The 68,694-nt window shown below is 51.6% G+C and overlaps 1 protein-coding gene across 1 annotated transcript; it reads right to left on the reverse strand.

Moving 5' to 3' along the window:
• Positions 1-15,069: 15,069 nt before the first annotated feature.
• ANGPT4 (angiopoietin 4) lies at positions 15,070-46,550 on the reverse strand. Its single transcript, XM_080684197.1, has 9 exons — positions 46,133-46,550; positions 31,769-31,924; positions 30,252-30,373; positions 27,476-27,717; positions 25,157-25,263; positions 23,093-23,194; positions 21,228-21,394; positions 17,830-17,960; positions 15,070-17,117 (listed from the first exon to the last, which is right to left on the reverse strand). The coding sequence occupies exons 1-9, from the start codon at positions 46,427-46,429 to the stop codon at positions 16,957-16,959; spliced, it is 1,485 nt and encodes a 494-aa protein (XP_080540323.1). The 5' UTR covers positions 46,430-46,550; the 3' UTR covers positions 15,070-16,956.
• Positions 46,551-68,694: the final 22,144 nt, after the last annotated feature.

The following is a 68,694-nucleotide window of genomic DNA, read 5'->3' on the forward strand; positions in this document are numbered from 1 at the left end:
CACCCCACACCCCCTGGTTGATATGATGATTGGGAGGACACAGCATTGCTGGGGGTTGAGGGCAGTCTGTGGGATGGAGCAGTGACCCCTCTGGTCTGTGTAGATAACTGTGGGGTGCTTCTGTGCAGAAAGAGCATTGGACTCGGATCTGGTTCTCTATGACCTGTCGGCTGTGTGACCTTGAGCAAGTTCCTGAGCCTCTCTGTGTGATCTAATTGGATGGAACCAGGGGCTCCTCAATGAGCATATGGGGAAACTGAGGACCAGAGAGGAGGGGCTTTACTTAAAGCCACACAGCAGGTTTAAGGCAGACTCTGGAGAGCTCCAGGTCCTCCAAATCCCAGCCCCGAGGGGGCAGTTCTTGGAGCAGGAAGCTCATCTCTAATTAGTAGCAGGTCCTGTTTCCTCAGATGAAGCCCAGGCCCCCAAGTACTTCATGGACCACAAATTCCTTTCCCAACCAATTGTGGCCTTTGGCCCAGTAATAACATCAAAGTCACTTTTGGGGGCTGAGCAAACTGAGCCCAGAGAGGGCAGGGACTTGTCCAAGGTCACACTACAATGTCATGGCAGAACTGGATTCTGAGCCAGATCTGAAAAGCCTGTGCTTTTTGCTCTAAGTCAGGGCTTCTTTTTTTTTTTCTTTTTTTTAAAAAAAAATATATTTTATTGATTTTTTTACAGAGAGGAAGGGAGAGGGATAGAGTTAGAAACATCGATGAGAGAGAAACATCAATCAGCTGCCTCCTGCACACCTCCCACTGGGGATGTGCCCGCAACCAAGGTACATGCCCTTGACTGGAATCAAACCTGGGACCTTTCAGTCCGCAGGCCAATGCTCTATCCACTGAGCCAAACCGGTTAGGGCTAAGTCAGGGCTTCTTAAGCCTGTATCTGAGGATGAATCAGGGATGGTGGCCCATGAATTTTGCATAAGAATTTTAAAATTGTTTGCTTTCATTTTGATGATACCACAAAAAAAGGAACTCAAACATATCATGAATCATCTGCATGACCCAAGGTGAATCTTACCTGAGCTTGTATTTGAACTTGGGATCACACTGGCACCAAAGAATAACATTTATGAGAACTAACTATGGGCCAGGCACTGTGCTTTGCTCTTTTTGTGTGTTATTCATTAACCCTCACAACAATGCTATAAGGAGATAGGAGGTGCTATTATCCTCCCATTTCACAGATCAAGAAGTTGAGGCACGGAGAGATTGAGTAACTTGCAACAACCCCTGCAGAGAGTAAGGGGTGTAGCCAGAATTTGAACCCAGGCTGATTCCAGACTGATGCGATCTTCCAGACTCCTTGCGGTTGGAGCCCCATCAGCTATCTTGGAACTAGAAGTGACCTTGACGATGAAGCCAGGTAGGAAGATGAAGCAACATGAAACTAGAGGGAACCTTGACATTGATCACTATGCTTTATCACTGTAACATCTCCGGGTGGTGAGAAAAGGGCAGAGGTGGCTGATGTGTATAAAGATAAATTCCTGCTAAGTAAAGTCCAATCAATGCAGAAGTAGAGGGTGGGAAGCAACGTTCACTGTGGGTGAAACAGAGCCAAATGGCGGGAGGAAAAGTCATCAGAACACAGCGACACAGAGTTGGGAGGGAGTGTGACAAACCCAGAAGGAATGGCAGCACAGCTGCATGTCCCATATTCACACTGCTAGTGACTCTTCAGGTTCAGCACAGCCACACCGTGTTTATCACTAAATTAAAGTTGTTACATTGATGCTATGGCACCATGCTGTGGTAGTGAGGGCCATGGGCTTAAGAGTCATGATTTCCGAGTTCAAATTCATCTTCCTTCTTGCCTAGTCCTCAGACTATGGGTAAGTCACCCAATCTCTCTTAGCCTCCATTTTTCTCAACTCTCAAATGGAATTAGAACAGCACCTGAAAGACTGCTAGTTGCCTTTGCAATTTCCTTCTCTCCTTTCACTTTTTTGGAGCGAATCCTCATTTTATTCCTGGGTGATGATGGACCCAGGCAAACAACAAACACTCTCAGCCTCCCTTGTAGCTGCTGGTGGCCAGGGAGTGGGAGGGGTTAGGTGAGATCTCTGGGAAATATCCTTGGAAGATGCTGATGCAGCTGGGAGGAAAGCCAATGTGCCTGTCTTTCTTTTTTTAAAATATTTTTATTGATTTCAGAGAGGAAGGAAGAGGGAAAGAGAGCTAGAACCATCAATGATGAGATCAGCTGCTTCCTGCGCGCTCCACACGAGGGATCGAGCCTGCAACTCAGGCACATGCCCTGACCGGAGATTGAACTGTGACCTCCTGGTACATAGGTGGACGCTCAACCACTGAGCCACGCTGGCCGGGCTATTTTTCTTCCTACATGGGACCCACTCCTTGCGGTTGGAGCCCCATCAGCTATCTTGGAACTAGAAGTGACCTTGACAATGAAGCCAGGTAGGAAGATGAAGCAACATGAAGCTTAGGAACCTTGACATTGATGACCCCATGGAGATCGCATCAGCCCTGGCCTGGACTGATCTTCTCAGAATTATAAAGCCCCCACAAAACTTTTAATCTTAGAACAGTTTTAGATGTACAGAATTATTGCCAAGATAGTACAGATAGTTCCTATATGCCCCAAACCCAGTTTCTCATATTATTAAATCTTAGGTTAGTATGGTACATTTATCACAATTAATGAACCAATATTGTCATGCTGTTATTAACGAGGAAGTCCGTACTTCATTCAGATTTCCTGTTTCCTGTGACTGTCCCTTTTCTGTTCTGGAATTCCATCCAGGACACCACGTTACACTTATCTCCTTGGGCTCCTCTCGGCTGTGACAGTCTCAGACGTTTCTGGCTTTGGATGACCTTGGTAAGTATTTGTAAAATGTCCTTCCGTTGGGCTTTGTCTGGCGATTTTCTTATGATCCTACCAGGACACTGTGCTTTGGGGAGACGACTACACAGGAAAGTGGCATTCTTCTCCCATTCCACAAAGGGCAGATGCTATCAGCACGACTTATCAGGATGGATGTAAACTTCCATCACTGTCAGTTTCTCCACCATAAAGTCCTCTCCCCCACCCATCCGCTTTCCATGCTGTGTCTTGGGAATAAGGCTATTGTGCACAGTCCACACTGAAGGACTGGGAGTTTTGTTCCCTTCTTAACGGTGGAGTATCTACATAAATTATTTGGAATTCTTCTGCACGGGAGATCAATCTTTTCTCTTTATCTTATCTCATTTATTTACTATTATCAGTGTGAACACATGGATATTTATCTTATTCTTTGGGTTGTAATCCAGTACAACTTAATCCTCACCCCCCCCCCCCCCACACACACACCTCCTCAAATTGTTCCATCTTTGGTCATTGGGAGCTCTTTCCAGTTGGCTCCCCAGATTTCTTAACACAAAAGAAAAACCGATGTAGTTATTTTGCAACTAAGGTCTTAAATTCCTCCCATTCCAATGTGAGACATGACTTTGCAGCTTCTCTCATTAGACCTAAATCTCTTTCTCCATCCCTGGAATGTGGGCTGGGCCATTTGACTCGCTTTGGCCAGAAGACCAAAGCTTGAAAAGGCTGGTGTGTGGGGCTTGCTGCACGTAGGACCCTGAAACCACGATGTGAGCCAGCGCAGGTCTGCCTGCCAGAGGATGCCACGTGTGGCCCAGTTACCTCAACTACCACTGCCTAAAACCAGACCACAGCCTTGTGCGTAAGGTTCTGACTGTAACTGATTGCAGATGGATGATGGGCCCAGAGACAAGCCCTCCCCACTAAGCCCAGTCCAACTTCTCACCCACAGAGTCCTGAGCAAATCAATGGGTAGTTTAAGCCACTAAGTTGTGAGGTAGTTTGTTATGTAGCAAAAACTACCTGCTGCCCAAACCACTACTTCCTTTTTGCAAGTCTGTGATCTGAGTTTTCTGTTACATGAAGTCTAACCTCATCCTAAATGGAAAAAAATTAGTAATTTTGTTTCAGATTTTAATTGTTTGGGAAATATAGGCTTAAGGACCTGAGACCTCATTTTATGAGTGTCTACAAATCAGTAATAGTTTCTGTCCCTACCTTCTGGCCTGCGACCACCAGGAACACACCTGTAGCTAAACAGGCTGGATCCATTGCTCACTGCAGGGATGGACTGATACCTTAGGAAACCCTGGGGTCTCAGTAAGAGGGCATTAGAAAGGGCTTTCTATGGGATTTGGGCTTGTGTTAGGTGGCTCTGAGTTCACAGAAGTGGGGTTTTCCTCTAGATTGGATGCTGTGAGGCAGTGGGAGTAAGTATATGGTTGGGGTCTTGATAAGCCTTTTCTATGGAGAAGGCAGAGTCAGGCTAAGCTGTTAGGTGGTGAAGCAGCAGCAGTCACTGTATGAGCCAGTATGGGGGGTGGGGGGAGGCCTTTGGTTATTTTTAAAAATTCTTTATTGTTTAGATTATTACATGAGTCTTCTTTTCCCCCATTGACCTCTCCCCAGCCGCTCCCACCTCCCAGCACATGCCCTCACCCCCCTACTGTCTGGGTCCATTGGTTATGCTCATATGCATGCATACAAGTCCTTTGGTTGATCTCTTACCTCCCCCCCTCCCCCCCCCCCTCCCCTGCCTTCCCTCTGAGGTTGGACCGTCTGTCCGATGCTTTCATGACTTTGCCTCTATTTTGTTCATCAGTTTGGTTATTTTTGTGGCTTGGAAACATTCACGGTTTATGTTCAGACATCCTTACAGAGTGATCTTGTTTTTGTCTTGATTCATGAGTCACAGAGTGCCTTGTTTGATGTGGGTGATCTGTAAAATGTTCATGCTCACAGGACATCAGCTGTTACCTGTGCCGGGCAACTCCTAGCAACACCCAGGCCTGGCTGGCCACTGTGCAGGCCAGCTCCTGAGTGGCAGCGCTGCTTTCCTTTCTCAGTTGAGGTCTCGTTGCAGAAGGAGACATGAGGCACAGAGAGGGTGTGGAGCAAGCTTCAGGTCACACAGCTATTGAGTGGCTGTGCATCATAAACCCTGTCAGCTGGCTTTACAGCCTGTGGGCTGCTGTGGGCTCGTTCTTGGTATTGTGTACGTGCACGTGAATTTCCTGAGGCAGGTGTCAGGCACGTGGATGTGTTGACCTGTTTCTGGGGTGGGGTGTGTAGTGCATACTGTAAAAAAGGGAACCCAAAACCCTTGTTCTCTCTGGGCCTCAGCCTCACTTCTGGGGTCACACGGGCTCTGTCCTTAAAGGGCTGGGCCTGGGGAGGCCCGAGGGGCCAGGCAGCCTCTATGTCCAGTCGATGCTATGTCTGAGGAAATTTGGGCATGAAGAGAAAATAGTGACTTGTATCTTGTCCAACGTCTAATGTAGTAACTTTTAAAACACACACAGCTCCACTGAAGTAAAATTGACACACAATAGATGGCACATGTTTAAGGGGAACCATTTGGTGAGATTTAACATGTATATAGCTCTGAAACCCTCACCTCAGTCAAGGTAATGAACATGGTCATCACCCAGGAATGTGCCGCTGTGTAATTCAGGGAAGGCGCTGTCTCAGAACTGGGTTCTGGGAGCTTTTGTCTGTCTGTGATTTTCAGAAAAGACGAGGCTCGTTGTCCAGTACATGTCACCACATCACGGCTCAGTGGCCAAGCCCAAGAAAGACCGCAGCAGACACCTGTGCATCCCCTGCTGACGTCTGAAACCCCCACAGCCACACCCGTGTGCCACTCAGGCTTCTTTAGGCTGCAGGCGACAGAATCCCAACTCAAAGTTGCTTGAGCAAAACGGAAATGTTATTGGCTCAGGAGCTGAAAAGTCCTCTGTGAACCAGGTCAAGTGCAGCTTGACTCCGGACCGCTTTTCTCTTTGTCCTCGTCCACGGGCAGGCTCTCCTCCGGGAAACAGGATGGCAACGGCATGTGTGGGAGGCTGGGCAGGCAGGGAGGGGGCAGGCCCCCAGGCATCACTCTTTACTCTGGGGTCAGTGTCAGGGGCAGCCTCGGGAGGAACTGTGAGCATGAGAATAGCTTGATTAGATCTGGGTTCTGAGATGGTCATGCCAGCCATGGTGCAGAGCCAGAGAGATAATTTAAAAAAAAAAAAAATCTTGCTTGAAAAAATCATTTCTTTTAAAAAACTATCCCAACAGAGTTAGCACGAGGCAGCATTCTGGGTTCCTTTTTAAGGATCTCATGTCTTCCCACAAGTCCCTGAGAAAAATGCGTATCGGTTAAGATTTTAATTCCCAAACAGCAGTGGCTTAAATTAGAGAAACGTTTGCTTCTCTTTTGTGAAAGGTGGTCGAGGGCTGGGGAGCAGCTAAGCGATGGAAAGCAATATGAGCTCCTTCTATTGTCCTGCCGCACCTGCCCAGTCCTCAAGCTCACCTATGGTCCAGGCTGCTGGTGCTCCAACCATCACGCCTGCATCCCAGATACAGGAAAGGGGGAAGAAAGGGGCCCACCTCCTGGTCTGGTCAGCTTTCCCATTTTCCTGACATGACATTTCTTCTTGCAGATCATTGCCCAGAACCTGGTCACATGCCATACCTTAATATCAAGGGAGTCTGGGAAATATGATCTTTATATGGCCACATTGCCACCCAAAATGGTGTATGTGCGTGTGTGTGTATGTGTGTGTGTGTGTGTGTGTGTGTGTGTGTTCAAAAGAGGCTGTACATTCTTTGATACTCTTTCCATCCAGAGGTGGGGTCTATGACCACAAACCCCCTGAATCTGGCTGGGGCTCTGTGATTGCTTTGACCATACAATAAGGTGGAAGTGTTGCTTCTACACTGATTTTCCAGGCCAGGTCATAGCAGGCCATGCAGCTTCTGCCTGTTTGGCGTGGAGCCAGGACCAGCTTCTTGGGTGTGTGACCTATTTAGTTGCACATGGTCTGTGCCAAAAGGGTTATTTACTTGTTTTAATGCTCTGGTATGGTCTTGACATTTTTAATGATTTTATCTTTGAACTTGTGTTTTGTAAGAGAATTTGATGGGACCGTGGAGATGTTCCTCTGTGGAGGGATGTGTGCACTAGTTTCCTGCCACCCTATTAGCATCTGCACTTTCCATACTGGCTTTCATCACCACTTACCTTACACGGAGGGCCCCATGCTCAGAAGGGCTCCTGACTTGTCTGCCTGCTGTCACCATCTTGAAATTCTTAATTTTATCCTTGAACTCGTGTATTGGAAGTGAAGTGCAATGGGGCAAGGGCTCATGCATATGGGCAAAAGAGATACACACGGGATGGATGTCCACCGTTCACATATGGTGTTCACAATGCCCCATGAGCATAGGCTCTTGGTGAACCCACAGTGCCTGGACATTCAGAGAGACTCAACGCGAGTACAAGGGAAGCCTGTGATGGCTACGATTAAGTTGGGGCACAGCCCAAAGAGGCTATGCTTTTTGTTCGAACTAGCAGTTCCTTTGGCCAGAGAAAAAAGGCAGTGGGATTCTAAGAAACACAGACAACCACGGAAACTTACCATATCCTTTCTTATTCATGTGACTTTCCTGTGTTCGCCAACCACTTACACTAAAAACGATGACACAGAAAGGGAAGCATAGGGCATCCCATTGTTCCCTTTCCTTTCAGTCTTCCTTACTCACCAGTAGGTAGGAAGTAGAGAGTGTTGATAGAATGTGTGCATATCCGGAAGTGAAATAAAAGCAATTCAATTAGTTTGGTGCAGCATTTCCATGTTCTGGTGAGAATGAAATAGACACACACATGCATGAGTTATGAAATGCCACTGGTGTCATTTCAGTGATTCTACATATGAGTTCAATGCTCTTACATTTGCAATTAACACCATCATTGCACTATATAAAGATGAATGGTAAAACCCATGCACATAATTTGCATGAAAAGTTTTTCTTTACTTAGAACAACATTTAGCAGTAAATAAAACAACACCATGACTGGTTGAGAGAGGGAGACTAGAAGAAGGGGAAAAACTTTATATTTCAGTACCACCACTGGCACTTTCTTCCTACTTTTTGAACAAAGGGCCCCACATTTTCAACTTGCTCTGGGAACTGAAAATTATGTTGCTGGCCCTGTTGGGAATGCTTGCAGGCAGGAGGCATCCTTTCAGAACCCAGTCGTCAGGTTGTGAGGAAGCCCAAGCCCTATGGAGAGGGCATGTGTAGGTGCTCCAGGCAACAGTCTACCCCAGCCCAGCCTGTGAGTCAGCCCAGCCCAGGCACAGGAATAACGCCTCCAGAGGATTCCTTCCCACCGGCCGCAGCTTCCCAACACCTCCCTCCATCAGGTCCTCCAGCTGAGCCCAGCCCTCACGGAGTAGAGACAAGCCATCCCCTCAGTGCCGTGCCTGAGTTCCTAACCTACAGAATCCATGAGCAAAATAAAATACGTTGTTGTTTTTCGCTACAGGGTTAACCCTACCCCTAAGATGGGGTAGTTTGATATGCAGAAATACATGTACCATAGTTTATTCATTTGGGTTGATCCTCATCTTCTGTTAATACAAATGAAGTTGCAATAAATAACTTTGTGCAGGTATTATATATATTCAAGGCAGATTCCTAGAAATGAGGATTACTGTGTGAAAGGGTAAATTCATATGCCAAATTTCTCTGTAAACTTTATTTTTCTTCAGATAGCTTTCTTTGTGTTTACTGTATATTTATATTTGTACTAGTGGCCCAGTACACAAAATTCATGCACATTAAAAGGGAATTAATTGCAGGAAATATTTTAATATTGCTATTTGCCCTTTCTCTATAATAGAAGTGTCAGAGATGAAAGAAAATTAGTAAAATGTATATGAAAATAATATATAAACTTATTAATAAATAAGCAATCACAACATGATATAACAACAAAGACATGATATAAAAACAACAAAACATGATGTAAAAACAACACTGATACAAATAATGACTGATAAATTGATTAAACTTATTCTAATATCTCCCTGTACACCACATTAAGAGTGAAAAAACTTTCAGAGTGCTTAACTAATTTCCCTTGTGATGAAGTATTTACAACCTTGACCGTCACACGCTCTTCAAACTCGAGAGAAAGCAACATACAACTAACCATGTGCAAAAACAGGTTCAGGGAGGAATATTCCTACTCTGTCTAGAGTTGTCCTTGTGATTTATTAATAGTCATCACACATGCTGGCATCACGGGAAACTATCTTCAAATTAATTTAAATGGGAGGCCAGTGTCAGATGGGGACAAATCAATTCTTGGAATCAGAACAACCTCTCTTCTGTAGAGCCTGTTAATACTTCAGTTTCAATCATGTTAATTAGCTTCATTAATACTTCAGCTCTGGAGGGAGCTCTGAGTCCCAGCTGGGAGCGGCAGTGACAGGGAGCTCTGGGCCCCGGGTTTGAAGGCTGGCCACGCCCCCGATCACAGGAGACTCAGAGTTCAGTCGTCCCCTGGCTGGAGCCCAGGGCCCAGTTGTTTGGTCATCCTTCACTGCCCCCCCTGCTGGCCTGGTTGCCCCACGCAGCCTCCTGTTCGTTCGTTTATTTGGTCATTTAGGTCGTGATGGCCCCTGGCTTTTTATATATTAGGTTAATTCTTGCTGCCCACACACAGAGAAACATACATAGAGAAAAGTGCACAAATAAATGCACAACTTGCTGAATTCTTGCAAACCGAACTTGTGTGTGTAACCCTCATGTGTGTCAAGAAAGAAACACTCCTGGCACCTCACGGGCTGTCCTAATCCCCATTCCCAGGGAACACTCACTTCCATGGTGTGAATGAATCATTGTTTATCCATTTTCCTCTTGATGTTTCCAATTAGGGGCTAATGTGTGCTATAGTCCTTGGCTGCTGTATAGTCCGCAGGACCCGTTGCACAGATATCAGGCTTGGAGCATCCTCCTTTACCTTTCTGTGGGTTATGGTTCTCAAACTAGGTTCCTGTGGAACCCTGGAGTCCTTTTCCAAACAACAGGAAATGAATAAATGCATGGCTTGGCTTCTCTCCATTTAAAAATTTCCCTAAAATTTTTGGGGTCCATTCCCAGTTGTCTGCTACCAAGATTTAGCAATGACAAATGTTCAGGAAACAGGAAATAATGGAAAAACCCGGAAATGCCACAGGCTGTATTGAAAATAGCAGTGGTCATCATTTTTGGAGAGGTCCTCCATGTTGGAATAGGTCTTTCATGATGGTGGATAGATTTTCTCTAAAGCCTTGCCAAAATAGGTATTGAGATTCCTGTTTCATTGGCACTGAAAACCCAGGTTCTGAAAGGGGAAATAACTTACGCAAGTTTACACACTCTTATTGGAGGAAGAGAAAGCCTGTGGGTTCTGAGCGACTCCCGGGCACTGGATTCTTGCTGTTAAGGCTGCATCTTCTTGTGTCCTCTTCTCAGCCTGGCACCCAAGGCCCTGCCCACCCAGCCCCTACCAAAGCTGTGGCTGCTTCTGCCCCCATGCTCTGACGCTTTCCCCTGGGCCAGTGCCTGGACCTTTGCATGTGCTATTCCCTCTGCTTGGAACCCTCTTTTTCCTGTTCACCCAGTTCTTTCCATCTTGCAATTCTTCTCACTTTTCCCACTAAGTTGACACCCTTGCTCCAATGGCACAGTATATTTCCCCTAGCACTGTCATTGTACACTTTGTTCTTTGGTTACTTTTTTAAAAAAGTATTTATTGATTTTAGAGAGAGAGGAGGGAGAGGGAGAAAGAGACATCGATGAGAGAGAGAAACATCTATCAACTGCCTCCTGCACTCCTCTTACTGGGGTTCAAGCCTGCAACCCAAGCATGTGCCCCAGCTGGGAATTGAACTGGTGACCTCTCAGTGTATGGACTGAGTGTCAACCAACTGAGCCACACCAACCAGGGCTATTGTTTGGTTACTTTCTATTGAATTTCTCTTTGCTCCCACCCACTCCTGGCCACATCTCCAGTGCCTAGCACAGTGGCTGCCACATGGTAGGTACCCTATAAATATTTGCTGAGGAGAGGGACCATCATACTAGTATTTGAATCTCATGGCAACCCTGAGGAAGCAAGCAGGGTTGGGATGCTCACTCCCGTTTTATGGAGGAGAAGAGTGAGGCCCAGAGAGGGAAGGGGCCGGTCCAGTCTTCTGATTTGTGGACATAGTCAGACCTGGTGATGATGGTCATGACACTTCTCCCAGACACCAAGGGACAGGCGAAGGCTGAGGGACGGAGCCTTGCCAGCTAGGGGGCTTCCAGCCTCCCCAGATTAGAATCAATAAGCATGGCCTGTCCCTGTCCCTCCCTTGCCCAGGGCACAGGGGAAGGCCAAGGAGGTTGGCAAGGGAGAAGACTAAGTCCTGCTCAGAAGAGGATTGGGGGTGGTGGGCCTGTGGCCATGTGTTGGAGAGCCAGAGGTCAGAGCAGGAAGGGAGGTGCTGTCCCTGTCCAGGAAGGTCCAGTGGGGACAGTGGGCCTCTATCTTCCTGTGTGAGTTTCAAGCATTGGCTGGCCAGCTTGAACTCAGCCATTGCTCATGTATTTATTATTCCTTTAACCTCGGTCACGAGGAACATATGATCAAGGTGAAGCATGCTCTGGAGGAGGTGACGTGGGACCAAAACCACCTCTACAACCTCTCCTTTTTGTGATTTTGGACAAGTGACTCCACTTCTCCGGGCCTTAGTTTCTCCATCTATAAAAGGAGGGAGGATAATAGCCCCTATCCCACCGGGTTGTTATGGGGCGTCTGTGGATATTCGGAGGGAAGTTCTTCCTGAGGTGCCTGGCATAGAGAAATAGGCGAAGATAACATCACAGAGAGCTTGCTCTGTACAGGCCCTCACTCGGGTCCCCTTACCATTTACTAAGCCCGCCTGGGGATTTTGGAGGCTCTGGTGTTAATCTTGTGAGGGGCACATGTGGGACCTGGACCCAGATTTCTGCAATAAATGTTACTTACAGAGAACAGCCACTGCAGGCTGGACCCTGCATCCCGTGCCTTAAAGGTCAAGTGGAAATGGACAGATCTTCTAGGACAACTGATGGCCATTTGGGACTTTTTCTTCAGAAGGAATGCCTCAAGCCCGAAGCCTCTGAAGCCCAGTTTAAGAAGTTACATGGAAGAGAAATAGTTAACTCACTGTGTTTTGAGGTCTTTTAGCTACAGCAGCTTAGCCTGTATCCTAAGTCACTGTGTGACCTTAGGCAAGGCACTTGACTTCTTTGAGCTTCCGTTTCCACATCTGTAAAATGGGGTAATGATAGAACCTACTACAATACAGGGATGGTGACTGTAGAACTAGCTTGGAGAAGGCATACAGTCAATGCCCAGTGTCTCTACCCAGTTCCTCTGGCTGACCCCGTGTAGGAGACACGCTGACCTGCCCATTCTCTTCTGATTCCCTCAGTGGCACTTGGCTCGGGGCAGTGGACCCAGATTTATACAATAACAGGATGTGGATGACTTTGCGACGTCCCTCGCCGACATTTCACAGATTGGAAAACTGAGGTCTCGAGAGGGGCAGGAGTTTGCTCCCGCTCCACAGCGACTCAGGCAGAGTGGTGGCTGCATCCAGGCCTTGGCAGGTATGGGGGTGGGGAGGCGATCTCTGATGTAGGTGCTCGGAGGGCACATTCTCCCCTCACTTTGCCCCCGGCTCCCTCTGCTGCAGCCACGCTGGCCTCCCTGTAGTTCCTCATGACCACCTCAGGGCCTTTGCACTTGCTCTTCCTCTATCACTAGCGTCTAGTGGGCCTGTTCTTCCCACAGCTCTTCCCCTGGCTGCCTCTTCCTCACCTCATCAGTCCTCAATTTAAGTGTCGTCTCTTCAGAGGGGCTTTCCCTGATCACCCGAGGTGGGCCCTCTGTAATCTTTCACCTCTAACTCCTGTTTATTTTCTTCATTTGCAATATAGTAATTTGTTAATTTAGTTTTTAAATTAAAAATAGTTGGTTTTGGCGTCGGTCCCTCGAGCCTGTTAAGCTCTGTGAGTATAGAACTGTGGATGTGTATCTTGTTTGCTGCTCCATCCCCATCGCCTATCCAGGCCTTGACCCAGGTGGATGCTCAATACGTTGCTGCTATGTGAATAAATGAATGTGTGCATCAATGGATGTACATTGAACTTGCCTGACTTCCCTGTGAACTAGATCCCAGTCTCCTGATTGTGCAAACACATACGAGAGACTCAGAGCATTCTCACCAGGGGGCAGGAATGTGTTAGAAACTAAAGGCCTTTGGACTTCCCTACCCTCAGGCCACAAGAGAACATCAGCTGTGTATTCCCACATTAGTCGAACACAAGAAAGTAAGATATTTAAGCTGGACATGGCTTGGATCAGATTCTGTTCTCTGAAGGGCTGCTCCATCAAACTATGCTGTCGCCAGTGTCACCAAGGTAACACTGATAGTTTTCTGAAACATTTTTAAATAGGAGAGGTAAAGGCTCACACAGACATCGAGGGCTGGGCAATCTGGAAAAAGGGGTCAAATCCCCCAAGCGACAATCTATCCTTATGCTGGCTGCTCCCATCCTCCCTGCAAAGGGCCACCTTCTACCTCGTCCATGGCTGTCATCTCTGGGGTGTACACAGTGAACTCTCCCCAAGCCTTGGCTGGGAACATGCAGAGATCTCAGGAACATTGTGCTCTGTCTGGCTCCAGCAGGACTTACCAGGTGCCAGTGGGAAGGACAGATAGGTCTTGGAGAGCTTTCCAGAAAGTTCCTTTAGCCCTTGATATCAGTGAAGGGGTCACCACTCTAGCATTTTTATGTTCAGTGCCAAGATGCCTCTAGAGAGCTCTGGACGAGGGAGGCAGCTTGTGGATGCCTGTGCACCATAGGTGGTGATTGGCTGTGCTGCCTTAGATGAAATCCTTTCCCTCTCTGAGCTCTAATTTCTTCATCACGAAAATGAGAACACTGGTCTGATGTAGGGAGAGGTGACAAGGATTCTTCATAGGAGCCTGCAGGTATCCCAGAAGCCAGTTCCTATGAGCAGTGGCTCCTGGAGACCCGGCCAGGGCCAAGGCCACACCAGCCTTGCCCACCACAGGCTTTGTGCTGCCCAGAGTCCTTCAGCTGGTCTTGTGTGCAGTCATCATGAGCATCATTGTCAGAAGGCTCTTAGAGGTCTGCAGGTGTTCCATCCTTACTGCACAGATGGAAATGGAGGCTCAGAGAGGGCCAGGGTCTGACATTGCCTGAGCAGGACACAGCTGTGTCCTTGATAATCTGGGGCAACCTGGGATGAGCTGGAGCCTGGGGCCAGGCCTTGGAGTCAGGGAGAATGGGAGGGAAGGCAGAGATGGAGAGATAAGAGATGGGCATCAGAGACAGATGGAGAAAAAGTGATCACTGGTCTTTCCTTCCCAGCATTGCTGCTTCCTGAAACAATGTCTGTTTCCCCACTGCTGGTCCACATGCCATGTGACTTAGGTGGGACAGACCCTACCCACTGGTTCCAGGCAAGATCATGTGACCCAGGTCTGGTCAGTTAGAATCACAGTGGTAAGTGCAGGAATGGGGCACAGAACCAGTCCTGGCTGGAGAGAATCATGCCCTTGCTGGGACAGGGGAGCTCTCTGTCTCAGAGATGCTGAGCTGGGAGGACGTGAGCCCAGCTGGTGGGGCCCTCTTGTCAGGACTGAACATGACTGGGAATGAAGTCAACATGGCAGATGGCAGAGCCGGGAGATGAAGAGGAACATCATTTGAGCGCCTGGATCTAACCACACCTGAATCCACTTCTAGGCTTGTTATGTGAGCCAATCCAATTCTTGGGATAAGGCTTCTATGCCTTGCACTGGAGAGTCCTGGCTTGGAGGAGGAAGGAAGGTGAGAGGGAAGGGTGAATATTTAAAAACAAGTGTCTGGCTCTCGCCGGTCTGGCTCAATGGATAGAGTGTCAGCCTGCAGACTGAAGGGTCCCAGGTTTGATTGCGGTCAAGGGCACATGCCTGGGTTGTGTGCTTGTTTCCCAGTGGGGGGCATGCAGGAGGCAGAAGATCAATGAATTATTCTCTCTCATCATTGATGTTTCTATCTCTCTCTCCCTCTCCTTTCCTCTCTAGAATCAATAAAAATATATTTAAAAAACAAAACAACAAACAAACAAAAAACAAGTGTCTGAGGGTAACCAAACCAGCTTTTTGACCTTTTAGAGAACAGGGGTGCAGACAGGAATTTGGGCTTCATCCCACACAGAGGAGTCTGTCCCTGAGGTCCCAGCTCCCCCCTCCACCCCTCTCCAGCACAGAGCAGTATAACAATAAGTGCTGTGGATACAGCAATACATGCTCACCTGATCTGGGTCCAGCAGAAGGGATGACACACACTAGGGGCAATTTCTCACCCAATGCACCTCTTTGGGAACTAATATTTATTTGGCACCTGCTTCATACCAGGCTCTGTTCAGAAGTTGACATGCATGGTCTCATCTCCTCCTTGCCCCAGCCCAGAGAGGAGTGAGTGTCATCACCTCCATTTCATAGACAAGATAACTGAGGCCACGAGAGGCTGAGCCACAGGCCTCAAATCCAAAGAACTGGAGCAGGTCTGTCTGACTCTAAGCCCTGCCCACGGCACCACACTGCACACAGTGGGCCTCATTGGGACTGAAGAGGGTGACACAGTGATGGGGAGTGGTAGAGTGGCTGTGGCTCCTTTCTGACCTTGTCCTCTGAAAGAAGCTCATGAGGAGTCCCTGGTCTCCCAGACCCCCAGCTGTAACATCATGTTGGATGGGGCAGGAGGAGAGGGCTAGGGGTTCCGGCTTAGACCTAGGAGGATCTGGACCTGCAGATTGGTGTCCTGCCCAAGGCAGTGTGGACAGTCCCTGGTAGTGCCTGTACTTGAGCCAGGGTGAGCTGGGCTTACAGGGAGTGCTGAGGGCAGCCCTAGGCAGAGAGCTGGCTTCCTGGGGCCAGAAGGAGCCTTGGAGATCACTGGCCCATAGCAGACAGGAAACTCCGGGATGGTGTATGTCTGTTTTAATCCAACATTTCTTTCCAGTTGTTTTAGAGACTATTTGAGACCTTCCCTGTGGCTTTTGCAGCCAGAAAGGATGAGTCGCTGGGGTGGGAGAGGGCGCTCTGGGGCTCCTCCTCATGACACTTGAGGACTAGCTTTTTCCAGAGGCATCCGCCGCACCGAGAGATGCTCTGGGAGAAATAGAGCCCATTTTCAAATAAGCAAACTTGGAGAAAGCTGCCCACTCCAGCCCCTTCACGGGTGGTCACAAAGTACAGGACCACATTAAAGGCTCTGACACATCCTGCAGCTAAGAATGCCTGTTGACATTGATTTAACCTACGCTTTCCTCTCTCACTTGACCATAGGTAAGTTGAGAGGGAAGTCTGCGTTATTCTCTGTGGAACATATTCTGGAACCTGCTGGGAGTAAAGGAATCTCTGTTAGATCTCCTGGAGCCCTTGAGAGACCAGGGTTGAGTTCCAGATGTTGGGGCCCAGGAGCGGTGGACAGTGTGGGGTGGAAATAATGATTCCTGTTATGGGGTAGATTCAGGCCTTTCAGCCTTGGACCGTTCAAGGACATTTCAAGGCTGAGAAGGCTTGGAACAGGCGATGGCACGTGATAAATGCTCACCAACCCTGGGGATAGAATCTGGGTCTCCATCTGAGCAGTTTCCTGCCTGCAGACACCTCCCCACCTGCTTGAAATTTCATCACCATCCAGGTAGTCCTTTGAGGAGCCAAGTTGTCTGTTCTCAGCTCATTCAGGGTATTGTGACCCTCAAGTTGGCAGGGGCCCCTGCAGAAGACTGGAGAAAAGAGGGGTCCTGCAGAGACAGGAACCCCCAAATGCCCCCCATGTCACAGCTTGAGGACGACAGGGAGGCAAGGCGGCTGACTCTTGGGGACTCGGGCCAGGAGAGCTGGCTCAGGAGATCCAGGTGTCCAGGCCCTGGCACCGTGTCCTGTGTTTGGGTCCAGCTTGCCCAGGGCATAGTAAGTCCTGTCTCCTCCTGTGGCCCAGCCTTTGGCGAGGCTGCTGTTAGGTGCTGATGGGACGCACCATCATGCGAGTGGCATGCAGCGAGTAGCTGGGGCCCTGGAAGTAGTGCCAGCGGATGCCGTTGAGCTTGCGCAGGTGGCGGCCAGCTGGGTAGTAGATGCCGTTCAGGTTTGAGAGGCCACAGGCGTCAAACCACCACCCTGCGGGGGGGGCGGGGGGAGAAAAGGAGGAGGCTTTGGGAGCTGGGAGCCCACCAGTGGGGTGAGGGCAGCCCCCTACCTCAAAGACTAAGCAGGCCTTTGCCTCCTCCAGGAAGTCAGCTCCTGGGAGATAGGGCTGGTGGAAGTGGCCATGGGGGTGGGAGAGGGACTCCCAGACCCTCTGCCCAGCCTGGGGCCCCTGGAGGGTGACATTGGGCTCCAGTTGCCCCTCTCAGCCCCTTCATCCCTTCACCTTGTCCCTAATCCCTCTGTGTCCCTGTCTCCCTCCCTCGCCTCCTTTCTCACCCACGCACAAGCCCCATCTCCCTCTCTGTGGGGTTCAATGCTCTCTGTCACCTGAGTCTCTAACACCCTCGGGTTGTCTCTTTCTCTCTCTGATGGTCTCTGTGCTTGTCTGTCACTCTGTGGGTCTCTCTCAAACCAGGCTCCTCTTTCTGATGGTCACTGTCTCTGCCTTTCTGGGTCTGTCTGTCTCTCACACACCGTGTTCCTTTCTCTTGACCTGATCTGCATTTCTCTCTCCATCTCTCCTTTGTACTTCTGCCCCCGTGTAGCTCTCTGTCTCCACCACTCTGTCTCTATGCCGGTTCCGGAGTTTCTCTCGGTCTCCACCTGTCCCTGGCTCTGTGTCTCAGGAGGTCTCCCATCTCCCACCTGTGGGTGGATGGGCGTCACTGAACCCCGCACCCACCTCCGGACAGCATCTGGGCGCACTTGCAGAGGCAGTTGTCGTTGTCTGCGTCTCGGGTGCTGAAGTTGGTGCCCTCCAGGGCCAGGCTGCTCTGGGGTCCCGCCGAGCCACTGTACCCGCTCAGAGAAAGCCTGGAAGCCACCCGGAGGTGGTGGGGGGAGAAGGGCGCTGAGTCAGGTTGGGGCTGGTTGAGGAAGGGGCTCTGATCTGGTTGTTCTGGGGGTGGGGAGCCCCAGCCTGGAGTGCTTGGGCCACCTCCCTCCTGGATTGCACTCCCTGCCTGCTGCCTCTCAGGGACCGAGCACCCACCATGTGCCAGGCCTCCCTCATCTCGATGAACCCGAGTCTTACACAGGAGTAGCATGATCATGACAATAATAATAGTGAGGGCAATGGCTAATGTTGTAAAAAAAAAACATCTGCCATGTGCCAGGCATTGTTCAAAACACTTTACATGGTTTAACTCATCTCGTTTAATTCTCACAACACTCAAGTATTTCCATTTTACAGACGAGAAAACCAAGATCCCAAGAACCAAAGGAGCCGGCCTAAGGTTTCAGAATGAATGAGGGTGGGAGCCAGACCCCAGCCCAGCGGGGCCTGGCCTGGAGCTATGTGCATTTTCCTCCCCGCTGACCATGTGCAACCCCACCCGTCATACCTCCTCACATCCACCCACCTCCTCCAGGAGGCTGTCCCTGACCACACCAGCCCACCTGGACCTGTGCCCCGTGAACCCCTATCCCTATGACTTCCACCTCCGCAGCCAGCTGGGGAGGGTTCCTATTTCTCTGCCAGGCTGTGAGCCTCAGCTCTGCCGCTTGCCAGTTGCATGACCTTGGGCAGACAGCTTCGCCTCTCAGCTTCAGTTTCCTCATCTGTTCAGGTGGTAATGATAGTGTGTTAACAGTACTGACCTTGGTCAGCTATTGTGATTCGATGACTTCAGGGTGTGATGGGCGCTGAGCGGCGCTGGCACGTGATAAATGCTCAGCAAGGTAATGCTGCTTGCTATTTGTCCCTGTGCTCCTGGCCCTTGGCACAGCGCTGGCACAGGCTCCTGGCCTGGTTGGAGTGTTGGCTTCTTGTAGCAGGGAAGGGGCTGCCCTGGCCACTGAGATGAGGATCCGTTTGGGAGCAATAAAGAAGGCCCTCCCGGTGACGGCAAGGGGACACCAGGTGTGGCTAGGGCAGCTCAGGGACTCTGGCTCTTCAGGGCAGAGCCTGGAGCTTTCCCAGTGGGGCCCAGAAGGAATGTGGGGCCAGAGCATATGGCCTGGCTAAGTCCCTGCACCTCCCACCCATGGACTTTGTCTCTGGCAAGGCAGGCACATGGCCCTCGGGGTCCAGATCACTGTGGCCAGCCATGAGGCTCTGTGCCCTTAAACATGCCACCTGGGGCTCAGTCAACTGGTATTGCAAACTGGCCCTGGCAAGAGGCCTGGCTGACCAGGGGCTCCCAGGCTGGGGACAAGCAGGCTGATCCACCTGCTAATATGGTCCTGGCGTTTCCCTGTGGCCACTGAGGGCTCCTCTTGAGGGCTCGGTGATGTCAGCTCAAAGCCAGGCTCTGGGTACAGGCTACCATTTGGGGTCCTACTCAGTCTGGGGCTGTGTGGAATCAGCACTGGACTGGCCTCTCTCCTGTCCCCAAGTCCTCAGCTCAGCTCTGCCTCGCTTCCTCTCCCCTTTGGGAGCCAGCCTAGGGATCTGTAATCTTGGGGGGACCCCCAGTCATGAACCAGGAAACCCCACTTGACCCGCTGTTCAGATGCACTTTGAATATGTTCATAGCTCAGTCCTGGGGAACCCAAACAAACATATGAGTCTCTGGGGATCCCAAGTTAGAAACATCAGGTGTATCTTCCATGTGTCTGTGGATCTGCATACCAGTCTATGTGTCTGTAGTGTTATACCGTCTTCCAGTTTAGTGTGTGTGTGTGTGTGTGTGTGTGTGTGTGTGTCTGTGTTGAGTGTGTGCTAGAATATCTATTGTGTGTCCAGGGTGTGCTTGGGAATCCCTTTGTGCCTGGGGTTGTGCATGTTTGCCTGTGAGGGCTTCTGTGAGGGACATTCGCACGCGTGTCTGGGTATGTCTGTGCCTGTTTGTGTAGCTATGCACTTGTGTGATATTGTGCTCTGCATGTACCCCAAGGGTGTGGCAAGCCCCTGCATGTGTGAATGCCTGTCTGTCTTGTAATCAGGCCTGGGTGGGCGAGTGCCTCTGGGAGGCATGTGCCCAGTGTCTGTGTGTGTGTGCCTGGTGTCTTGTCTGTGTCTCCCCGCTGCCCTCCTCATGAGCCACTTTCTCTTTAGGGTTCTGCATGTGCCCCAGCTGGACTCCAGAAGCCCCCATTATTGTGACGGACAAATAAGGTTTCCCCTCCTGCCCCGGATGCCCATGCCCCAGCTGCTGACTGCCAACACATTGCTGCCTCTGGGCTTTCCTATGGGCATCCTCCCAACCTTACCAGCTGGCTGACCTAGTCTGGTGGTGGCACAGGGACCAGCGCCTGCTTTGTCACTTTCCTCCTGGCCCTCCTTTGGCAGTTTCGGGCCCCACGGTGCTTTCCAGGCTCCCCACCCCAGTCTCCTAAGTGTTTCCTGAATGAGTGGGGACTCTCCCTGGTCATCTCAGCAGCCTTTGAAAGAGCCTTGCTCAGGCTTCAGGTGTTTGTGGCCAACTGAATGTCAACTCTCTTTGTCTTTTTCAGAACATTCCCACTGCCTGGGATGTCCTTCCTCTTCTCTCTTGAGAATGCCCACCCTTTACAGGAATCACCTCAGTGCCTCAGTTTCCACATCACTAAAAGAGGTACAGCAATGCTTACCTCAGAGTGTTGTGGGAGGTTAGAGTAACGTGCCTGGAACATGGTAAGTGCTCAATAAATGCTCATTCCTTTTCCTAAACAGAGCCAAGAACCAGGCTGAAGGAGGGAGGCCTCGGTGATTTTATGATATGCTTGTATTCAAGCCCATCCTGTTGTTAAAAGGCAGAGGTGCAGAGAAGCCAGAACCTTGACTCATCCAAGTTCTCAAAGTGAGCTGGAGCAGAGGCAGAATGAGCCCAGGTCCCTGATCCCCAGCCCAGGGACCTCTCCATCTCATCCCGTAGCACAGGACATGCTGGGAAGTCTGAGCCTCTGTAAAGTGACTGCCTTAGGATGATTGACCTTGGAAGGCCCTTCCTGCTCAGCATCAGCAACATTGTCTCCACCCCACCCAGTGGCTGGGATGTGCTGAGTGCTAACCAGCCGCCTCCAGATCCCGTGATGTACGCCCAAATGGGGGACATATGGTAGGAACAGGAAACGCCCAGGGACTGACCCTTGGTGCAGACTCTGTAGCCACTAGTCCAGCATCCTCAGTCCACCCACAAGCCTGGGCCCTGAGCCCACCTGTACAGCTGCCCCTCGCTGCCAAGCTGGAAACGCTCATATTGGGCATAGGCCTCGTTGCCTTCCCAGTCTTGCAGCTCCACACGCAGAGAGTAGGCTGCCCTGCTGGTGAGATGGTGCACCAACTCGTTGCCCAGCCAGTGCTCCCCAGCTGGATCACCAAAGCCCTAGGAAGAGAGGAAGGTCAGGGTGGGCTGTATGCCAAGGAGGGAGGCTATGCCTCAGGCTGAGGGGCTGGGCTGGGCCAGGGTCTGGGGTCACTTATCCAAAACCACTTGGCCTAATGATCAAGTTCATAAAGTACAGTGTGGGCAGAACTGGGGAGAGGGGAGCTCCCCAACTTCTAGAGCAAAAAAACTAAAACTTTTGCAACTATAAAAGTCTGTTAAAACAATTGAATCACGTTCTATTAAGTTTAAGAACAGGCCAAACTAATCTGTGTTAACAGAAGTCAGAATAACAACTTCCTTTGGGGGAGTACTGATTGGGGGGAGCCCACGGAGGGCTTCTGGGGTGCTGGAAATGTCCTATATCTGTATCTGAATGGTGGTCACATGAACGAGCACCTACGTAAAAATGCTCTGACTTTTACACTTAAGGTTTGTGCACTTAGTGCATCTCTGTTAAATCTCAATTTAAAAATTAAAGATTTTAATCAACTGCAAAAATGATAGAGCAAACTTTGTTCAGTGACATGGAAGCAACTACAAAATTCCAGCAACATAGACATGTAAAGAAAAGGGGGTCACAGGTGTTCTAGGGCAGTGGTCGGCAAACTCATTAGTCAACAGAGCCAAATATCAACAGTACAACGATTGAAATTTCTTTTGCGAGCCAAATTTTTTAAACTTAAACTTCTTCTAACGCCACTTCTTCAAAATAGACTCGCCCAGGCTGTGGTATTTTGTGGAAGAGCCACACTCAAGGGGACAAAGAGCCGCATGTGGCTCGTGAGCCGCAGTTTGCCGACCACGGTTCTAAGGTGACAAGAAATCAAAGTTCTCGGCCAGAACAATAATTCAGCACCAAGGACAGAGCGCACCTAAGCCCCACTCCCCACTTTAGCCTTGCTGTGCTGCTGATTCGTATAATGGTTAATATGCACTCTTTTCCATATTTCTGGATCTGAGCACCCTATATATCTTTGCTATTTTAATGACTTTGATTTTTCAAATCAAAAAGACTCAAGAACACTCATAGCTCACTTTGGTATTTAAGTATTTATCAAATGGTCAGCAAGCAGGCACAAAAAAATAATATTGTTGTATTTCCTTGTGGGTATCTTTGTCCATTTCTTTTGCTTTTGAAAACTATAAGAGCTTTTCAGCCAGCTTGCCAGAAATCCTTTATTCATAATTTAATTAAAAAAATTGGAAGACAATTGATCTCTACTTCTTATCTTGTAAAATGCACATGGTTTTTGAGCCAGCAATTCCACATTACAGATTCTTTCCTGCAGATGTGGTCGCCTATGCGTACAAAGACAAGGAAATTCACTTAAGCAGTGCAGCCAGGAGTGGGAGAGAGAGATTACTGTTTTTATGTTCCCTTTCTTTGTAGTCTTACTTTTTTTTTTAAGCACTGTATATATGTCAGCTTTTCTAAAATTTAAAACAAAAAGACGTTAAAGTTTCATTATTTGATATATGTCAGAACTTGCTAAAAGAAGGTCTAAATTTAGAGCATAGAGTCCCTGAAAGTGAATGTGCACCGGGAAAGTTTGTTTGAAGGTGGTTGGTTTTGAGTGGGCTGATTTTTTTGTTTTTTTTAGGAAGGGTTAAGGACAAATCACCTCCCTGTCCACAACCCACCCCCCACCCCAGGTTTCAGGGCTGAAAAGCCCCTCCTCAGGGCGGCAATGTTACCTGTTTATAATCGTTCCAGTTCCGCTGAAAATTCACGCTGCCATTCGCACGGCGCTGAATGAGAGTCCACCCACCTCCATTGGCTTCCATGTCACAGAAAACCTGAGGGAATTGGTGGGGAGAGGGGGTTGGGAGTCCGTGGAGGCAGCCAGAAGCCAGGTGTGTGGGCCAGCTCAGGCCTGATCTGGCCAACAGAAACTCACATAACAACAGATGAGCCTGGTGGTCAAGGGCCTCAGAATGACCCAGGTTCAAATTCCCCACCCATTGTCATTATTTTTCTAGAGGGCAAGTGATGCCCTCTCAGGGCCTTTTTTCCCCTCATTTGTAAAATGGGGTATTAATTCCTTAACCTCCTGGCATCTGTTTCTCATCTGAAAACTGGGGTTGTTGTGAGAATTAAATGAGATGAATCATCTAAAGAACAGAGCCTAGCATGCACTAGGCACTAAATCAATACAGGCTTTTCACTCACTATTATTGCTGGTTTGCTGTAAGGATGAAATGTGATAAGTGTAAAGTGCTTGGCATACAGAATAGACTCAAGAAATGCTATTCCATGCAGTGGACAAATGTTTTCTGAACACTTCCTATGGGCCGGACTCCATTCAAAGCACTGGATGCCAATATGGGTAAGAAAAAAAGAGTTCTTTCTCTCAGAATGCTTACCATCTATGACAATCACATCTTTCAGTCTAACCTTTGTTCACATGTTATTTTTTCCAGTTCATTACATGTTCATTGTTCAGTGAAGATAAACTTGGTGCCTGGCCCTGGGTCAGAAAAGTCAGAGACAGATCAGATGTACATTGACCCTGTTTGTCAACTGACTTGGTTTGGAGGAGGCTAGGATAGTGCAGGCGGACTATTGATGACAAACACTTGGGCAGCTACAAGGAGAGCCCTCAAAAAGGAGTCACTGGGAAACCCTGGAAGGCTTCCCAGAGGAGGTGGCATTGGAACAGGGCCTTGGTTGATAATGTGCGAGTCTGGCATTTTCCGTGGAAGGAGCAGCAGGAGTAGAGGCTCTGAGATAGTAAAGGCCTGCTCAGTGAGAGAAGACAGGGGCATCGTTGTGAGGATAACAGAGGGTGCAGGAAGGAAAACTGAGGCCCAGAGAGGGGAAGGGATTTGCTCAAAGCAAGTGAGTCTAAGGTAAAGCTGAGGTTTGAGCACAGATCTCTTGCCTCCCAGACCAGCTCTTCCCTCTTCCCAAATTTCAGCCATTCACACCTTCCCAAATTCTACCAAAGCTCAGTTTATTTAATTTCATATAGAATGTTTACTTTAAAAGGACTTCTTATCAGTACCATAAGTGGAAAACTAATAACACTTGCCTTTGTTCAGATTTGTTTAAAATAAATATAATGAAAAAAAATTGTGTTATGAAATTCTAGCTAGAAACGGAGAGCCTGATCTCTCTTTGTTAAAAGGGACTCTGGCAGGTGTGTTAAATAAAGACAATCTGGAAACAAACTGAGCCATTCTCCTTGAGATATTCAGAAGGGCTGAAAGGAAATGGAAAAGGGAAGTATGAAGTGTGAAGACTGGCAAATTGTTCCTCATACCCTTCCACTACTGGGCCTGGCCCCAAACCCTCCCTCCTGACCTCCATACTTTCCCTTGACCCCCCGTCCCATCTGATAACTGGACCTCAAAGCTCAGGGCAACCTTGTTAGCCACTCATTGAAGACAGTCCCTAACTTCCCAGTGGAGCAGAGAGCCCCCACTCCTGCCTTCACCTGACTATATGCCAACTAGAAATAAACTTTGTGCTAAGATCCTAGAATTTCAGGGGTTGTTTGTTACTTCAGCTAGCATTACCTTAACCAACACAGAACTATTTCCTGTGATTCCGACTTAAAAGCACCTCTGGGGAAGATGCAGGAGAAGGGTGCACTTCCAACTTTGGGAACTTCTGTGGAAGTTCCAAGGAAGTCCACCCCACCTTCCTTGGAATCTAAGATGTTGGACAGGCCTGAAGTTGATGAGGGAGGAGGATTTGTCTGCGAAGCCCTTGGCTCAGTACCTCTGATAGCCTCAGCCCCCAGGGAGCCCCCTAACCTTTCTGGGCTCTGTCATATTGGCCACATGGATGGTGTAGACGCCACTGGTATTGGCCCCGAAGCTCTGGATCTCTGCACAGTCCTGGAACACCTGCTCAGCTGCAACTGGACGAAGCAAAAACAACTGCAGGTGAGCTTAGAAGAGAGAGAAGAGGCCAGGTGGGCACTCCTGCCTGCTCGGTGCCAGGTTCCTGGTTGGAAGGTGCTGGGGACAGGGAGATGAATCAGACCTGGGAAGGCTTCCTAGAGGAAGTGACAGTGAGCTGGGACCTGGGTAAGGAGCAGGCGTTGCCCAAGTGGCACAGGAGAGGGTGTTCCGGGCAAAGGGAACGGTATATGCCAAGGCTCCAAGGTGGGAACAGTCCTGGTGTGTGCAGGGAACAGGGCGCAGTGAGGGGAATTGAGTGAGGCCGGGAGGGGAAATGATTCACACCATGCGAACTGGTCTGAGGCCAGAGAAAGCTCTGGTTGTCTGATCAACCTGAGAGGAGCAGGGCAAGGCTGGCTCAGGAAGGAAGGACACACGAGGAGGGATTTGTCCTTGGAGCTCCCTTGGGTGGGAGGCTCAGAGTCCCCTCCACAGGCCACCCCTTCCCCTGGATATCCCTGAAGCCTAGAGGTGGGCCCTCCATTATGCTCCCACTGTGAGCTGACCCCCGGTCTTAGGAGCCCATGTTTCTTCCCTCAGGAGAATATTAGTGACTGAATCCCACTGGCACCCTGGGGGCCTCAAGCCTGATCTGAAAAAAAAAAAAAAAAAGAAAAAAGAAAAAGAAAAAGTGACTGTTGACCAATAGAAAGGGATTAAAATCCCCCTCTCTGCCTCCTTTTAGAGGTGTCCAATTATAGACTTGAGCTACAAGTCCTTCAGAATCCAATCTCTAGGTAGGTGGTTATCCAAGGTTATCTAAAATTCCAGATAGACAGGTATCCTCACCAATGAGGAACCAGGAGGCTACCAGGGGGCAGGACTTCCTGTTTTGGCCTCATACTTGTACCTGGATCCCAGGTCCTGGAGCTGGGGCACCTGTTAGAAAGAAGCAGTTTTTCCTAGATCACAAATGAAATGACTAAGGCCTCACATCCACCAGGCATAGACATTCCCTGGGCAGATGCCGGGGCGAGGCACCAGCTGGTGATGGGCTCGGGTCACCTTGCATCTCAGGATTTGGAAGGTATCCACCTCTTCTGCCATGGCTTCCTCAGGGCTCAGCCCCCTACCAGCAGGGTCTGCCCGACTTAGATGGAGCCCTGGTGCCATCCTCTGTCCCCCAATAGCTGCCAGCCACAGTGCCTGGCATCCAACACTATAGCTGGATTCCTTGTGCTGTCAGGCTTTCAGCTCCCCCATGGCGACCCAGAGCAGTAGGCACCCTTTCCTGGGTCTTTCTCACCAAGCCACCCTCCGCTCCGTGGCTCTAATCAAGCTTCCTAAACAGTCCTAGCTGCTCAAGCTGCCCTCGGGTTAGAGTTCCCTTTCCTTAGCACAGCCTTTTAGGCCTTTCGTGGTCTGCAAAGTTCAGAAACACGACTAGCAGAGCATCTGGCACATAGTAGGCACTCAACAAACATGCATGTTCTTCTCCTTCCCTCAGACACACACGGACGGGGTGTGGGGTGGGGTGGGCATTTTTACAAGAGACACAGGCCATGACTATCTTGTTCACTGCTGTATGCCCAGCACCCAGCACTGGGCCTGGCGCACAGGAAGTGTTTGTTGACTGACTGATTGAACTGGAAACAGCAGTGCCCTGGCCACCCCGGTGGGCCCCGTCAGAAGGAGCCGGTGGGGACTGAGGAGCAGGCCCATGCATTGTTCTCCTTTGCAGAAGTCAGGGCCAGAGGTGCCACCTTACTTCTCTTTGGGCCTCGTTGACTCATGGGCAAGGGTGTTAGGACGAGAGAAGCCTTTGGGGGAACATTGAGTCTCACCTCCCCGTTCTATAGGTAGGGAGATGGGGACCCAGGGAGGGGTGGAGAAAGCCCAGCAAGTGGAAATCCTGAAACCCAAAAGTGTTCATCTAAGCTGGTGGTGCCCTTGTTATTATCATCATTTCCACTAAACAGATGGGGAAACTGAGGACAGGGGCATGCCCAGGGTTACTCATGGAGTCAGGGAGAAGAGTCTGGATTGGTTCCTGTTGGGACTTGTCACCAGTATTATTATTTGTTGCTGTTATTTCTATTTCACAGGTGGTGGGAGAGGGGTGAGGCCTCTCCCTTGGTGGCTTCGAGGCTGAGGCTCTGGAATGAACAGGGAGGGTAAGCAGGATGTGCCCCCCACCTACCCCCCCCTCCACACACACACTGGTCATACCCTGCTCTCGCGGGCCCTGGGCCACCGTGCGCAGCAGGCGCTTCATGGACTCCAGCAGTCGGTCCTGCTGCCTCTGCAGGAGGCTGGAGTTGCTTCTGGCCGCGCGCAGGCTGCGCGCGAGGCCGACGAGGGCGCCGTTCTGGCGGCTCAGCAGGCTCCCCAGCCGCTCCTTCTCCTGGCGGAGGCTGGCCAGCTGCGCTTGCTGCTGTGTCTCCAGGGCTCGCAGCCGGGTCTCCAGCGCGCTGCGGGGCGGGGCGCACAGGGGTGAGCCCGCCTTCCCCACCCGGCAGCCACGCTTGGACGCTTTCCCCTGGGTCCCCGGGTGACTCAGCAGTACAGACCCGCGCTGAGGCTCAGAGAGGCAGAGCGTTCAGCCAGAGTTGCAAAGCTCAGAGGCCCGTGGCCCAGAATGAGAAACGGAGGAAAGAGAGACTCAGTCCTATAAGAGATTTGGGTCCAGCAGAGGGAAGAGGTGGGCCTGGGAGGAACATGCCAGCAATCAGTAGCCACGATCAAATCCCAATCTGCTCGCCTTTGGTCCGGCAGTCCCCTCTCAGGAAGGAACGTCCAGGGAGCAGATGCCATCGGGGGATTTGTTGTAATAGAACGAAATAGCCTAAGTGCCCAGCAGCCAAGGCTGGCTGAGTCTGTTCTGGCTGGTGTTCCTGGAAATATTCTGGAGCCGCGAAGAGGAGGAGGCAGAATCACTTGCACAGGATTGGAAAGATGCCCAGGACTTGATGAGGAACGCCCCGGGCACACCAATGCCTCTAGTCTAACCCCACATGTGGGAGAATAAAAAAGAGAGAAAGAAGAAAAGCATTAATGTAAATGTAGAGGGTTGCAGGTGAACTTACAGGAAAAGGCGCAGAAAAACCTGTGGAAGGATGCAGTGCCGCCTGCCTGCGTTGTAGAAAAAGCGAAAGAAAAAGCGGAAGAATCCACTAAGTGCTGTGACTTCTGCAGAGCAGGCTTGAGTGGATGGAGATGGGGAGGAGGGGGAGGGGCTGCGTGGAGGGCGCCGACTTTCCCTTTCATTTTACACAGGTCTCTATTGTCTGATGATATAAGCATGAGGCATTTTTGTAATGAGTTGGGGAAAAAAAGTTTTTTAAAGAAAAAGGCTTTTGACTCATCCCTTCCACGTTTGGCATTTTATCGCACAGATTTGAGACAAGGAATGCTGTTCATCGCATCACTGGCTCAACTGCCAAAAATTGGAAACAACCTCAAGACCCATTAATTGGGGACGTGGAAATAAATGCAGAGACAGGAGAAGAGAATGAGCAAGGGTGTCATGCACGTATAGAACCATTTCCAGGGCAAAATTCATACATATTTATATCCACGCATTAACTATTCATACATATCTATAAGAAACCTTCTTATATCAGCTTCTAGAATGTCAGCTCTACCAGGACCGGGATTTTTGTCTATTTGTTCACTTCTCTAACCCCTGGGTCTATAAATGGTGCCTGACACATGGTAAGAGCTCAAAAAAAAATAATTCCTCCCCCTCCCCGCCCCCCAAATATTGTTGGTTGAATGATGGAAGAACACACAAAGAACTAGGAACAGCGGCTTCCTCTGCTGCAGGAGGGTGGGTGGCTGAGGGAAAGGGAAAGGAGGGAGAGATTTTCTTATATGTGAGGTTATGCTGACCCATTCTCCAGGCTACACACCAAGCCCAGCCAGGGCAGAGGGAATTCCCCTGATCCCTAATTATGTTGCAGGAAGAGAGGGAATTTGGGCACACTCCGATTCTAGAATTTTAGCCATCTCCAAGGGCCGAGAGCTAATTGATGCCATCCATCTGCACTGATTTCTAGGCACCTGGTGCCAATTCAGAGTGATGGGGAGCATTCCAGTCTTTGCCCTACCCCACCTGGGGGTGGGAGGGTGAGAATAAGAAGGTGACAAGCTATCATTAACTGCGCCCAGATCAGAGGGGGCTGGGCGGTCCTCGTGGCCTTATCTTGACCCATCACATGAGCAGCAATAACACCTTGCCGTGTCCATAGGCCTGTGGCACCCTGACCTTGGCAGTTTTTTCTCTACTCAGCTTGAAACTGAGATGAAATCAGCCTTGGATGTCTGCCTTAGCTATACCCCATGACTCTTTTCTCTTTGTAGTTTGAAGGGTGTTCCCCTTATATGTATTTGCTGATAAATGCAGAGATTCTCTACCATGCAGACAGGAAATTGGTAACTAACTGTGCTTGCTTCCGGGAAGGGAAATTGGTGAATGAGATCAGATTTATTATTATTATTTTTTACAAATAAATAATTCAAATTAAAATTTACAGGGTAAATTTATGGTACATAAATTGTAGCTCAATAAAAGCTGTTAAAAATTTACAAAATATATAAATGGAGAAAGGAAGGAAGCAAAGAAGGAAGGAAGGAAGGAGAAAGAAAGAATCAGGGTGCCCTGAGCTCCAGGAGAATGCCTGTCCCCACCCAAGCCCTATACCTGCCTGGCCCCCAGCTCCAGCCTCAGCCCAGCCCCCATGTCTACCTTCCCTCCAAGGTCAGTCTGGTTTCCAATACTAACTTTAGTCCTTACCACTGCCCTGGCCTAGCCCCAGCTCTAGCTCCAGCCCTAGCCCCCAAATGATGCCTCACTCCAGTCCTAATCTAGGCCTCTAGCTCTGTCCCCAGCCCCTGTCCCAGGCACTAGCCCACATCCAGCTTCCAACCCTGGCCCTGGCTCCAGCCCAGCCCTGGCCCTTGGCTTGGGCCCCAGCCCCTCTCCTGGCCCCGTGCCAGTGCCCACCTGTTGTAGTCCTGTAGCCGGTGGAGCTCAAGGCCCTGTAGGAACAGCTGCTTCTCCAGCTTGTTGGTGGACAGTGAGGTCTCCTGCATCTGGATCTCCATTCTTGATGTCTGGTTCAGTACCTGCCTCGGCCAGCAGGAGGGGCGGGGGCTGTGTAAAGCCTGCAGGAGGCCTTCCCAGCAACTGCCCACCTGCCCACGGGCTCTGCCATCCCAGAAACTTGCTGACCTGTTTTCACCCTCCCAGTAGTTAGTTCCTGTGGTTGTTCATTCACTCATTCATTCACTCACTCACTCACTCACTCACTCACTCACTCACTCACAGGCCCTAGCTGAGCTTATGATCTTCATTCTAAGTTTGCTCTTCCCATCACTGCACATGGCAGCTCCATTCCCCCTGCTCAGGCTTGACCTCCACATCTAATCCCTCAGCGAGTCCCATCAGCTCCATCTTCCACATGGCCACCTGACCACCCCCCTCCCTGTCCATGGACCCTACTCTCGCCTGGTCTTCGTCATCTCTCAACCTGTGTCCTGTGCCAGCTTATTCATAGGGCTCCCTGTTCCTGTCCTTGTCCCCTACAGTCCATTCTCTGCTCAAAATCTTCGTGAGGCTCCCACATCATGAGTGAAAAAGCCCAGCTCTCACCATCTGGAGAGGGCCTGTGATGCCATATGCCCTATCACCTCTCTGACCCCTGGCCCACCACTTGCTCCCTTGCCACTCCAGCTACACTAGCCTCCTGGAGCTTGTCAGCCTGGTCCCATCTCTGAGCCTTTGCACATGCTGTTTTCCTTGTCTGGACTGCTCTCCCAGTAAAGGCTCCCATCCTACCTTCTCAGTGGTGCTTTCCTGGCCTCACAGTCTAAACCTGCAACTCACCCCTCCCACCTCTGCCACCACACACCCCCATCGCTCTCATCCATGCTATTCTCCTTAGCACTATCACCATCTCACACACATATGTTGTTTATCCTGTTTATGTTCTTGAACCTCCTTAGAAAGGAAGCTCCATGAGGGTAGGAACGTGTACCTGTTTTATTTAGTGCTATAAATTAGTACCGGGCCCCTCCAGCTGTGCCTGGCACATAGTAGGGGTTCAACAAACGGGTGCCCATTTGTCAGTCACCTTTTCATCCATTTCTGTACTCACCCTCCCATTTATACAGCTGTCTCCTCTCTCAGTCAGTGGCCCCCTGAGGTCTAATGAATTGTTTATTTCCCATCTCCCCTGGAGCACTGTGAGCCCCTGAGGACAGGGGAGTGTGCTGTCCCCCTTCATCCCTGTGCCCAGCACAGACCTGAGCATTGGAGTCAAAGCCAGTGTCCCCCCTAGGACTCGTGGCCTGGTGGGAGACAATTTTGTGACAGGGTCCTCAGGAGGGGCCCCAGGAGGATGCAGGCCCAGAGGAGGCCCTGACATTACCCAGGAACAGAGGTCAAGGAAGATGACCTGGGCTGTGAGCCAGCCTGGCCTGCCGCAGGCCCCCCAATGCCACCCGCTCACCCCCTGGTACCTGAGCCTCCATGTCAGTCAGCCGGTGGGCCTGGGCGGTGGTCTGGTTCAAGAGGCTGGTGCCCAACTCCAGCACGGCGGCTGTCTGGTTTTGGACCACGTGCTGTCGTGCCTGCGCCAGTTGCGACCTCAAGTTCATCTGGATGTACCTTTCTAGCTGTGGGGAGACCGTGGGCTGGGTCACCGGCAGGAGCGGGCGGAAGGCTCCTGTCCCTTCCTATGTCTCCACGAAGGACGTAGAACAACCAGTAGAGACGTCCCTGCCATGCCAGGCCACCATTACCTCCTGCCTGGACTATTCCAGCAGCTTTCTCCCTGGCTTCTCTGCCTCCACTCTTGTCCCTCTCTGCCTAGTCCATCCTCCACTCAGCAGCCAGAGGGATCCCGTTAAACTAAGTCAGGTCACATTCTTCCTCCGCTCAAACCTCTCCCAGGGTTCCTACCTTACTCACAGGGAAAGCCAAAGTCTGCAGCTTGCTGTATGACATGGCCTCCCGCTGCCACTCTGATTTTCTCTTTAGTCCTCTCTTCCTCCCTCACTCCAGAGGCACTGGCCTCTATGACATCCCTTCAACACAGCGAGCATGTGCCTACCTCAGGGCCTTTGCACATGCTGTTCCCTCTGCATGGAGAAGCCTCTCCCCACCAACCCCATCACATGGTTCACTCCCTCATGTCATTTCAGGTCTCTTCTTATCACGTATCAATCCCTGACTTTATATTACACTAGAGGCCTGATGCATGAAATTCATTCATGGGTACGGTCCCTAGGCTGGGCTGGCGATCAGGGCCAATCTGTGGGGTGACCAGTGGGGTGATTGGGGCCCCCCACTGGCACCTGACTGGCGAGGGGATTGGGGCAGAGGGGCAATAGCATCTGCCTTGGCTGGCCTGGAGTTGAGCATCTGCCCCCTGGTGATCAGTGCATGTCATAGCGACCAGTCGTTCCGCCATTTGGTCCATGTGCATATTAAGCTTTTATTATATAGGATATTTCTCTGTCTATTGCCTGATTTACCCTTGGAATGTCAATTCCACAAAGCCAGAAATTTGGTCCTGCTCAACACTTTATCTCCATGTCTAGCAGAATGCTTAACGCATGCTGGGTGCTCAATAAATAAGTGTTCAATGAATTGATAGAAAAGGGGGAGCATACGGGTCAGAGCATAGCCCCCAAAATCATGCCCATTACCCAGCTTCCTAGGGGAGAGCCAGCAGCAGAGAGTGGGGACACATCTTTCCTCGTATAAGAGTTTGCAGGTCCACCTGCCACGCTGGACTTCTTGTTTTCCTGGCCCTTGCCATCGGCCAAACAGGGTGGATCTGGCCTGTCTCCAAGGGTTCTCCCAGCTTGAAAGTTCAGGGATTCCACAAGGTGATGCTCAGTTCCCTGACAGGACTGCCTTTTCCCCAAGAGCAGGAGGCGCGGGTCTGGCAGCGACACCAGGATCAAGTTGCAAAGGTGCACAGTGTGTTCCAGGGCTCAGTGCCCCTCCTGCTCTCCCTCTCCATCCTGCACACATACCGCACCCTCCCCCTCCCACACACACACTGCCAGCTTCTGTCCTTGCGCTCTCCCTCAGCCTTCCAGGAGGTCCCACAGGGCGCCTGGGAAGCCTGGTTCTCCCTAAGGAGAGGTGGAAACCTTGGCTGGGGGCCCAGGCTCTGGCTGCTTCCTCCTTCATCTCTTCTCCCCGCTGCCATCTCAATTGTCGGCTCCCATCCCGTCCCATGTGCTTTTGAAGGAGCATCTTCTATTGTAGTGCAAGGTCAAATCCAGAAGAGGGTGCATCTGGGTGCACTGGCATTGACTAAAACAGTGGTTCTCAAAGGGTGGTCCTTGACACAGCACCCCCAGGGAGCTTGTTAGCAATGCACCTTTCTAGGTCTCACCCCAGACCTACTGAATCAGAAACTCTGGGGTGACACCAGCCCTCCAGGTGAGTCTGACACTTAAGTGTGAGGACCCTGAGTGCCGAGGTCACAAAGTGACTTCAAGCCCCTGTCCCCTTGGCACCCCCTTCTTTACCTGCATCCTCAGCCCCAGCCCACGGTCCCCTGCAGCACACGAACATGCTTCAACAGCTCCCATGTGAGAAGTAGAGGAGCCTGGCTGGTGTGGCTCAGTTGGTTGGGCATTGCCCTGGGCACCAAAAGGTCACCGGTTGGATTCCCTGGGCACATGCTCTGGTTGTGGGCTCCATCCTGGCAGGGGGTGTGCAGGAGGCAGCTGATCAGATCAATGTTTCTCTCTTTCCCTCTGCCTTTGTTTCTCTCTAAAAATCAATAAAAATAAAAAGTAAAGAAAAAAAAAATCTTGGACACCCCAGATCCCTTCAACTATGCCTCCAATTTCTCTGGTCCCCTCAATAATATAACTTTTTGAACAAATTGTCTCCATTTTCTCACCTCCATTCTTACCCTCACCTTAAAAAATTTAACAACATTATTATGGTACTAGTGAGCCGGTGCACAAAATTCATGCACATTAAAAGAGGATTTATTAGAGGAAATAATTTAATATTGCTATTTGCCCTTTCTTTATAATAGAAGTGTCAGAGACTAAAGAAAATTAGTAAAATGTATATGAAAACCTTCCTCCTGTCCTGGCCAGTCCCACCCTTGTCAAGGCCTGCCGGGGAGGGGGAGTAGCCTCAGGTCCCCTGGCCTGGCACCAGGATGGGGGGCATGGCCTGAGGTCCCCCAGCCCAGACTGGGGTGGGGGCGTGCCTTGAGGTCCTCCGTTAAGCCCCACCAGGTGGGGGACATGGCCTGAGATCCCCTGCCAAGCCCTGCTGGGTGTGGGGCATGGCCTGAGGTCACCCATCAAGCCCTGCCAGGCAGGGGGTGCAGCCTCAGGTCCCCTGTCAAGCCCCACCTGGTGGGGGGCGCAGCCTGAGTTATCCTGACCCAGCACTGAGGGTGCACCTTGAGGTCCCCCATCAAGTCCTGCTGGGTGGGGGGGGGGGGGGCACAGCCTGAGGTCCCCTGTCAAGCCCAGCCAGGCAGGGGGCGCAGCCTCAGGTCCTCTGGCCTGGTGCTGGGGTGGGGGGTGCAACCTGAAGTCCCCTGTCAAGCCCCACCTGGTGAGGGGTGTGGCCTTAGGTCCCCTGGCCTGGTGCTGGGGTGGGGGGAGCAGCCTGAGGTCCCCTAGCCCAGCACCAGGACGGGAAGCCCACCTTGAGGTCCCCTGTCAAGCCCTGCCAGATGAGGGGCAGGGCCTGAGGTCCCCTGTCAAGCCCCATGGGGGCAGGGGAGGGCATAGCCTCAGGTCCCTGCTGATTGCTCATTAAGGCTCCTTAGGGAACTTGGCCTCAGCTGTGGGTGCAGGCATCTTTGTGACAGAGTGATGGTCAATTTGCATATTCCCTCTTTATTATTTAGGACTAGTGACCTGGTGCACGAAATTTATGCACATTAAAAGGGGATTAATTAGAGGAAATAATTTAATATTGCTATTTGCCCTTTCTCTATAATAGAAGTGTCAGAGACTAAAGAAAATTAGTAAAATGTATATGAAAACCTTCCTCTTGTCAGAGTCTGGGGCTTACCACAGGACCCAGAGTAAAGTCCCTGCCCATCCACATGCACCTCAAAATCACGTGAGACCCAGACCCAGCTGCCCCCGCCTCCCCGCATTGGGCTAGATCAGCCTTGGGCAAACTACGGCCCACGGGCCGGATCCAGCTGTTCTATCCGGTTCTCTTGCTCTCCCCTCCGCTCCTTTACTTTGAATTTATATTAGTTCACACAAACACTCCATCCATGCTTTGGTTCCAGCCCTCTGGTCCAGTTTAAGAACCCATTGTGGCCCTTGAGTCAAAAAGTTTGCCCACCCCTGGGCTAGATCCAGACCCGGCCAGTCCCACCCTTGTCAAGGCCTACCAGGCAGGGGGCGTAGCTTCAGGTCCCCTGGCCCGGCACCAGGACGGGGGCGTGGCCTGAGGTCCCCTAGCCCAGACTGGGGCTGGAGGCATGCCTTGAGGTCCTCCATTAAGCCCTGCCAGGTGGGAGACATGTCCTGAGGTCCCCTGTCAAGCCCAGCCAGGCAGGGGGATACAGCCTCAGGTCCCCTGGCCCAGTGCTAGGGTGGGGGGCACGGCCTGAAGTCCCCTGTCAAGCCCCATGGGGGGGCAGTGGGAGAGGGTGTAGCCTCAAGTCCCTGCTGATTGCTCGTTAGGGCTCCTTATGGGAACTTGGCCTCAGCTGTGGGTGCAGCCATCTTTGTGACAGAGTGATGGTCAATTAGCATATTCCCTCTTTATTAGATAGGATACTTCACACATACAAAAAAAAAAGCATAAAGAATAATACAATAAAAGCTGTGTATTTTCCACGCTCAAGAAAAAAATATAACCTATTCTGTTGAATCCTGTGCATCACCCTCACCCCCACCCCCAGGACTCTTTGGTCCTGAGCTTCTATCCCACACTCTCAAGCAGGAAGTTCATTCCTGCCCTAAGACCTCCGCAGGCATCCCCCAAGCCTCTTGATGCAGATGGACAAACCGAGGTCCAGAAGACTTGCCCAAGGTCACTACTTGGTGGGCTAGGTTTCAAGACTCCTTGCTCAGGGGCTTCCTCAGGTCTACAGAACTGGGTAGGACCTCGGGATAGCTTAGGGTCATCTTGAGTGACAGGAACTCCCTCATTGGTCTCTCACTTGCCCTTTGAGTGCAAGTGGCTGAGTGGGGCAAAGGCTACCGGCAGCTGGGGCTCATGATCTAATTTGCCACATCCACTCTCCAGCGTGAGCTCTGGGATGGGTAATCCAGGCCAGATGGGCCCAGTATGGCCAAGGTGGGACTCTGGTGACTGATGTCAGCCTATGTGGTGGGGGTTGGTTTTATACCAGGGTTCGGGAGCCAGCTGAAAGGGGGGGAGGGATCCCAATGAAGGTACCCGCAGGTGATGGGGTCTGCCACAGCTTCCTCCCACCCACCATTGGACCTACCCCTTCTCCCTCACCCTCATGCTGGCAGATTTTTAGGTCTAAGATGGGGAAAGAGGGCCTGGACTCCCGGCATCCCTCCAGCCTGCAAAGAGGCTGATCTCTGGCCCTTGGGCTACCCCCTTCCCTGCTGGCCCTGGGTTTGAGCTCTGGCTCTGCTCCCCTCCAGCGGTGGGCCTCTGGTCATTTAGGGCTCCGCTTCTCTGAGCTCACTTACCAACCTGGGACATGGGGACAGGAAACCCTGCTCCTCACTGAGGAGAGGGCACTGGAAAAGGGCCTTGGAAGAAAGGAAAGGAGTCTTGATGGGCAGGGGCTGGGGGAAGAAGAACGGCGTTTCGGAAAGAGAACGGGTGAGTGTCTGTGGATGAGTCTTAGTAGCCAAGGAAATCTTCTCACACCCCTTTTCCTCCCGCAGTATTTAAATAAAGAAAACTTCAACCGGCAAACAGATAAACAACCTGGGTCCATCCATTCAGTGGATCCTGCTCAGCAGCGTAAAGGAAGCCTCGCAGGAGCCCAAGTGGCTCTCCAGCGTGTTTTGCTGTGTGAGCAAAGCCTGCATACTCAAAGGCTACACGCTGTTTGGTTTGTTTTGTTTATATGACTTTCTGGAAAAGTCAGAATCCAAGGTTACAGGGGCTCAGGCCTGGGGGCAAGGACTGACTACAAAGGGTGATAAGAACTTTTTGGAGTGTGCAATGTCTATATCATGACTGTGGTGTTACATGACTGTACACATTTGTCAAAACTCATAGAACAGCCCTAGCCAGTTTGGCTCAGTAGATAGAATGTTGACCTGCGGACCAGAGGGTCCCAGGTTCAATTCCAGTCAAGGGCATGTATCTTGGTTACAGGCTCCTCCCTGGCCTGGGCCCTGGTTGGGGCACGTGCAAGAGGCAACCAATCGATATTTCTCTCTGTCTTTCCCTCTCTATTTCACTCTCTCTAAAAATCAATGGAAAAATATCCTCAGGTGAGGATTAAAAACAAAACAAAACAAAACAAAAAAACACGCCTCATAGAACTATATGTTAAAAGGGTGAATTTCATTGAATGCGGAATAAAATACAATAGAAAACAAACAACCCACCAACACAAAGTTCTTTCAAACATCCCATATATATCATCATAATAAATATGTTTCCTCAAAGTAATCCCCACCCTGAGTTTCATCCATGTATTCTGCCAGGAGTTATTTCTTGAATACCTACTACGCGCTAGGCACTTTCCTAGGCGCTATGGAATCAGGAATGAACAAAATTGGAAAGTTACCTGATTCCAGTGCACTGCCACTAAATCCATCAGTTAAATTCCAATAGTGACGCTTGCTATGAAGAGAATAAGATGGAGTAATGATTGGGCTCGAGGGCACGGTTAGCCAGAGTGGCAGGGAAACCCTCACCTGAGCTGAGAGGATGAGACAGGCCAGCTGTGGAAAGTCAGAAGGGAAAGACAAGTGCAAAGGCCTGAGGTGGGAGGGTGACTGGTGTGTATGAATGTGACTCCTCAGCCTTCCTTGCCAGGCAGCCTTGGGTAAGTCATGGCACCGCTTGGTGCCTCAGTTTCTCCATCCATTAATGGGTAAACAATCTTGCTTCACAGTCTTGTTGTGAGAAAGAAATGGGATAATTCTCTCAAGGCACATAGGGCAGTGTCCAGCTCACAGTAAGTACATGCTGGTTGTCTTCCTTTATCCTGCGCTCTCTCTGGGAGGCAGGGCATGTTTTCAGTTCCGCTTTTTAGAGGAACCAAATGATGCAGGTGGGTGGCTGCCCCAGAACCACACAGCTGGTCCATGGTACCACTGGGGCCTGGCCACTTGACCTTAGCTCAGTCCTCCTCAGATCCCACAGGGGTTCCCGGGGTCCGTTCCAGGCATTGCAGAGCGGGCTCTGTGGTGAAGCAAACACTCAGAGGCCAGAGGTGCGGGCTCAGGGGACAGACCTAGGGGCTGTTTTCTCACATTTCCTGCCCACAGAGAGAAGAGGGAGAGGGTCTGTGTACATCCAGCCCGCCGAGCTCTGGGGCTGGAAGGAAAGATCCAGAAACACATGCCCTGCCCCCATGGGATGGCCGGGCCAGGCACTTGAACAAATAAACCCATTCCTGGAGGGGGGAGCCGTGCTCGGGGCCTCTGCACCCCTGCACCAGCCCATCCCTAGGCTGAGGGCATCTGTGCCAGTCTTTCTAGGCTCCCCTCTTGGGAAAACAGCCTTCTTCCTCCAAGACATAAATGCTGTTCTCTCCACCCCACCCCCAGCCCCAAGCAGAAAGCGGCCAGGGAAGGTTAGGAAATCAAACCCCAAGAGGTTTGGTTCAGCAGCCGAGATTCATTTCTTGTTTGGATAACCCAAGGCTGAAAATGCCAAGAATTTACGGGCAGCCTGGGGAGGCCGGGGTAGCTGGAAGTCCGGGCAGTGAGGGAGGGTCCAGGCTGCGCCAGGACCCCACACTGCATTCCCGCCCGACTTGCTTTTGACCCATGTCCAGTCAGGCAGGGCCCAGTGGCCACCAGGCGAGGGGCTGAGTTATTCTGAGGTTTGACGTCAGGGAACTGGAGCAAACAGCAGAGGCGAGGGGCAGTGCCAGGTCAGAGGCTCCTGCACAGCCGCCAGCCTCCCCCTTGAGGGGTGGGCGCTGGCCATTGGGCCGGGATGTCCTCCAGGGTGGACAGCGCATGTGGATGCCTGGGGAGGTAGAGGTGGTGGGGACAGATGGCCTAGTGGTTAGGGGAGAATCTGAGAGAATGACAGGGAGAGACTTAGGGAGACACCAGCCAGACAAGAGAGAGAACTGGAGAGTGACAGAGACACACACAGAAACAGGGCCACCTGAGAGCCCCAGGAGAGACTGTGAGAGGCAGAGGCACACGGAGGTGCAAAGAGAGGCAGACAGCGACGCAGGCAGAGGGCCAGCTGCTGCCAGGACAGGGAGGAAGTGCAGTGACCTGCAGGGTCAGGGTTCGGAGTCTGCCAGGCCAGGGGCCCCAGAGACCTGGAAGAAGGCGTGCTGCCCTCTGGTGCTGAGGGGGGCCAGGCGCCTGGGGCCCTGTGTGGCCCTTGTTTTCCTCACTCTCCTCCTCCTCTGAAGGAGCCTGTGGGGAGCACGGGCCAGGGCAGAGGGGCACCTCCTGCTGAGGGGCTGGGAGCTGGGGGGATGGCAGGAATAGTGTGTGCCTTTGTTGGGGGCATGCTGAGGGCAGACACTTTCCAGCTCCGCTGCTCATGGCCCCACATCACATGCCTCACAGGTGTGGCACCGAGTGAGGGCCCACACCGGGTCACAGAGCTAGTCTGTGGTGACCCCAGGAGGCCATGTGACTAACCACGGCACCACTCGGCTCAGCTAGGGGAGCCTGTCCTCCAGCTAGCCTTGCGCCCACCCCCTCAACATTCCTGGCTGCTGCCAGGAGCTGCTGTGCAGCCCACCAAGAGTCTTGACGGACATGAGTCACTGGGGCAGAAGAGAGAGGTGGAAGGAAGGTAAGAAGAGTAGAAGGAGGGGAAGGGAGAGGGGCTCAGGGGAGCAGAGCAAGAAATAGGGAGAGGGAGCAAGGGCAGGGTACCCCCACCCTATGCACATCTGAGCATAGGGCAGAAGGACACCAGCCAGTTGCATGCTGGGAGAAGAGTGGGAATCTGGGATTTGGGATTCTGAGGCAGAAGGGAGCATCCCGCTGGCTCTCAGATCTTGCTGCCCCCACCTCCCCGACACCCTCCAGCCAGGAGAAAGGACCTGCAGTATGGAGGTTGGTTTTTGCCGCTGCATGACTCTGGCAAGCCCCTTCTCTTGGTTGGCCTCAGTTTCCTTATCTGTACAGGGGAGGAGCTGGGGGCATGGCTGGGCAGGCATTGGCCATTGGGAGCTTGCAACAGCACCCCTGCCCCCACCAAGATGAACAGAATCTTGCTGGGTGCTGGGTCTGGGGGGCAGGCTATCTCCCATCACCCCAGGTCACCCCGATGGCCATGGTGATGCTGCTGCTGCTGCTGCTGCTACTAGATAAGGCTATTTTGAAACTCAATTTTTTCTCTTCTGGGTTGTTCTAGAAGAAGCCAAAAGTGGCCTTGGAGTTTCAAAGACTCTGGACTGAGAGACTACACAAGAGAAGAGCCAGCGGGAGGTCACGACCATGGCCACCGAAGGTAGCAAGCGTTCCTGACTGGGGCCGGGGAGAGTAGGATGGAGAGAAATGACTGTTCAGATGCTGCCTATCACTGAGCCAGGGCTCATATGTCCCCACCAGGGGAGGAAGGACCAGGACTCACGTTGCTGTTTCCAGGGAGAGCGCCTGATGGAAACAGGCAGCAGGTATTGAGTTTACTATGTACCTGGCACCGGCCCAAGGACTCACTGTGCCTCATCCCATTAAATCCTCATGGAGGTAGGAGCCGTCACGCTTTTTATAGGAAAGGAAACCAAGGCTCAGAGAGGTGAAGCAACTTGCCCCGGGTCACACAGCAAAGAAGAGGCAGAACTGGTTTCAAATTCCAACCGTTGGGCTCCAGCGTTGGGGCTCTCACCTTTTAGGCTCTGAAGCTACCCACGGAAGTGCAGGACCCAGGGCGAAGCGACTGCCAGGGGTGTTTAGGCGAATGGGTCTGACCTTGTGGCAGGCTCCTCGGGCACAGAGTGACTTGGCAGTGACCTGAACACTGACAGGCATGAGGGAAGCACTCAACCCAAGGGGTCCGTTACCTAGGAGATGACATGGCCAACACTTGCATGAACCCCACCAAAGACCAGCATGATTGGGGATCCCTCGAGAACACTAGCGTAGACAAGTGACATTCCCAACCCTGAGGTTATCTGCCACCCTTGGACTGACCTGACCACGACTGAGCTTCCCCCAGCCAGTGGTACAGAGTTCACAGTGAGATTATGTTGATTAAATGATAGCCCATCAGTCCTCTGCATTCTGGGCAGGTGGGCTACGCGAAGCAGGGACAGTAGCCGGCAGCAGGCTGAGATGGCGCGGGAGCGACCTCGCGGTCTTCCCAGCCACCCCTTGACGTACTGTGGTTTTCTCCATTTTGCAGATGGGGAAACAGGGACTCACTCATCCATAGCCACGTGGCAGGCAAGTGCCGGGGTCAGGCTGCGAACTCAGGTCTGCCTGACTCCTACATCAGTGACCGCTGGCCCACGGTGTTCTATGGGGGCTCCTGGATTATCCGGCTAGGTGGATGGACGCCAGGAGAGAACATTCCACTGTGAGCTGAAGGGATGAGCTAGGTGACCTTCTGACCCAAAAGTCTTCAGTTTAAATCCATCCTTTGGCTGCGTCAGTGTTGCCTAAGCACCAGGCATCCAGCGGAGTCAAAGAGGATGAGAGGGTGAGACTTAAAGTAGAGAAGCCAGGTGGGAGTTGATGAGGCCTGAGCCAGGGCAGCAGCCAGGTAGACGGAAGGATGGATGCTGATGAGAGCAGCTGACACAGCAGGATGGATGGGACATGCTGCCTGGTGGTTGGGAGGAGCAGGGGAGGAGGTGAAGGACAGCCCCAGGGTGCAGAGGCCTGTTGGCTGGGTGATGATACCTTAAACAGAGAGCAGCAGTGGGCAGGGAGGGAAGAGCTGAGTGTCAGACAACTTTGAAGCTGAGACTGGGGTCTCAGAGAGGAGATGTTTGGGGCGGGGGGATAGCAGGGCTATGGGTTTGGGGCACAGGGACCCATCAGATGCCCATTTGGTGTCATGGAGGAGCAGGTTGGAGACAGTGAGCAGGAGTGGTGGGGAGCAGCCCTGAGGGCAGTGACACTAAGTGTGAGAGGAAACCAAGAGATGAGATAAAGTCCTGGGAAACACCAACATTTCAGGATGGGGGAGAAGCAGGAGCAACCTGAGAGACTGGAGGAACATTGTGCATTCAGGAGACATGTATTGAGCGCCTACTATGTGCCAGGCACCGTTCCAGGCCCTGGGAACACAGAAGTGAGCAAAACAGACATGGTCCCTGCCCTCTGGCAGCTCACAGACCAAAAGAAATGCTCTTAAGAACAGGTGGTAGAAAGTGCCAAGAGAAAAACCAAAACCAGGTGAAGGGATAGAAGGAGAGTGACTATTTTATATAGGATGGACAAGGAGGGCCTTTCTGAGGAGGTGACATTTAACCAAAGACCTGAGGGAGGTCAGGGGTGAGACATGTGGGTATCTGGGTAAGGGGTGTTCCAGGAATTAAGGATATTTGCTCTTATGCTGAAGAGATGGGAACCCTGGGAAGGGTTTGGGCAGAGGAGGAACAGGATCTGACTTAGATTTGAATAGGACCCCTCTGACTGCTGTATGCAGAAAGGACTGTGGGGCCAGGTGGAAACAGGGAGCCAGCCCAGGGTGGTGGCTGTGATGACCGTGCAGGTAGGAAGGAGATGGAGGTGGCTGTCCAGGGTGGGCCCATGGAGGTAGGGAAAGTGGTTGGAACAGCAGGCCTTGTAGATGAGGGTTTGCTGATGGAGACAGTTTCTGGAAGGATGTGCTGGGAAGCAGTATTAGATTTGCCAGGAGGTCAAGTATGATGAAGACTGAGCCGTGGCCACTGGATGTGGGAAGTGGGGTGTGGGAGGCGACCTTACGGGAACGAGGAAGTGGGCATTGAGGCAGCAGAGGTAGAGCATGTGGACTTCTGAGAGCTAGGCCAGAAGTCAGAGGGGCCATGGGATGAAGAGGCTTGTTTCCCCTCTTCCTTCTGAAACATGGAAGATACCTGGATGCGATTAAACACGAAGGGGGAGGACCAGCAGGGAGGGAGAAGTGGATGGAGACACAGGAAGGATGGTTGATTTGAGGAGTTGAGGGGCTGCAGAGGATGGGGCTCACAGCCTAGAATGGAGAAGCGGCCTTGGCCCCTGGAGAAAGGCTCTGGGGACTGGAGGGTGCACAGGTGGACCTGCAGGTGTGGGGCAGGCTGCTGAGGGGCATCTCTCTCCTGGGCCCCATTTCTTGTGGCAGGAGGTCCATGGTCTGGTGAGAGGATGGGTGGGGTTCAGGATGGAGGTCTAAAGAAGGTAAGGTTTGGAGTAACTTTTATGGGACTGGAAACAGGTGCCTGAAGACACAAATTTCAAGGCAGCATGGAGCCCCCACTGGGTTGGCTCCAGAGTGTGAAGCCAAGAGCTCCCTAGAGGGGGACCTGAGGGTGGGATGTTGGAGGCTGGAGGTGTTGCAGGACAGGTAGTGAGAGGACAGGTAGTGGGAGGGCAGAGGACTATGGGAAGATGCTGAGTGAGGGCTGAGGAGACGGATGGTCTGGGCAGGAGTGAAGCAGGAGGTTAAGTGCATGTGTGCATGAAGGTGTGTGAATGTATGCATGACGCACGTTGGTTAGACAGGTGCAGGGCAGCCTCTCCCTTGAGGATGGATCCACCCAGGGTGTGCGAAAGGCAATCCTTTGGAAAACAGGGGGAAAATACCAGAACTTCAATTTACGTGATTTCATATGTCATCTTTCTTAAAAGATTTTTTTTTTTAGTGATTTTTAGAGAGAGAGGAAGGGAGGGGGAGGGAGAGAGAAACATTGATGTGAGTGAGACATTGATTGGCTGCCTCCTGCACAACCCCTAGTGGGAACTGAATGGCAACCTTTTGGTGCATGGGACGATGCCTAACCTACTGAGCTACACCGGCCAGGGTCCTATGTCATCTTTTTAATGTTCACTTTCATTTGTGCTCATTTTCACTTGATGTGCATTTTCATTTGTGTCATACCTTGTACATATAATCTTAATGTGGGCACACGTGCATAACTGTTTAGTAAATATGCACATATTAGGGAGTGAACATTGCTGCTTGGGCACATGATTGGAACAATTTGGAAACCATGGGTAAGAAGGGACCGCTCCTGGGAGAGACACCTCGGGGAACATTCTTGTCTCCTTTGCTCTCACCTTAGTCTAGAACAGCCGTGGGCAAACTACGGCCCACGGGCCGGATCCGGCTGTTCTATCCGGTTCTCTTGCTCTCCCCTCTGCTCCTTTACTTTGAATTTATATTAGTTCACACAAACACTCCATCCATGCTTTTGTTCCGGCCCTCCAGTCCAGTTTAAGAACCCATTGTGGCCCTCGAGTCAAAAAGTTTGCCCACCCCTGGACTCTAGAAGCTGCTGTCTGCTGCTTAATACATTCAAAAGCTCCAGGAATCGGTTCACTCCTCTCCACTCCCTGCTGTCGATCAGACGGTCTCCGGTCTCCGGTGCCTGGGTCCTGTTCTCTCCCTCGGTAACTCCTACTTAGGGGGCTGGCCAGGCCCATCTTGGAACCTGCAGGATGCCTTTCCTGCCCCTACACCGGCCCCGGGGCCAAGCCTGGCTCGTTCACCTCAGTGCCTGACCTAGGCCCTGGCACGCAGTAGGTGCTCAGAGTGCTTGCTGAAAGAATGAGGGCAGGAGCTCCTAGAGGCGCTGGCCTTGGGCACAATGGCAGTGGTGTCCTCAGTTCCTTGTCTCTGCCACCCCCTATCCACTTCATCAGCAGAGCCCATCGGCACCCTTTTCAGGATATACCAGCAGCTGGCCGTCGACACATGGCATCAACGCCCGCTCCCAGCCCCATCCTGCTTCAGGCCTCCATCGCCTCTTGCCTGGTGGCTGCAGCAGCCTCCTCCTCGGGCTTCAATCCTCCACCCTGTCCCCTACGGACTGTTCTGTTCAAACCGATTCTGGTGTGTCTTTTCTGCTCAGAATCCCTCAATGGCTCCCAGGGTGCTCGGAGCAAGAGCCAAAGTCCTTTCAGAGGCCCCCAAGGCCCAACGTGGGCTGCCCTCTCCTCACCTCTCAGGTCTCGTCCCTCACCCTTCGTCCCCCTCCTCCTCTGCTCCAGCCACACTGGCCATCCTGCTGTTCCCAGGCACCCGGCTGCGTTCCCACCGCCCAGCCTTTGCACTTGCTGGTCCCTCTGCCGTGAAGGCCCTCCTCCCAGGTCCCTGCATGAGCTGCTCCTTCACTCCCCTTGTTCTCTGGGTTCAAATGTTACCTTCTCTTGACTTCTCTTGACCTCAAATAGCCACCCCGGGTCACTTCTTGCCTTTCCCCTCTTTCATTTTGTCACCATCTGACCGGGCAGGTTTTTACTGTTCATTTCTTTATGCCTCTGTCCCCACTAGTCCAGAGGGGACATATTGTTTATTTGCTGTTGAGTCCCCAGCACCTAGGAAGGCCCTGGCCCACAGTAGCTTTTATCAGGTGAATGAGGGATTGGCAGTTAGGGAGTCAGGTTTCCAGTTCTGACCCTGCCCAGTCTTGCTGTGTGGCCTTAGGCTTATCCCTGCCCCTCTCTGGGCCTCATTATCTCAGTCCATGCAATTCAGAGACAAGGGTCCCATCAGCCTGGCCCTCTGTGCCCAGGGAAGGCCTCTGGGGTGGATGCTGCAGCTGCCAATTGCCCCCCACCCCCCACCCCTGCAGGCCCAGCCCATACCTTCTGTAGCCGCTGCGTGTTGTTCTCCAGCATCTTCTCCAGGTGTTGCATCCGCTTGGTAGGCCAGGCCACTAGGTTCAGCGAGTCCCTCTGGAGGCTGTTGGAGCCCCTGAAGGTCCCAGTCTCTGGAGCGCAGGCCTCCGGCTCGGGCAGCAGGAAGGTGTAGCTGCACTGGCCATGCTGGACGCGATGCGCCAGGCGGCGCTCTCGCACCTCCTGCCCCCTCCGCTGGGCCACAGTCATGGTGGCCACAGTGAGGAGGAGGCCCCCCAGCAGCATGGCCGGCCAGGAGAGCATCCAGAGATGTGGTGATGGTGAAGGGTTCTGGTCGGAGCCCGCAGGCCCCGCTCCGTGCCCGGGGTGCCCCGCTGTGGCCAGCAGTGGACAGGTCTGCCCTAGAACCGCTGCAGCTGCAAACCCGTTTGGCCAAGCTCCACCCAGACAGCTATTTATACTTGTTCCAGATGCCACAGCTGCTCAGCTCCTCCCACCGCCCTGCTCGCTCCCAGCGCGCTCACCTCTATTCTTCCCCTTTCCCTTCCTTCCTCTCACAGGCCCTCTTGCTACCCTGCCTGTGCACTAGCCTTGCTGTGTGTAGGGGCCTCAGAGTCCTTATTACCCCGTGGGGACCCGGCCTCCCTGGAAGCGCGCAGGAAAGAAAACAACCCACAGACGTGTGCACACACACGCACAAACTCACACGCACACCCCCAAGGCCGCCTGCTGCAGAAAACCAACCCAACCCAACTATCTCTTCCTGTCTCTGTCTCTGTCTCTCTTTCCAGCCTCCTCCCACGAATGCTGGAATCTCAAATTTCAGCACCCCATGCCTCCGCTTCCCCCACCCCCAGCACGTTCCTGCTCTAGTTCCCTGTGAGCATTTGGCACACAAGGGAAATAACCCGGATAGAGCAAAAGGAGAGGCAGAGGGGTGAGGCCGGGGAGGAGGCAGCCAGTCCAACCTGTTTCAGGAGACAGAACGTCCTTGCGAGGCCAGGAAAGTGCTTGCTTCACCATGGAGCTGGCTCCCTGGGGGCGCCAGGGACGGTGTGCCCTGAGGTGGCCCTGGCCCAGTTCCTGTGACAGCATGCGGAGAGGCTGTCTGTCCTGGGGCAGAGGGAGAGGCTGTCTGTCCTGGGGCAGAGGGAGAGGCTGTCTGTCCTGGGGCTGAGGGAGAGGCTGTCTGTCCTGGGGCAGGCTGCTCTGCGGCGACTCTGAGGGAGGTAGAGGGTAGGGAGAAGAGCTTGGGGGGCAGCCCTGGAGTCAGAGGCGGCTGGCTCTAAGCCAGCTCCCCAGCTGCCGGCCCTGAGACCTGGGGTGGGCAGTGTCCCCTCTCTGGGCTTCCATATCCCCACCCATCAGCTGAGTAAACCTGTCTCTTGCATGAGGAATGCATGTGAGTCCTCAGCATGGGGACTGAGGGACTTTTGATGTACTTGTTTATCTGTCTACTGCTTCATATCCTGGCTCCACGACTTACCCGCTGTTCAACTTTGGGCAAGTCACTTGACTTCTCTGTTTTTCCTCTTGATAAACCGAGGGAAATACCACCCATGTCTCAGGGTGTGAAAATTAGCCATTTAGAATAGTGCTGGCACTGGGTGAGTAGAAATAATTATTGTGAATTATTGTCAGTGTCATAGTTATTATCTATCTCCCCTCCCCAGCCCACTGGAATGTTAACCCCATGAGGCCAAGGATTTGGCAGACGTGATTGCTGGGCAGGAGGTGCCAGGAGCTGGCTGGGGGCTCTCCTGGGTGACTGCCTTCCGGCTTTCTCTGCTCTTTTCCCAGAGTGGGGACAGATCCGGCTGTTTGGTATTGTTTTTTTCCCTTTGTTTTCCCAAATCCTGTTGGAATTTTGAACAGGGCAGCTGCTTGGGACAGTGGCGAACTGGGGGCTCATCCGGGGGACTGAGAACATTCAACCAGGTGTGCTGGGCTGTGGCAGGAAAAGGAAAGGCAGCTGGGTATCAGGCACCGGCATTCGCCGGGCTTCCCGTGTGCTGAGAGCCCTGTCCTCACCTCCCCCTCAGTGTCAGAGGTCACACCACCTCCGACCTTGCCAGGAAGAAGTGTGCTCATACAGGTTGGGGGTTTATTACAGTGCCTGGGACGCATGAGTCCAGAGTAAAAGCCTAGGATTGAGTAGGTATAGCTTCGCAATAATCCCAGTGAGGCCAGCGTTATTATCTACCCATTTTACAGAAGAGAAAACGGAACCCTAGAGTAGAAGAGGGATTTGCCTAAGGTTACACAGCCTGGAGTGCTTGGCCTGACCTGAAGGAGGACAGGCGTAGCCACCAGGCTTGTCCCAGAGCCTAACCCATTTCCTCCCACCCACTCTCCCAGGGCAGTGTGCAGGGACAGCAGCCCCCTCATTCTCTGTCTCCTCACTGCACTAGCGAGAGCATTAAACCTCCTCGTGGGACGGCAACATGATGATGGGAAGCTACCGGCACAGGGGATGCATTTAATCTTCCTGATGGAAAGAATGAGTGAATGTAATGTAAGTTCCTTCCCTGCATAGACTTAAATAGACACAGGTCCTAAAGTTACACTAGGCTCTCTCTGTACAAAAGAAGAAACAGAATTACTTATCCACAGAAGAAATGTAGATCAGATGAAAAGAAGAATTCTAGAAAGCCTGGGAGATGGCCTGCCAACCTCTGCACCTTCATTTCAGCACCCCTTCTGACCCCAGGGCCTTTGCATATGCTGCTTTCTCTTGTTCAGAGCACTATTGTCTACCCACCCTCACCCTTACCCCACCTTTCACCAGCTTTCCGTTACTGTGGCTGCCAACAAATTACTCCAAAACTTAGTGGCTTATGACCAAAATAACCATTTATTACCCCTCAGGGTTTCTGTAGGTCAGGAATTTGTGAGCAGCTCAGCTGGACAGTCTCTCTCAGGAGATTGCAGGCTGAGCTAGAGTCATCTGCAAGCTTCTTCATCTCACCTGCCAGCACCTGGGCGTCCCCCACCACCCCTTTCCCCCCCGCCCCCATGGTTCTTCAGGTGGGCCTCCAGCATGGTGGCTTCAGGCAGCCAGGCTTTTACCATGGCCACTAGGGGCTACAAAGGTGCCATCCCCAGAGAGCCAGGTGGACATTATATCACCTTTTATGACCTAGCCTTAGAAGTCACTCAGTGGAACTTCTACCACATTCCATTGGCCCAGGTCTCCCTAGGTCCAAGGCAGGGACATAGACCCGCCTCTCTATGGAAGGGCGTCATTGTCACAAGAAGCACGTGCTGGAGGGGTGGTGTGCCGCTGTGACCCTCTGGGAAGTGGTACAGGCAGGAGAAGCTCTTTTCATCTTTCACTGTTTTAGTTTGAATATTGCTGACACTTGCTCACACAGGCCCTTGGCCCTGTTCAAGTTTTAAAACACACCCTCCCCCCCGCACAAGTCTTTCCCCTTTATTTGAACCCTTCTCAAGGTTAACTACTTGTGTGATGACTCATCTCTCTTTGTTTGTCCCCAGCATGTGATATGCAGTTTGTTCTCAGTAAATACCTGCCAGAGGAATGAATGAATGCATGTGTGAATGAATGAATGCAATGCTTGAGCCAGGCTATCCCTGCCTGGAGATGGGGACCAGGAGGGGTGCTGTGGAGTCACTATGGGCTACACTAACAGGGCAAGCCTGGCGGACACAGACCGGAGTGTGTCCGCTTTGGGCCCAGTTTCCTCCTCCTCAATTAGAGAGTGTGAATAGGCTCTATCCTCGCCACCCTCCCCCCGCACCCTCCACGCCGAGATCACACAGAGGTGAGCTGTAGAGAAAGTTCATTAATTGTCAAGCTGCCGAGGACCTTTAAACACAGGCCTCTCGGCAGTGTCCAGGGGGGGTTTGGGCATAAGTCCAGCCTGGAGAGAAGCTACGGAGAGGGGCCTCCCAGCTCTCAGGGAAACAGGGACCAGCCATCACCACGAGAAGCAGCACGTGGCAAGGTGGCAGCAGGTATGAGGAGCTGGTGGCAGGGCCCAGAGAAGGAACAGAAAGACACCATCTGGGGTCAGGTGGCAAGTTCAGGGAGCCCACGTGCCAGTGCCCAAAGGCAACATTCAACTGTGGACCTGGAAGGACCTTTGGCAATCAGCGTGCTCTGTGGGGGAACTTATCCCGACCTCATTCTGAGCCCCACACCCAGAGCCATCTCTGTTTCCTGGACACAACCCTCGAGGCCTCAAACACAGCTCCCATGTCCTGCTCCCCTACTGTGCCCCAAACAAGCTTCTCCCGGGTTCTTCCAGCGCTGGTCTTGCACAGCCTTCCCTAGGCACCTGAGGCAGGAACCTGGGAACAGGAGGAGGGTCAGCTTCATGGGACCCAGAGGAACTGAGGGGAGGGGGGTCATGGGAACCTGGGGGAGAGTGACCAGAAGGAAGATGGGTACTGATGGGCATAAAACACCTGCCCACCTGCTTCCCCATCCTGGCCACTCACCTAGTGAACTGGCTTCCCACCCCGACCCAGTGGAGCCTTGGCATAAGCAGGATGCCACGGGTCCTCACCTCGCATTTAGCTCATGAGAAAGCATACCCAGAGAAGGGGGCAACACACTGGAATCTATGTTCCTGGAAGAACTGATCTTTCTGCTCCTGGGAACAAAGGCAGGGAAAACAGATCATTCCTGGCGAGTGCTCCTCAAGTATTTGGGTCCAAAGAAGAGTTTGAAGTCACCCTGACTCCTGGCCGCATCTCCAGAACTCAGCACTTCCCCACCCACCTCCCTTTCCAGCTCCCTGCATTTCAGCACCCAGGGTGATACAGAAGGGTTGCAAGCCTGGCAGCTTAAAGCACACCCAAAGTACTGTGCTGTTCACGTCCCTGCAGACATGACCTGGGCATCTCTTAGGGCCACTGATGGTGAGGTCCTGGCATGAAGCCCTGGGGCTGCTGACAACCCTGGAGATGATCTGTCAGTGTCCCCAAGAGTCGAGGGATGAATCTGTGGAGCAAGAATCATTGACCCACCCCCCAGACAACAGTCTGTCAACTGTCCCCACCTCTAATTTCTACCACCCCAAACCCAAGCCACAACACAATTGATCCATCAGAAGGGATACAAAGGTGAGTTTTGAAGTCACCCCTGTGACCCAGGCCTAAAGATTAAGAGCCCCAGACTTCTGGCACTGAATCTTGATTCCACTCTAGTAGGTTAGACTCTGTTTTCTTATCTATAAAACGGAGAGATCGGTCTCTCACTAGCAAGGTGTGGGGGAGGTTCTTTCAGTTACCAGAGCTATTTAACAAAGTACCCCAACACTTAGTGGTTTAAAACAATGGCGACACCTATTTTGGCCAGGTTCAGTGGGGACAGCTTGACTCTGCTCCATTTGGCAACAGCTGGTGTAGCTTGAAGGCTAGTGCCCAGAACCATCCAAAAGCTCATCCATTCACATATCTAAGACCTGGGCTCAGGGTGTCAGCCAGAATGACTACATACAGCCCCTACATGTGGCCAGGGCTTCCTCACAGCATGGTGGCTGCATTGCAAGGGTGAGCATCTCCTAGGATATTGGCAACATCCCAAGGGCAAGCATCTGCAGAGTCAGGTAGACGGCATATGACCTTTTGTAACCTAACCTCACAAATCATGCAGGGTCAACTCTCTTACATTCTACTCATACGTGTGGTCACAGAGTCCCACCCAAGTTCAGGGAGAGAAGGAATATACTGGTACTTCTGTCAATGGAGACTGGCGAGGTCTCAGAAGAGCATGTGAGATGGGAGATATTGTTGGAAAATATAATCGCCAAAGGAGGGGAGAATGAGAAAATGCTGTATAAGTATTTAGCATGTAAGTGAGTGCTCAATAGTTGGTAGCTATCATTATATCATCTGTATTATTGGAAAGAGCGAGCATCTCTTTACGTAAAAGATGTCCTTCAGGCCCTCCGACAGCTAAAGGTGAAGCAGAAAGTGGAGTTGTTTCCATTGATGCTGCCATAGAAATTGGCCCAGAGATACTCTGGGGCTTGTCCAAAGTCACCCAACATTCCCGCAGCCAGTCCATTATCAGCCAGCCTAGCCTCGAACACTGCTGTTGCCAATACTTGTTGCTCTTTCCTGGGGGTACGTACCTTAGCCTCAGTTTCCCCTCTGAGTAGTGGGACTATCTGCCCTAGAAGCTCTGCCACCCTAGAAGCTGAGGGGATCCGGGTGGAGGGCATCTACCCTCTAGTGTTGCTTGGCTGGGCCACCAGCCATGCCGGTTCTATCCCAGGCCTGGGGAGCTCGGCTGCCTCTGAGCCCGAGCCTGGCACTCATTCCAGGACGTGCAGCATGAGCCTGCCAGGTCAGAGCACAGATCTATTTTGGAACCTGGGACCCCATGGAGGCTCAGAGGAGCCTGTGACCCAGAGAACCAACATGGCCCTCTGGATTTTGTTTGTTTTTATTAAACAAGCACAGCATGTCCCTCATAGAAAAGTCAGAAAAAAATATATTAGCAAGAGGGAAAAAATAGATGTTGCCTGTGCTCTCACCAGCCTGAGGCAAAAACTACAGCTAAGGGTTTGGAGTATTTTCCTCCTAATCATGTCTCTCTACATAAAGATGCATATGTTTTTGGATGAATTTTCTAGCAGAAAACAAAACAAAACAAAACAAAACACAAAGAATCATTCTCTAAACTTTTAAAATTTTTACTTATTTTGGATTTACCTTTTTTTTTTTTAAAAAAAGGAATTATAAAATTGTATAGGATAATATAATCTCATTATACCCATCACTCCAAATGAGCACATGTCATTTTGCATGTTAACATTTTGCAAAGTTGTCCCAGATTTTTAAAGAAATTAAATATTATTACAGGTAAGGTTGGTATCCCTCACATCATCCTTTCCAGTCTCATTTTCTCTCCTTCCTTGCCCACAGGCCCATATATATGTATCCATAAATAACGTACATTTTTACATGTATCCATAAATAATGTACATTAAGTATATTCAAAACTTAAATATAGGGTGTCCCAAAAAATGTATACACACACTTTGAATAACTATAAAGGCAGTGTGTATTAAAATACATTTCAAAATTGAGCTACCAGCTGTTAAAGTTTACATACATTTTTCGGGGACACCCTATATATGCTATTAAGCGGTAAGCAATGTCCACTTGTGCAGTATATTTTCCAGATCTACCCAAATTCCACATATAGATCTTGTGACCAGGGTTATGTTCTTTTCACTGCTGAGCATTGCCTCAATACCACTCTTTATTCAGCCCAGGAAGGATGGACAATTGTTCTGTTATTCCTAACGAGGCGGCTGTGGCTGTCTTATACCTGCACCCTGTGCCCATGATCTGAGGTTTCCCTAGGGTACTTACGGAGGAGCGCTTCTCCTGGGATGTGGGGTATTTTCAGTGCCAGCCTGAGGACACTGCCACGTTGTGCATGAGCATTTTCGTTGCTCCGCAATCCTACCACCCCTTAGTATTATCAGGCTTTACATTTGTGGCAATCTGATGGCTGGGAACTGGTGCATAAAAATGGTGTATTCCCCTCCTCAAATGGAAGCAGGTTAAGTGGGAGCTACACAGACACTATCCCAGGATCAAACTGGGATTGCCACTAAAATATAGAAAAACCATCTCGAATAATCAACTGAAGACCAGCTGGAGAGAACCCTATAACCAAGGATGGAAAGTGGAGACCACATACTAGTAGAGCCTGGTAGGTAGGAAGTGTGGAGGTGCGAGAGGGCTGGCTGGGTTCCTACAGAGAGCAGCTGAAGTTCCGAAGAGATATCTCAGCTGCGGGGGCTGGGGGTTCCCACTGAGAACTCTGGGGTCTAAACCCCAAGCTGGGCTCCCAGGCCCAGAGCACCAGAACTGAGAGTACAAGTTCAGGAGGCACAGAAAGTCCCAAGCAAGAAAAACCAAACAAGTCCACATCCAGACATATCATAATCAAAATGCCAAAAAATTAAAGACAAAGAGAGGTTCTTAAAGGCAGCAAGAGAAAAGCAATTTGTTACCTACAAAGGAGCTCCCATAAGGCTGTCAGCTGATTTTTCATTAGAAACTCTACAGGCCAGAAGGGAATGGCATGAAGTAGTCAAGGTAATAAAAAGCAAGGATCTGAAACCAAGACTACTCTATCCAGCAAGGCTATCATTCAAAGATGGTTAAATAAAGAGCTTCCCAAACAAACAAACAAAAAAATCAAGCTAAAGGAGTTTATCACCACCAAAACAGCATTACAAGAAATGTTAAAGGGACTGCAGTAATAATCAGAAGAAATAGAGAGAGAAATATAGGTATAAAGAATTAAAATGACAATAAATAAGTACCTACCATTAATACCCTTAAATGTAAATGGCGTAAATGCTCCAATCAAAAGACATAGGATAGCTGAATGGGTTAATGAATGGGTTACCAACGAGATCAAGAAAGAAATAAAAAACTTCCTGGAAACAAATGAAAGTGAACACACAACAACCCCAAATCTATGAGATACAGCAAAGTAGTTCTGAGAGGAGAGTTCATAGTATTACAGGCTTACCTCAGAAAACAAGAAAAATTATTATTATTATTTTTAATATATATTTTTATTGATTTCAGAGAGGAAGGGAGAGCGAGAGAGAGAAACATCAATGATGAGAAGGGTTTGCAAAGAAAGCCCTCAGTGTTGCTGCTGGCCACAGGGCCACCTTGGGCCAAGAGCTGGGTATACTCTTTCTCATGCCATCCCCCCCATGGAGGGTCCTTCTGTCTCCAGGGCGAGAGACACAGGAGCAACAGCCTGAGGCCACCCCCTGCCAGGGCGATGGAGGTGGGTTTCAACTCAAACTTGATTGGCTCAGAAGTCTTACAAGGAGAGTGGGGGAGTCTGAGGAGGGAGAGGCTTGTCTTCTTCTTTTAGGGTAGGGAGGAATGAGATGTGATAGGACGGATTCAGGCGAGGGATGGCCCGGGGCACAGGACCCTGTGCCCACTGCATTTAATGCGGGCTTGAGGCTTGTCCTTTACCCCTGTCTGGACAGTTCCGCTGAGCTATCCCCTCGTCACCTCTCCAATAAAAAGCCTGGAGGATAAAGGAGCCAACATCTCCGCAGTCCAGGAAATGATGGGAGAAAGCTTAGGCCAAGAACACGTTGCCTCATCTCCACGGATCCTGGGGCGCAGGGAGTAGCACCGCCGCCACTGCCCTCCTCTGCAGACCGCCCCCTGCTTTTCCACCGGAGAACCAGTCCTGCCCACTCCAAGTCTATGAGGCGGCAGCTGGAGTGGTCACTTGGCATGCCCACCTCTGCTGGCCGCCGGGGTTTTGTTGGGAAGCTCTTCATTTCGCCATCTTTGAATGACAGCCTTGCTGGAAAGAGCAGTCTTGGTTTCAGCAGGGGGAACAGGGCCCCATCAGATGACGCCTTCCCAAGGACTACATGCGGACTCGACAGAGAGGTGCAGCCGTCAGGAATGCTTTCAGCTGCACGTAACAAGGAAACGAAGGCCGCGGTTCAAACAACAGAGTCTTACTTTTCTCTCTTAGGAAAAGTCTGAAGGGTGGGTGTTCAGCTTGGCAATGTCAGGGCTAATGTGGTGGTGATACCTGGGCCCTTCCCTCGGGGCCGCGATGGTCCATCTCCCTGATCCTGCCTGTGTTCCAGCCGCTGCTGCCTCTGTTACCAGAGCCGCACAGCTTCCCCTCCCGCCCTCTGAGGGCGGCTTACATCTCACTGGCCATCGCTGTGCCACGTGCCCCGCGGCTGCAGGGGAGGCTGGGAGGGGGACCCTGGCTGCACAGCCTCCACGGTGGGAGGAGCTGATGGGAATGGGCACTGGATTAGCCAACTCCAAGGCTCGCGGTGGGACCCGCTTTTTGCCTCAGGATTTGGTTCTTTGGGGAGGTGGGGAGAGAATGGTCATTACATGAGCAAATGATAATATATCACATTTAATCTCTTTATTTTATATAATATTTAAAATAGAAAAATATATTTTAAGGTATTTCTATATAAAATATATAATTTATTTTATATAAAACAATACACACATTATTTGTTGCTTGCCCCCTCAAGCTGGACTTAATTAACTTCTTTCTCTTGGACAAGAGAGGCCTCGTGGTAGATTCTAACTCAGAGTTTGGAATCAGGCCACCTGGGTTCCAGTCCTGATTCTGCCGTGAGTTTGGGTTTGGCGGAGTCATTTCACCTCTCTGAATTCCTGCTGCTTAACCTGTAAAATTATTGTGTGGGTCGGGCCAAATATGATATGTCCAAGGTTCTATCACAGAGTAGGCCCTCAACACAGTAAGTCCCTCCTCCTTCCTTTCATTCATTTACATGAAGTGTGCGGAGCTGGAGGCGAATTTCCCAGCTCAGATTTTCGGTGGCATTTGTCCAAACTTCTTTTCCCTGAGGACCAAGTCTGATGTGCTTTATTCCCATATCCACAACCCACAGACCATAGGTGCTCAAGAAATGCTTGAATTAGATTATATGGCACAATACTTCATCCATTTAACAAATATTTATTGAGCGCCTGCTGTATGCTAGGTACATTGTACACAATGGGGATTCAGAAATGAATGCCTTAGATACAGTCCATGCCCTCAGGAGCTCACAATCGAATGGGGGAGATGGACAACAAATAGGCAAATAAGTTTAAAGCCTGATGTCAGATAATAAAAACGCCACGAAGAAACCGCGGTGGGGAAAGGGGTAAAGAGTGTGTTTTGTAGGGTGCCCAGGGAAGACCTTTTTGAGTGTTGATCCTTGAGCCTAGCTAGAATGATAAGAGGATACCCACAGAGAGAACAGTGTGGCCTGAAAAGACTTGTAGGGTAAACGATGGGTGGCCAGTCAGAGAGGACACCCCTGTGCATGTCAGCAAAGACAGAAGGTGGGGGCCAGGAGGACTGGAGAGCCAGCAATGACCACACTGCTTGGTGCTGAGGCCAGACTCCACTTGAGCCCTCCTCCCTTGGCCACCAGATGGCAGCTCGTGATGTCAAGCCTGGAGCCGGGGTAAGAGACTAACAATAACAATAACGCTATATAATAAAACTCTAATATGCAAATCAACCAAATGGCAGAATGACCGGTTGCTATGACATGCACTGACCACCAGAGGGCAGACGCTCAACGCAGGAGCTGCCCCCTGATGGTCAGTGCGCTCCCACAGCGGGAGCGCCGTGAGCAAAGCAGCAGTGGCGGGAGCCTCTCCCACCTCCGATTCAGGCGGGCAGTAAGGAGCGAGGGGTCCCGGACTGCGAGAGGGATCCTGGACTGCGAGAGGGTACAGGCCGGGCTGAGGAACACCACCCCCTCCAGTGCACGAATTTCGTGCAGTGGGCCTCTGGTAATAATAATAATAATGGAAGCCACTGCCAGTATTCAAGAGTACTCACCACTCGCCGGGCACCGAGCTGATTGCTCATAGGCCTGATCTCGTTTGATCCTCATGGTGACCCAGCGAGGAGGGCACAGCTGGTGTCAGCCCCAGCTTGCAGATGAGAACACAGAGGGCACCTGAGGGTACTTCCAAAAGGCAGGGCCTTTAGGTGAGCAGCACGTCCCTGAGACAAGCTTCCTTCCCAATGAGCGGCCTTTCACCGGGGCTCGTGCCTTCACTTCATTACATGCCAGGCCTGGTGTATGGGGCTGAGGACACAGCCGCAAACAAAATAGATGGCAATCCTGGACCTCATGGAGCTGATATTCTAGTGGGAAAACAGGCAATAAATACATAAGGCAAGCCAACAAGAAGGGGTCAGATAAGGATGAGGAACATGAACACATTAAGTCAGGAAGCTGCAGGTCTGCGATGGGAGGAGGTGGCGTCCTGAATCCCTCACATTAGGCTGAGAGCAGGGATGAGCCACATGACGTTCTGGGAAGGGGTCCCTGGCAGAGGAAACAGTGCATGAGAGGGCAAGTGTAAAGGCCCGAGGCAGAATGAGCTCCATGGAGTCAGGGAACAGAAAAGAGGGCAGTGGCTGGAGCGCAATGAGCTGCAGCGGGAGGTGACGAGCTGCAGAGGGTGCAGGGATGGGACAAGGGGCAAGTGTGGGTGGGCAATGGGGGGAAAGGTGAGGGCACTCCTGAAAGGATGCATCTGGCTGCCTGCTCTGGGGGTCCAGGCAGGGGTACCCAAAGGAGGAGAGAAGACAGGGGTCTCAACCCAAATTTACCTCCCCTCTCCACCGGACTCTCTCTGTCTCTCTCTCTCTGTCTCTGTCTCTCTCTCGCTCTCTTCCTACAAGTGGAGGCTAGATCCCTGGGGCAAATGAGGCCCAAGCTTGAGTCCATAGGCCCTTGCAATGACATGGGCACATTCCTGGATCCTGGAGAGCCTGCGGCAGAAGAAAGGAAAGGGACAGATGCCCCGAGAGTCGAGGCCTCACAGCCCTGCCCTGCCTCCAACTTGCTGTGTGACCTGGTGCTCATCACTGCCCACCCCTGGGCCTCCCTTTTCTCCTCCATCTGAGGGGTCGGCTGGGCTGGCTGCACGGTTTTCCAGCTGCTGCCCGTGGGCAAGCCGTTGAACCTCCCCATGCCTCAGTTTCCATGGGGATGGCCCAGTCCCCAGGGCTATGGTGAGAATTGAAGGCACAGTGATCACTCTCAGTACCTGCTGGAATTAATGTTATTACTACTATTTTTCCATTCTAATGGGGATCCTTTCTGAGGCCCCTTTCCAGCTTTCAGATTGGCCTGGTTGTTGCCTATACCTGCCGCCCTCGGCCAGGGTTGAGTGGTCATGTTCACCTACTTACCGGATGCTCTGCCTGGGCTCGGGGTGGAGGATGGGGCTTGCCCGCCCCTCCACGAGATGGGCCCTACCCCTCTTCCTGCTCCAGCCTTGCAGCTCTCCTGTCTGACCCCCTTCTGAGGGGACCCAAGCTTTACTCCCCTGAAAAAGGTCATTTCCACCAGGAGGAGAAGACAGGACCAGAAATCATCCCTGAGGCCTAAATGGCTACCCAGGAAGGTCAGGAAGATCATTGTTGTTTTTTTTTTTTGAGAGTCTGAAGGGAGAGGAAGAGAGCAGGAAGGGATGAGGGAGGAAGTGGAGTCCCAAGCATTTGCTACCTTTTAAAGGAGGTTCTCCATCAGGTCCCAGGGGACAGGGTTCCCCACATTCTTTATGTTTCCCTGGCACCCTGGCTCCTGGCCCGTCCACGCAGCACTCACCTCCCCTTTCCTGAGGGCGTGACCCCTCCCCTCCATCCTGCCTCAGCTCTGCTGGAGACCGGCAATGGGGGCTGCTCTCTCCTCGCCCTGCGTGATTAAAATGCAGAAGGCGCCTCTGTCCAAAAAATGTGGCGAGGCTCTAATCGCTCCCAGCCTTCTTGGCTGAGCGGCCACGGCTGCTGGCTGCCCTCATCCGACACTGGAAGGGAGTCAGGGATGCGGGAGCAGAGGCCAGAGTGGATCACAAGCCAGCTTCAGACTCCCGGTGCAGTGCTCAGGCTGGGCAGGACACGCTGTGAGTGGAGGGGGATGGGCAGCTCAGCGCTCACTCCCCAGGCTTCAGTTTCTTCATCTGCACGTTGGGGGAGATAGTGGAAGATTTCATGCTTAGACTGATGCCTGGCCCATTATAAACACTCGAGAAACCCTCAGATTCCCACTGTCCCCTCATCTCGGCTTTCCTGCCCAGCCTCTGCCACCTCCATGAACTGCTCTCAATTAGACACTTGCCACCGTCCAGGGAAGCACCCCTGGCTGCCCCTTCACAGCTCTACCCTGGCATGAAGCAGCCCCAAGGGGCTCTAAACACCTTCGTCAACTTCGGGTGAGCCCCCTCCATGTGCTAGACACGCGCTACCTGCTGCTCTCTCTCTCCCTGTTCTAATAAAGCAACCATCAGGCCAGTGAAAGAAGATCTAGAAGGCTCTAAAGCAAAGAGTTAAAATTGTGTCTGGGTCCCCTTCACGCCCTCCCCGGCTCTTTACGCACAGAAAGCTCTAGAGGGACGCACCCTGCACACGCGGCCTTGCAGCTCCCTTTGTCCTCTGCACAATGGGGTCTGGCAGGGGCGCCGGCTCGGGAGCCCTGCGTCAGGCTTTTTCATCACTGCATAGTTTGCCACCAAGCGGCTGGGCCACCCTGTCAGCGGAGCCAGAGGCCCTGATGGACCTCCGGGCTGTGGTTCTTTCTGTTCCTAACAGGGCCACAGGGAGAGCCCTCATTCATGTCTCGGTCCACAGGGGCACCGTTTCTCTCTGGACCCGAGGTGGATGGAGAGCACATGCTCTTTCTGTGTGTGTGTGTGGGCGGGGGGGGGGGGGGGGGCGGCACCCTCAAACCTCCCCTCCCCAGAAGGCTGCTCTAGACCTGCATACTTGCCGCCTCCAGGCCATGTGTGAGGGTGCCTGTCACCCCCGGGCTTCTGTCCTGGCAGCCCCCTGCCTCTAGGGTGGCTAGAGGGTTGAGCACCGTCTCAGGGCCGAGCTGTTGGTGTCGTGTCTCGGCAAACAACCCTGGTGGAGAGCAGTGTTCACCTCTGTCTCAGGGGACGCTGTCACAGGCGCCTGCAGGAGTCAGGGGTCCGTGGGAGGAGGTTCAGATCCACGAAGGCAGTGCGGGAGAGCTTTGGACTCTGGGTTCCGGAGCCAGGTGGCCCAGGTTTGAATCCTGGCTATGCCCTTGCTGGCTGTGTGACTTTGGGCAAGTTATTCAACATCTCTGAGCCTCAGCTGGGTCACAGAAGAGCCAATCCAGTAGGAGCACCTAGCTCTGACAGCTGTTGTGAAGTTTGAAAGAGTTAGGACACACTCAGTGCTGGCACACGCCCCGTTGGCGTGATTATGTGGGTGCCTGCAGGACAGTGAGGAGCCTGGGAGGGGCGTCAGGGGAGAGGCAGTAGCCGCCGTTGTTTACACTGAATGCGGACCTTGCTGAGTGCTTTGCACGAACTGGCTTGTTTAATCCTTACAACCAGGGGAACCCGAGGCTCCGAGAGGTAAAGGGACGTGCCGGCCTGGATCTCAGGGCTGCTCCCCGACATGTGCCGCTGCTCAGGCCCCAGTGGGGAAGGTGACGGGTGTGAGGGTGGCCTGGTCTGGCCGGGAAATGGGATTTCCAGGGCTGGAGCCTGGTCCAGAGCAGGAGTGCTGATGAGGAACAGATGTACAGAGTCGGGGCTCCCACCCACCGCTCCTCCGCAGCCTGGGGTGGGGATGGCGATAGCTTCCAGATGGGCTCGGCTCTGAGCGGTACCTTAAGTGACTGTCTGGGTCCCCACAGGGCGGGCCTGTAGGCCGCCTGCCTGGCTCTCAACCCCTTTGGCCAGGAGACCTCAGGAATGTCAGCCTTTCTCACAGCCTCAGTTTCTCCACCTGAGAGATGGGCGTTCTCCATCGAGCTGGCCTGGCAGAGCGGTTGTGTGGGGAAACGGAGGAACGTGAGGGAATCTCCCAACCGTGGAGGCCTGTGCACACCGGACAGATTCTCCCAGACCAGGCGTCCCTGCGGAAGTAGAGCTTTTTCGTTTGGTTTTCCTTTTCTATTTGCGTTTATTTTCTGAATGTATAATACATATCCATAGCACAAAACCCCGAAGGTACGAGCGGGCACATAGGGAGAGTGAGTCTCCCACTTCCGCCTCCAGTCACTCAAACGCCCCTTCCCCTGGGCAACCTGTCACCCATCTCTCTCCCCAGAGACATTTTATGAGCATCCAAGGAAATCCACATAGGAGTTTTCCACCCAGTAATGGCCAACTTCATCCACTATTTTGCTCTGTCCTTTTGTTATTCAACAAGACAGTAGAGGTCTTTCTACATCACTCCACAAAGAGCTCCGGAGTCTTTTAGACGCCTGAATAAGATGACATTCAAAACGTATCTAAAGTGTTCAGCAGGGACGCTGACCAGCCAGGATGGGTCCCAGCAGTGCGTAGCCCGGGCAGCTGCCCGGTGCTGGGGGCCGGAGCCAGCTCTGGTCTTCGCAGTGTTTTCACTGGGTGATGTGCCACCATTACTGTCTTCAAGCGAGGGCACGGGGGCAGTTTCTAAGGGTTCCTTTTCCAGCCAAGGTGGCAGTGAGTATCCATTTCGTACCTCTGTGGGAGGACATATGTAGGGCTATTTCCTATTGGTAAAATTACATTCTACATTAATACATAAAAAAATTATTTCAACCCATGCCTCATACCACATACAAAAATTAACTTGCAATGGACCACAGACCTAAATGCCAAGCTTCAACCTGGTAAACATGCAGACAGAAACACAGGAGAAAAACCTCTGTGATCTTGGGTCAGGCAAAGATGTTTTAGATGAGACACAAAATGAATGAACCATAAAAAGGAAAAAAAAATAAATCTGAATTAATCAAAATTTAAAACTTCACTTCTAATGACACTGCTAAGAAAATGAAAACCACAGATTGGAAGAAAATATTTTCAAAAGTAATATCTGATTTAAAAAATTTGTACCCAGAATATATTTAAAGAACTTTCACAATTCAATAATGAGAAAACAACTAATGCAATAAAAATGGGCAAAATATTGAAAAAGATACTTTGCTAAAATACAGCTATTGATGGCAAACAACCACATCAAAAGATACATAATATGTGCAAATGCAAGTTAAAGCCACAGTGAGATACCACTACACTTATTAGAATAGCTGAAATTAAATAACTGATAATACCAAGAGCTGGTGAGAGGACATAGCAACTGGAACTGGAAAAAAAAACACAGTTTGGCAATTTTTATAAAATTAAACATATGATTTCCATATGACCCAGCTGGCAATCCCTAGCCTAGGTATTTGCCCAAGAGAAGTGGAAATGGTGAAAAAAAACAAAAAACAAAAAACTGTACACAAGTGTTTATAGCAGCTTTTATCACAATCAGCAAAAACAATCATCCTCCAACAGGTGAGTGGATAAACAATGGACTACTATTCAGCAATTAGAAGGGACGAACTATTGATTTTTACACCCAAAAATATAGAGGAAACTCGAAGGCATGATGACCAGACACAAGAGACTACCTACCGTATGATCCCCACATGTGCCTTACATGACCTTCTGGAAGAGGCAGAGCCACATGTCAGAGAGCAACCTGATCAGTGTTTGTCAGGGTGGGCAGGGAGGGGGCATGAGATCAACTGCCAAGGGGCCTGAACACGTTTTGAGTGATGGAACTGTTCCAGATCATGACTGTGGCCCTGGTTACACGACCGTACCTATTTGTCAAAATGCAATGAACTTTACCTTTCCAAGGGATGCATTTTATTTACTGTAGTAAATTATGTTTCAATAAACCTGATATGTAAGCCATACCTATGTTGATAAATTTGATAACTACTTCCAGCTGCCCACAGGGATAGAGGCTGCACCGATTTATTGTTCACGCTTATAGTGTGAGAGTGAGGGCAGGGCTTCGAAGGGTGAATAGGAAGTAAAGAGTGGGGGTTCGATGACGAGATTGGAGCCTGCTTGCTGAGACCTTGGGGTGGGGGCTCCATTCTGATCTGCTGCAGCCTGTGGATGTCATGGGCAGTGGCTGCTGCTTGACAGGTAACAGGATATCTCATTCCTGCCTAGAGCCACGTTGGGGTCATTCACTCATTTATCCCTTCAAATGTGTCCCACCCTTGTGCCAGATTGGGACTGGGCACAGGGACCCAGAGATGAGTCAGACCCAGGCCTTACCCTCATGGGGCTCCCAGTCTAGGGGCAAGACAGACACATAGAGTCAGGGACAATACAGGCATATCATGCAGCGCTAATGAGAGTGGCACCAAACCTATCTTCGGGGGTGTCTGGGAAGGCTTCCAGGAGGAAATAGAGTCAGAGCTGAAACCAATAAAATGATCAAGGTGACCTCATCTCCCCTGGACATTTAGGATGTTTTCAGGTTTTTGTGATCACAGGAAGGCTGCAGAGAACAGCCCTGTACAAAGTACACCTGTCATTTTGCATGTGGGCGAGGCGAATTAGAGGATACAGCCCTAGAACGGATTGCTGGGTCAGGGGTCACGTGCATTATAATGTTGATAGATGTTGTCAGTTCGCCGTCCATAGAGGCTGGGCCATGTCCCTTCCCCTAAGAAGGTAGGAGAAAACACCAGCTCACCTACAACCCACCCAAGGCCCTGTGGTTTCAAATTTGGGCTCCTTGCCAATCAGATAGGTGAGAAATGGTACTTCTGTGTGACTTTATTGTCGTTTAATTGGAATGAGGTTGACAGTCTTTTCCGGTGTGTGGGTCAGAGTCGTTTAGGGTTCCTTTTCCAGACGCTGAGTGGAAGACAACAGTGGGGCTCTGGACGCATTTCCTCCATTTCCTCCCGGGATGCTCACCTCCCTGGGCTGAGTGGGATGTGCCCCCTGGGCGCCTGTGCATGGAGCGCCCCCTGGTGGAGGACATGGTTTTGAGTTCTCATTCACTGCTTAATTTCTGAGCCTCAGATTCTTCTGTAAAAAGTGGGAAGAATAATAAAATCCACTTCAGAGGGCTCTGGGGAGGATGGATTTAAGTTTTCAATGTTAAGTGCCTGGTACGGTTCCTGGTCAGACTTAGTGCTTAAGAAACGGTTGTTGAATGAATAAATGAAATATATGTAGTAATAAAAACTTTTATTATTTAAACCTCACAGCGACACCATGTGGAATAGTCACCATCCCCTTTCACAAATGAGGAAACGGAGGCAGAAAGAAGTACAGGATCTTGCCTGAGGGCTCATAGCTGGCCAGAGGTGGAGATGGGATTCGTGGCCTTGCTGTCTGGCTCTTACCTGCCCCACTACCCTAGGAGAGCAGTGCTGTTCCAGTTGTCCATTGTTGGAAACAAACCTCCCCAACCTTAGAGGCATGAAGCAACAACCATCTTATTGTGCTCCTGGGTTCTGAGGGTCAGGGGTGCAGACAGGACAGAGTAGGGCCAGGGTCCCTCTGCTGGGGCCCTAGCTGGGAAGACTATGCCTGGGGCTGGAGCGGCTGGGATGGAGGCTCCCTTCTAAGATGGCTTCTTCAGTTGCAGGTCTGGCTGGACCTATTCCACCTTGTGGCTGGCAGGTTTCATGAAAGACTATAGGTGAGTCTAGGAGCCATGGAGGGGTGTGGCTGTGGGGTATGGAGGAGCCAGCAGTCCCCAGGGCTGAATCCCTGTGTTCCAGCGTCTGACAGCCCAGGAGGATTCTGGGGTTGGCACCCCATTAGGAGCTTCTTCTCCAGGTCTTGGCAAGTGCTGTGTCCTGAGCTGGGACCCCTCCCCCATCCCATCAACGCCTCCTCATGCTTCAGTTCTCAGCCTGGTTATCTGATCTTAGAGGAGGAGCTCCCTGGGCCCTGTAAGCTGTGGGTGGATGTGCTGTTCCTCCTCCTCCTGAGGAAGGCCTTTGTAACCGACTTGTCCACAGACTGAAAGCTACAGCGACAAGGCCTGGGTCGCACATGCTGGGCACACAGCAGGCACTTTGGTATATTTATTGAATGGATGGATAATGGAGATTGATGAATTTTGAACGACTTTCACTTGAGCCTCGGTTTCCTCTTCGAGAAGTTAGCTTGCGGAGTTTCTGTGAGGGTGGCAGGAGATGAGGGTGTGAAAATGTCCGAACATTAAAGCAAATGAGTCAAATGGGAGTTACTGTGATCTTTATTGAGGAGAGGAAATGAAATACTGCCCCAAAAGCACTTCACTGTCTGACACATACAAATAAGACATTGCTCAACACATATAAGACATTGCTATTATTAATCATTATCATGTTTACTATTTTCCCCCAAATATTTTTATTGTTTTTTTAGAGAGAGAGTGAGGGAGAGGAAGAAAGAGAAACATTCATCAGCTGCCTCTGGGAACTGAGCCTGCAACCTGGGCATATGTCCTGACCAGGAATCAAACCAGCAACCTTTGGGTGCATGGGACGACGCCCAACCAACTGAGCTACACTGGCCAGGGCGTCGTGATCGCTATTATTTATGTTATTATAAGAATGCATATTTCCTGAGTCAACAGGACCACACACAAAAGTTTGAAATTTTCCCATTGGTTAAAATGGAGACATATAACACTGCTCCCCGTCCCTGGATGTCTTAGCAGAAGGCCAGGAACTGCCAGTCATGATTACTGGCTGTGGGATATTGGGCTCGGGTCTTCCTCTAAATGTCACTCAGGTCACCACGGCAACGCTGGTCCTCCGGCCTGAAGGAGGAGGCAGCCTCCCCGCCCCTTCCCAGGTCTAGCTAGGAGAGAAAAGCAACACATTTCTTCCTATTTCAGAAAAATGTAATTAGGGCTGTTGCTCTATTTCTGGTTGTGCTACGCCCTCTAGTGACAGGAGGTGGGAATGAGAGGCCGGGCCTCGGTGCAGCATCAGGCAGGGATGGGGACCAAGTGAGGGCAGGCGGGTGGGGAGTTGGCTGCGGAGAGGGCCCAGGTGTCGCGCCTCTGGAGTCTGGGCGGGAGGAGTAGGGCAGGAAACCTCCAGCTCCGGCCGAATCTTTGTTCTCTCCCATTGGAGGGGCCGCACCATCCTCTGGGCTCCGCCCACGGCCTGGCCGGTTTCTGAGTTTAACTCTAAGCCTCACCTGTGAGAGGCAGTGACGCGGGAAGCTGTCCTTCCCAGCAAAGTGCTTCAATCCTCAGAAGAATGTGGGAGAGGCTGGGAGTGTAAAGAATTAAGAGCTAGAGGGGAGGGTATGTCTGAGCTCCAAAGGTCACAGGAGAGGCTTAGGCACTGAAACATCTATCTTCTAATTTGAAACCTAAGAAACAACCTTGACCACAGACCCCAGCTGGGGACAGAAAACCAGTTCCCGTGAGGGAGAGAACACGGCCCGGGGATTGCCGGAAGGGAAACTTCTACTCATCTCCGGGTCTCTTGAAGTTGTGGATTTTAGAAACGTCAGCATCCTCGCATTTGAATCCTATCAGAAAACTCTGTATTTAGACCCCAGCTGGCGGTCCCAGCCAGCTGCCCTGGCACTGAGCTTGTCCTGGAATACCCATTCCAGAGTTTGCTCTCACTGTCTGCTCCCAAACTCGTCCACATTTAGTAAGTCTGGGTGGGACCCTGAAATCAGAATTTTTAAAAAGCACACAGAGGATGCCGGGCCACCAGATTTGGGCACTGGATTAAATCCAGTCATGCCTTCTCTTCATCTATCAAAGGGGGAAGCAGGCCCAGAAAAGGGAAATGATTTGGCCTTGGCCCCACAGACCGCTGACAGGCTGGGACTCGAACCCGTGCCTCCCAGTGCTGACGCTACCTCACCAACAGTGCAGGCGTTAGAGGCTCTGTGGGATGGTCATACCTTCCTGGTCCCTTGCACATGTCATACAGAGCACAGATGGGTTCCGGGGCCACTTCTGTGATCATGGGGCTAAAGGCACCGGGGGTGGTGGGAGCATGGTGCTCTCTTCTGTTTCTGGCTGACCCCCTTCTTGTGGGGTCTGGAGGGTCTGAGGGCCAAAGACCAGCCTCTGGGCGCCACTGACACACCTGGCTCCCTCAGCCCTGAGCATTCCAGTGCAAACAACCCATATGGTTTCATTTTGGCTCCCCAAGCCCAAGAAGCATTTGCAAATTCCTTTTTTTCTTTTCCCTTTATTAAAAAAAAATGTTGGGCTCTTGAAACAATAAAGAGTATTTCAGAAGCACAAACTTTTGCAGAATAGAAGCTGGTGGTTTGGCCAGGTGAGGAGGGGGTGGGAATCTAGCTGTCCCTACGGAGGTGAGAGGGAGGAGTGAGAGGGAGGGTGGGCCTTAGGGGTCAGGGGCTCCCCTTGTGCCAAGCGGAGGATGGGGAGGAGGGCCCGAGGCTGGGCCCTCTCTTGGAGTGGGGGAGTGATGGGATTTCGTCCCCTTTAGCCTGCCCCAGCTTGTTGGCACCCCCTTTCCCAGGTGCCCCATCCCACCCTGGGCCCCTCAGGTCAGAGTCTTCCTCTCTTAGCTGCTGAGTCCTCTGAGTTCAGACCAGCCAGTAATGCCGTTGCAAATCAGGAGTGCCCCTTCCTGGGGGTTCGGGGAACAAAGGAGGAGGGGGGGCCGTGGCGGTGGAGTGACAAGCAGTGAGAGCAAACCTACTTCTGAGCTGGGCCTAGCCTGAGACTCCCCCTGTCTTCTTGCCTGGCATGTGGGGGTCACAGTGAAACACAGCGCTCATGGTGGCGTGGGTGTGGGGCGTCTGCTCCTGCTCCTGAGCACCGTGCTCTTCACTGCCCCTCCAAGGCCCGAAGTCCTCTCAGCTGTGGACGTGCTGAGCAGGGCAGCCAACGGCTGGAAGGCACAGCCCCTGGGTTCCCCGAGGCCCTAGGCAAGTCCCTGTCTTCGTAGGCCTCAGTTTCCCCAGGGGTACAATGGGCAGAAAGCTCCAGGTTGGGGGCAGAGTAGCCCAGATTTGCTCCAAGTTCCTTTCAGCTTCGACGGCCTCGTGTGGGCTGAGCCGGCTCCCAGCTCCCCTGATGGAGTGCTTGGATCCCTGAAGGACAGAGGACCACAGTGCCATGGGAAGAGGGCCGGCGCTGAAGGAGCTTCCAGAGGGCGGGCTCTGCTGCCACAGGCGGGCACAGGGCTGCTTGTCCGGCCAGAGGCCGCACTGTGGCTCCTCCACGGCTAGCTGGGCATAGGGAG

This window comes from Plecotus auritus (assembly GCF_963455305.1).
Source record: "Plecotus auritus genome assembly, chromosome: 8".
Classification (NCBI taxonomy): Eukaryota; Metazoa; Chordata; class Mammalia; order Chiroptera; family Vespertilionidae; genus Plecotus; species Plecotus auritus.

Excerpts from the sequence above, each read along its gene's own strand:
- ANGPT4 (XM_080684197.1), bottom strand. The coding sequence starts at position 46,429 with ATGCTCTCCTGGCCGGCCATGCTGCTGGGGGGCCTCCTCCTCACTGTG. Across the intron at positions 31,925-46,132 it reads ACACGCAGCGGCTACAGAAG|CTAGAAAGGTACATCCAGAT; the intron begins GTATGGGCTGGG and ends GTCTCCCCACAG. Across the intron at positions 30,374-31,768 it reads TGACTGACATGGAGGCTCAG|GTACTGAACCAGACATCAAG; the intron begins GTACCAGGGGGT and ends TGGCCGAGGCAG.